This window comes from Dendropsophus ebraccatus, chromosome 13 (assembly GCF_027789765.1).
Source record: "Dendropsophus ebraccatus isolate aDenEbr1 chromosome 13, aDenEbr1.pat, whole genome shotgun sequence".
Lineage (NCBI taxonomy): Eukaryota > Metazoa > Chordata > Amphibia > Anura > Hylidae > Dendropsophus > Dendropsophus ebraccatus.
Genome location: NC_091466.1, coordinates 61141356 through 61213444, shown reverse-complemented (window position 1 = coordinate 61213444; position 72089 = coordinate 61141356). Strand labels below are relative to the sequence as shown.

The window sequence follows — 72089 nt, the reverse complement described above, 5'->3', positions numbered from 1 at the left end:
CAGGGACATGACTGAGGAGTTAACTAGGCCACCAGGGACATGACTGAGGAGTTAACTAGGCCACCAGGGACATGACTGGGGGGTTAACTAGGCTACCAGGGACATGACTGGGGGATTAACTAGGCTACCAGGGACATGACTGGGGGGGGGGTTAACTAGGCTACCAGGGACATGACTGGGGGGTTAACTAGGCCACAAGGGACATGACTGGGGGGTTAACTAGGCTACCAGGGACATGACTGGGGGGTTAACTAGGCTACCAGGGACATGACTGAGGGGTTAACTAGGCCACAAGGGACATGACTGGGGGGTTAACTAGGCTACCAGGGACATGACTGGGGGGTTAACTAGGCCACCAGGGACATGACTGAGGAGTTAACTAGGCCACCAGGGACATGACTGAGGAGTTAACCAGGCCACCAGGGACATGACTGAGGAGTTAACTAGGCTACCAGGGACATGACTGAGGAGTTAACTAGGCTACCAGGGACATGACTGGGGGGTTAACTAGGCCACAAGGGACATGACTGGGGGGTTAACTAGGCCACCAGGGGCATGACTGGGGGGTTAACTAGGCTACCAGGGACATGACTGGGGGGTTAACTAGGCTACTAGGGACATGACTGAAGGGTTAACTAGGCCACCAGGGACATGACTGAGGGGTTAACTAGGCCACCAGGGACATGACTGAGGAGTTAACTAGGCTACCAGGGACATGACTGAGGAGTTAACTAGGCTACCAGGGACATGACTGAGGAGTTAACTAGGCCACCAGGGACATGACTGAGGGGTTAACTAGGCCACCAGGGACATGACTGAGGAGTTAACTAGGCCACCAGGGACATGACTGAGGAGTTAACTAGGCTACCAGGGACATGGCTGGGGGGTTAACTAGGCCACCAGGGACATGACTGAGGAGTTAACTAGGCCACCAGGGACATGACTGAGGAGTTAACCAGGCCACCAGGGACATGACTGAGGAGTTAACTAGGCTACTAGGGACATGACTGAGGAGTTAACTAGGCTACCAGGGACATGACTGAGGAGTTAACTAGGCTACCAGGGACATGACTGGGGGGTTAACTAGGCCACAAGGGACATGACTGGGGGGTTAACTAGGCCACCAGGGACATGACTGGGGGGTTAACTAGGCCACCAGGGACATGACTGGGGGGTTAACTAGGCTACCAGGGACATGACTGGGGGGTTAACTAGGCTACTAGGGACATGACTGAAGGGTTAACTAGGCCACCAGGGACATGACTGAGGGGTTAACTAGGCCACCAGGGACATGACTGAGGAGTTAACTAGGCTACCAGGGACATGACTGAGGAGTTAACCAGGCCACCAGGGACATGACTGAGGGGTTAACTAGGCCACCAGGGACATGACTGAGGAGTTAACTAGGCCACCAGGGACATGACTGAGGAGTTAACTAGGCTACCAGGGACATGACTGAGGAGTTAACTAGGCTACCAGGGACATGGCTGGGGGGTTAACTAGGCCACCAGGGACATGACTGAGGAGTTAACTAGGCCACCAGGGACATGACTGAGGAGTTAACTAGGCTACTAGGGACATGACTGGGGGGGTTAACTAGGCCACCAGGGACATGGCTGGGGGGTTAACTAGGCTACCAGGGGCATCACTAAGGATTCAAATCAGGTACAAGGGGCATCACAGAGGGTTAACTACAATAGCAGGGGCATTAGGGGAACAATACTTTGCCTTGTTCGGGTGCTGCAAACCCACGCTATTAACTGCCGCGTACGGTATAACATTGAGTGCGGCCCTCGAATGATTTTATTAAGGCCCGACCGGCCCTCGACATGGAAAAGGTTCCCCACCCCTGTACTAAATTAAGGGAAATAGCAGTATATGTGCATTTCCCATAATTAATGTACATTAGAAATTTGTCTAACTTTCCATAAGTAATAACATATTAAAAAAATTGTTTGGGCCGGAGTTGTCCTTTAAGCTCGGGGGAGATGAATCAAAAGATTCTCACGCCTGCTAAATATTAAAAAATTTCTGCCACACACTTGGATTATGTATAAGGGAAAATAGTTTTTTTGAATCATCTCCACGTATTGTGTTCGCAAACACATTCAATATTGTCATCTTCTCAGGCATTTTCAGGTTTTTGATGCGTCGAATGACCATAAATTGTTCCTTGCTGGAAGAAAAAAGGTGAAGGTATTATGGTCTTTTTTCTTTCTTTACCAAACCTTAGATTAAGACAAGGGATATGCCACAATGTCCAACAGTACATAACAACCTCTCTGTCAACTTAAAGAAGAAGTCCGGGCGCAGCCTTTTTTTTTTTCAAAACAGTCAGGGAGGAGGTGGTTGAACAAAACAACATGCACTTACCTCCCCGGCTCCAGCAAAGGGGTCCACTGTCCTCCAATCTGGTTCCCGGACGCTTCCTTGTTAGAGAGGGGATTTGGGACGTGATGTTCTAAATCCGCTCAGCCAGTCAGAGGTCCTAGCGGTGCCCCGCCTTTGCCGCTGGCTGGCTATGCAGGTCTGACACATCATGTCCCAGGTCCCCAGGACTAGAGCGGAGGACAGCGGACCCCTTTGCAGAAGCCGGGGAGGTAAGTGCATGTTGTTTTGCTCACCCACCTCCTCCCTGACTGTTTTGGGAAAAAGTCTGTGCCCGGAGTTCTCCTTTAAAGCGATTCTGTACCCACAATCTGACACCCCCCCCCCCCCCCAAACCACTTGTACTTTCGGATAGCTGCTTTTAATCCAAGATCTGTCCTGGGGTCCGTTCAGCAGGTGATGCAGTTATTGTCCTAAAAAACAACTTTTAAACTGGCAGCCCTTTGCCCAACGGCCGGGGCTTAGATTGTGTATGCATTAGGCTGGCACACCCTCTGTCCCTCCTCCCCGCTCTCCTCATCATTAGGAATGATCCAGGCAGCCTGCCTCCTATTCATCAGCTGTGTCAGCACGGCACATGGGCTGGATCGTTAAGGCACCTGTACAAATGTTCATACAGGAGAAAATGTTCCAGTGGCATTCCTAATGATGAAGAGGGTGGGGAGGAGGGACGGAGGGGTGGTGCAAAGTTAGGGCACAGATACTCTAAGCCCTGGCCATTGGGCACAGAGCTGCAAGTTTAAAAGTTGTTTTTAGGACAATAGCTGCATCCTCTGCCAAACGAACCCCAGGACAGATCTTGGATTAAAAGCAGCTATCCGAAGGTACAAGTGGTTTTGGGGGTCAGATTGTGGGTACAGAGTCACTTCTTGTACTCGTTAAGTTAAATATTTTTACAAATACAATCATTTAGCAAACTTTCCTTCTTCTCCTGATATGCTTCTCTTTCCTCCCCATTGTTGACAGCTCATTTTCTAGGTTACTGACCACCACTCTGCTCTAAAAGCATTGGACTGGTTGATATATAGATATAGTATACATATTTATATACTGTATTAGGCTATGTTCACACAACATATTTTTTCCTATTTCAACGGCCGTCTAAATATGAAAAAAAAATTTGCCGGCTGTCTATGGGATCCTGGCCGAAGCGTATACACATAGTATGCCGGGACCCCTAGCGGCACCACAAACAACTGACATGTCAGTTCTCTGCGGCCGCTATTCAGGGAATAGCGGCCGTAGGAAACCATGTCAATGCACACTATGAAGCGAGTGGCTGCGGCAGGAAAGATCATCCGGCCGTTACTGCCGGATCATGCGGCCAGGATGATCCTTGAAGAGACCGGCCGCTCTGTGACCCAGCCGGGTCACGGAACGGCTGGTCTCTTACGCCATGTGAACATGGCCTTATACTGTATGTATACATGATGGGGGACATTTATCTAATCTAGAGAAAAATAGACAGCGCTCCATAGCAGGGATAGATGGGTACATGGTGAGAGTACTAGTACAGGTAACTTTCACCTGGTGGAGTTGTGCAGATAACAGAGGCACAACTCTCGTGATAGCGTGAAACAGACCGCAGTCGCTCTCGATATCCACAAGGGCATAATAAACATAGAGACAAATTCTTCGACCACGTAACAGGTATAGCCATGCCTCGCCGCGCTACCCCAAACTTGCCCATCAGGCATGTAGGGAATACAACTGGTGTTTGCCACAGAAAAGGGGTGGATCCTCCTCTTTTCCGTGGCGTTCCCAGGGGCACATCTTGATAAATTTCCCCAATATCTCTATACAGCTTCATTCATACACACACGCAAGCCAGACCACTGCTTTTAGAGCAGATTGGTTGTCAGTAACCTGTCAACAATGAGAGGGAAAGAGAAGCATATTAGGTGGGATGTTTACTAAATGAATTAATTATCAAGAATATTTTAAGTTGACGAGTCCTGAAAGGAAACCAATCACGGCCAAAACGACCATGTAGCTTTACATCCACTGTTATAAAAGATGACTAAGAGATCTAAGGATCCCACTAAATAGCCCAAAATGGCTTACTATGGTTGCAGCTTGCATCAGTTGCAGGAAATGCAGCTCTAGAGACCAAACTGCTGCCACTATATAGTGGAATACCAGTCAGATGAAGGAAACAGGAACTTTCATGTACCCATTGATTACATCTTATATTTACGGCACCAAAACTATTGGAAATAACCGACTGAGATATACTCAATGGCCCACATTTATTAATCTTATCTTTCTATCCGTTGTTTCATAATGGCGCACATCAATAATAATTACAAACATTATTCAGGTCCCTTGTTGTAAAACATCGGCCGTTGTTTTGAATCCTATGAAATAGGAGGAACACAGCGTAAGGCTATGTTCACACATAGTATTTCCGTCAGTCCTTTAATCAGTCTTTTTGCAACATAAATCAGGAGTGGAACTGAAAGAGCAAAATGACATCACTCGTTACAGTGACATCGTGGGGGGGGGGGGGGAAATAATATTACATTATCTAATTTTTACATTGTTGCTCAGTACTATTGAGTCAAGTAGACGGCACATAAGAAGGAAACAATAACCTTCAGATGGCCAATTAACGTTAGACCCCCTACACTCAACATTTATGATGAATAAGGACTTTGCATCAAGAATGCAAACTTACACCAAGTTAGGGATGTCACAATACCAGAATTCTGAGTTCAATACCAATACCAACTTTTTTATTTTGATACTCAATACCATTTCAATACTTAGCATATAACCCCCCCCCCCCCATAATAATTCAATATAATGCCCCCAGGTCGGTACTATTACAATGGTACAATATAGTGGTGTAAAAAAGTGTTTGCCCCCTTCCTCATTTCCTGTTTTTTTTTGCATATTTGTCACACTTAAGTGTTTCAGAACATCAAACCAATTTAAACAATAGTCAAGGACAACACAAGTAAACACAAAATGCAATTTGTAAATGAAGGTGTTTATTATTAACCCTTAGACGACCCTGGACGTACAGTTACGCCATGGAAGTCTGTCACCAGACGACCCTGGACGTAACTGTACGTCCTGGGTGTTTCTCCCGCTATGAAGCGCGCTCCGGAGCGGAGCGCGCTTTAAAGGAGGTGGGGTCCGGCTGCAATCAGCAGCCGGCACCTTACCGTCAATGACAGGCTGCAGTGATCGCGCTGTAGCATGTCATTAACTCCTTAAACGCCACGGCCGCGGCGTTTAAGTGTAAGTGACAGTAGGAGTCCCCTGTCACTTACCGATCGCTGTATCGGACCAACGGAGGTCTCTCACCTGCCTCCGTGCAGTCCAATCGGCGCTCTGGTCACTGAGCCTGCACAGGCAGGCTCAATGAGCAGATCGCCGATAACACTGATCAATGCTATGCCTGTGGCATAGCATTGTACAGTGTAAGCAATCAAACAAATGTATGTAAAAGTCCCCCAAAGGGACTTCAAATGTGTAAAAAAAAAAAGTTAAAAACACTATTACACTACCCCAAAACCCCTCCCCCAATAAAAGTTGAAATCACCCACCTATCCCATTATATAAATAAAACATATAAAAATAAATAAATAAACATATAATATACCGTAGCGTGCGTAATTGTCCAATCTATTAAAATATAACAAGCGTCATTGCGAACGGCGTAAACGAAAAGAGGGAAAAAAGTGCGCGGATTACCGATTTTGTTACATTATATATATAAAAAAAAAAATAATAAAAAGTGATCAAAACGTCCGATCTTCACAAATATGGTATTAATAAAAACTAGAGATCATGTCGGAAAAAATGACGCCCCATACAGCCCCGTAGGTGGAAAAATAAAAGCGCTATAAGCGTCACAATAGGGCTATTTTATTTATAATTAATTGCCAAAAAGAAGGATTTCATAAAAAATATATATATAACATTAGAGAATCTGTGTAACCTGCATATGGTTGTGTTCAGACTGACCTATAGAATAATAGTGTCATGTCGCTGTTACCATATAGTGCATTACGTAGACACAGGAACCCCCCAAACGTTACCATATTGCATTCTTATTTACGATTTCACCAATTTATATCTTCATAAATAATAATTTTAGAATTCCGTCATACATGTTATGGTAGAATGGAAGACGTCATTACAAAGTACAACTACTCCTGTAAAAAACAAGCGCTTACATGGCTTGTAGATAGAAAACTGAGAGTGCTAGAGCTCTTAGAAGGGGAGGAGGGAAAAACGAAAACACTAAGATCAAAATTTGCGCGGTCCACTGGGTCATTTTGGGCCTGGTCCTCAAAGGGTTAAAGGAGAAAAAAAATCCAAACCATCATGGCCCTGTGTGAAAAAGTGATTGGCCCCTAAACCTAATAACTGGTTGGGCCACCCTTAGCAGCAACAACTGCAACCAAGCGTTTGCGATAACTTGCAATGAATCTTTTACAGCATTCTGGAGGAATTTTGGCCCACTCATCTTTGCAGAATTGTTCTAATTCCTAATCTAATTACATTAGAGGGTTTTCGAGCATGAACAGCCTTTTTAAAGTCATACCACAACATCTCAAAAGGATTCATGTTAGGACTTTGGCTAGGCCACTGCAAAGTCTTCATTTTGTTTTTCTTCAGCCATTCAGTGGTGGACTTGCTGGTGTGTTTAGGATCATTGTCCTGCTGCAGAACCCAGCTTAAAGGGGTAGTCCACCCAAAAAAATTTTCTTTCAAATCAACTGCGGCCATGAAGTGCCAGAGATTTGTAATTTACTTCTATTAAAAAATCTCAAGCCTTCCAGTACTTATCAGCTGCTGTATGCCCAACAGGAAGTTGTATTATTTCCAGTCTAGAGAGCAGGAGAGGTTTGCTATGGGGATTTGCTACTGCTCTGGACAGTTCCTGACATGGACAGAGGTGGCAGCATAGAGCACTGTGTCAGACTGGAAAGAGAACACTACTGCCTGCTGGACACACAGCAGCTGATAAGTACTGGAAGACTTAAGATTTTTTAATAGAAGTGAATTACAAATCTCTGTCACTTGGCACCAGTTGATTTGAAAGAAATTTTTTTTGGGTGGACTACCCCTTTAAGTTCACGAACAGATGGTCGGACATTCTCCTTCAGAATCTTTTGGTAGATGGCAGAATTCATAGTTCCATTTATCACAGCAAGTCTTCCAGGTCCTGACGCAGCAAAACAGCCCCAGACCATCACACTACCACCACCATAATTTACTGTTGGTGTAATGTTCTTTTTCTGAAATGCAGTGTTCCTTTTAAGCCAGATGTAATGGGGCACACACCTTCCAAAGAGTTCCACTTTTGTCTCATAGGTCCACAGAATGTTTCCCCAAAAGTCTTGAGGATCTTCAAGATGTGTTTTGGAAAACCATAACACCCCCCCTCAAAAAGCTATCCCTCTACCCTATCAACAGTGTCTCCATCTTCATCCTATAAACCGTAAAGCCAGCTCCAGTCTGGTTTATGCCCCCACTACTTTACTGAGTATGCTCTATTCAAAGTGGCCAATGACCTGCTAGCCATCGAAACCACACACTACTACTCTGCGCTCCTTTTTGACCCCACCTTTGCCTTTGAAACTCATGACCATGGGTGGGTTAGCACTGCCAGACCTATATATGTTAAATTGATGCCCAATTGGGATAACCCTTGGTTATTTAAGCAGCCCTAACAGGTTCATATGAAACACTTACAAATCTTATAAAAAGGGTAGTGCTTATATTCCCCACCTTACCACTAACATAACTGCCACTATGCAGACATGGCAAAAATCTATGACTCCATAAGCCAGGGATGGTGAGGAGGGTTTCTATATCCCATAGTGGGCCAATTGTATCTATGCAAGATCCCCCCCCCCCCCCCCCCCCCCCCCAGAATCGATCATTTGTCAAATGGCAAGCTGATATTACCTCTCCATCAAATTAAAAAATTGACAAGCCATTTGAAAAAAAATCTGTGATTTGTGCCAGAGATCGGCAAGCTCTCCTCAGAAATGTGTACAAGATCTGGCAGAGGTAGAGAGGTATGGATATATATGATCTGGTCACATCCAGTTATCTAAGACTATTGGTCCAAGGTGCACCATCTTCCTGGAGTATGTGCACCAGAAAATAGCTTATTAGGCTTTGTTAATGACCTGGTCCCCACCAAGTATAGTTGTATAACTTACAGGCTACTCCTCTAGTATGCCCGCAAAACCATCCTACTTAATAGGAAACTACCCAAGCCATCCCACTCTATCTCAATGGATAAAAGTGTGGTGTCCCACCACTGGTGTTTTCTGTTCTGTTTCTTTTCTTCTGCTGTACAGTGTAAATGATTTCTGTATCTCTGATATTTCCCTCTTCCACCTGTACTAAGTTATGTCTCCACAGTAGCATCAGTGTTACATCAGGAAAGTCCTGGCTTCTTTTATCCCCCAAGCCAAGTTCTTTAAAGCCAGGATGTGTAGAACCAAGGCACAGCCCAGACCCACAATGCCCACCAGTCTGGCGCCAGTTGCTACTCTTGTACCTGGCTACTATTGTATAGTCCTTGCAGGAATCTTGTGATTGTCATCCCTTCTCTGAAATCATAGGTCACATCATGTTTATTTAAAAAAAAAAAAAAAGGTTTGGTTTGACTGGTGTAATTTTACTTTTTGTCTGAAGGGGGCAGTGTTGTGCTATTAATAGGTTTACAGCTCTGCACTTGACCGTAGCAGCTCCACTGCTGCTGAATGTGAATAAGGCTTCGGTGCCCCCATGATATGTGGGTCTGGGGCGGCATATTCAATGTGATCTCTGCATAATACAGACCACACAACAGTGTTATGTCTACAAGCAATGCAGGAAGGTCACAGATCTTACCCTCTCAGCATTCTTCTATGGGGGGTTTCTAGATGCCTATTAAGTTATTACACTCATGGTTTCCATTTTTACTGTGTAAGGATGAAAAAGTTTGTAATACTAATATGCAAATTGTTAATGGGTGGCCAGGGAAGGGTTAACCAAGTAATATAGATGATTGTCTGCATCTGGTTATGTACACAGCTCCCCACACATAGGGTTATATCCGCCTTGTAGTCTAGGTGAATTATACCTAGGGGGCAGTATTATAGTACTTATTATCTGTATGTAGGGAACTGTGTTATAGTAGTTATATTCTTGCAGATAGGATGCATCTGCTAATGCTAATCGCCCTTAACAATGCTGCAGAGGGCGCTCCTGGACACCTGAGCCACTATCCCAAAATTTTTTCCAGTTTGGTCGGAGCCTTACACTTCATATATTCTCTTCTTTCCATAAGAATCACAGTATCGATTTGCCTGAACTACCCCTTGTATGTGTAGCATAGCCTCCTGTATCCAATATTTCACAATCGCCTTCCTCACATGCTATCATATTTTGGCCATGGCCAGTTTCTTCCACATCTTCCACAACACACACACCTTTGGGGATAGAGGAAGTTCAACCCCAAATACTCTCACAATGAGGTCTTTCAGCTTCCTCCATAATTCTCCATACCCTCCATACCCTCCATAAATGCATACCCTGTTGAGCAAAAATAATTATATTAATAGGCAACATATGTACAGGGCTCCATACACTTTTACACCAGATATTGAGGCTGGAAATGTGGAAAGTGTTGAGATGGAGAAAGGGGAAAGCACAGGTGAGAAAGGGAGGGGGTAGCTGCCATTATTGGGAGGTTCAAGAAGGGGTGGGGAAGTATTTGTTGTTGCACTTTGTTTGTGGTTTGTAGCTGATGGAGAAGTACTTATTGCTGCACTCTGATGTTGGTTTGTAGCTCTGGAGAAATATTTACTCTGGAGTTTGTCAGTGGTAAAGTAGTTTTATTGCTGCACTAAGGTGTTAGTTTTTAGCTAGTTGAAAGAGATTTATTGCTCTACTGTGGTGTTGTTTTGTTGCAGCTGGAGAAAGTAGTTTGGTTTTAACTGTGGAGAAGTATTTATTGCTGCACTGTGATGTTGGTTTGTAGCTGGTGTAGAAGTATGTATTGCTGCACTGTGATGTTGGTTTGTAGCTGGTGGAGAAGTATTTATTGCTGCACTGTGATGTTGGTTTGTAGCTGGTGGAGAAGTATGTATTGCTGCACTATGATGTTGGTTTGTAGCTGGTGGAAAAGTATTTATTGCTGCACTGTGATGTTGGTTTGTAGCTGGTGGAGAAGTATGTATTGCTGCACTATGATGTTGGTTTGTAGCTGGTGTAGAAGTATGTATTGCTGCACTGTGATGTTGGTTTGTAGCTGGTGGAGAAGTATGTATTGCTGCACTATGATGTTGGTTTGTAGCTGGTGGAGAAGTATTTATTGCTGCACTGTGATGTTGGTTTGTAGCTGGTGGAGAAGTATGTATTGCTGCACTATGATGTTGGTTTGTAGCTGGTGGAGAAGTATTTATTGCTGCACTGTGATGTTGGTTTGTAGCTGGTGGAGAAGTATGTATTGCTGCACTATGATGTTGGTTTGTAGCTGGTGGAGAAGTATTTATTGCTGCACTGTGATGTTGGTTTGTAGCTGGTGGAGAAGTATTTATTGCTGCACTGTGATGTTGGTTTGTAGCTGGTGGAGAAGTATTTATTGCTGCACTGTGATGTTGGTTTGTAGCTGGTGGAGAAGTATGTATTGCTGCACTGTGATGTTGGTTTGTAGCTGGTGGAGAAGTACTTATTGCTGCACTGTGATGTTGGTTTGTAGCTGGTGGAGAAGTACTTATTGCTGCACTGTGATGTTGGTTTATAGCTGCAATAGGATTTTATGTGTTGTGTGGTAGGAGCTGTTTAGAGTAATATGGATGCTGCATGAAGATATTTGACACTTCATAGTAGTATGTATTTATTGTTTAGCCCCCAGCATCATCATGGATTGGCTGGTGAAGCCTGAGTAAAAAAAAGTTTGAGAAACCCTGTTATAGTAGGAGACAATATTAAAGCAATTATATGATTGTAAATTGGAGGCAGTAATTTAATAGTCATGTTCTTATACTGTACATGGGGGCAGTATCATAGTAGCCATATTCTTGTATATAAGTTTCAGCATTGCGGTATACTCTTCTATGGGGAAGGGCATTATTTATAGTAGCTACACTTTATTATTGGATAAGTTTAGTATTATAAATCCCCTGTAACTCTCTAGATACAGCAGTTCGGTTTAGATAAGAACATGTGAATACTGTGGTCACTGTGTTACATCAGGTAGTGGTGTATATATCAACGTACGGTATTTCATCACATTGAGTCAAACACAACCCAGCATCTATACGCTGAACAATCTCCAGAGATATCTGTGATCGCTTACATAAGAGGAAACCCCTCTGCAATATTTAGCATAGTACATTATGATTTACAGGGGGCAGTGTTACTGCCATGGGAAAATATATCAGCTACAATCAGTTATAGAGGGTTAAAAGAACACGATACAGAGCATTACTTTTTTCCATTGCATTGATTCTCTTTAGAAGAATCAGGTATGTATAAAAGATATATAAACATTCATCAATAATTGACATCCGCCTGCTGATGCATTCATTGTTATTTATTGTCATTATAGGTTCTGCAACCTGTCTACCATTTGCAAGATCTCTGCTTGCTGTAACAATCTTGCCATTCGCTGTCTCAATTTTTAATCCTTGGTTGGTAAGGCAGCAAGACTTGCTTCATGGCCAGCAGGTCCCAACTTCCGGTCTGTAGCCACCTGGCCCACAAATTACCCTAGCATTGTGGTAAGGTGGAAAGTAACCAGCCATGCCAATCCTTATGGGGGTGCTGTATCTTCTATTCTCTCTGGATAGTGGGGCCATACATGTCCAGCATACCCAGCAGAAGTGCAAATCTCATTAAGGTCCTTTTTGTTGGTATACAGGCTTTACCATCTTAGCACTGATTCGTGTAATGTTATGTATGGGGAGTAAGCTCAGACCTTGAGCCTGCTCTATATATTCTGACTATATTAGAAAGGGGATAGAGCAGCCTGACTCATCAGGTATAATTGTAGAGAACAGTCTCTTCACCATCGTTTTTCACATCAGTTTCAAATTGAAATTTATTAAAGTAATTGGTCAGTCTTATGCCGATTGACGCAGATCCGTTCCCGGATTAATATAAGCAGAACTGCTGTATCTGGAGAGCCTGGTCCTCGTATATATCCATTAAATAGTATAACAAGATCAGGGGATATCTGCTCTGTCAAAATCCTATAAAATTCTCTATTAAAACTATCCTTGCCTGGAGTTTATTGGCTTTTAAAGCTTTTATCCGGTGTGTAAAAATTGATGCCCTTTCCTCTGAACGGATCAATAATAAATCAGCAGATTCCAACTGGTGGCACCTCTGCTGATCAGCTGCTCTCCTCCCTGTCTTCAGTGTTTATCTGCACTCTATACTAGTAGGCAGCATTGTCCCTTTCATTCATATGAAATACTTCATCTTAGGCCTTAGGCCTCAGGCCTCGGGCCCTGGGCTGTTCACCAAGCCTGGTCCCCCCTACCCCACTGTAACTATGGTGGCACTAACGTGGTGTTCATAGTACGGGATAGAAAATGTCATGATGCCCTGATTTGGGCGAAATTGCGGTTAAAAAAAAACAAAACAATTTTTTTTAGCAAATCATGGCAGACCTGTAGCCAGGAGACAATACACCACTAAAAGTATAAGTCTTTTGGGTGGTCATGGGCCCCTCAGGAGCTCAGGGATCCCCCAATAGATGTGCACCCCCCCCCCCTTGAGATGACAGAAGCGCATAATCTGACAACTACTTGCCTACTCCTCCCGTGCCAGACAGCTTTCACATGTTCACCGGAAGTGGCACGGAGTACGCTGGTTCATGCTACCGCCGGGAAAAGAAGCCAATTGTGGACCACGTCGCCCCTGGTGAACATGTGTAAGCCGGCCAGCATGGGTGGGAGTAAGCGATTATTTGCTAGATTATGCACTCCTGTCATCTCTGCGGCCGGGCAACTGGGGGGGGCTGCCAGGGCCGGCTCCAGGTTGTTGTAGACCCTCGGGCAACAGAGCCTCAGCGGGCCCCTTATCCACACACTATGCTTAATCACTTGCACTAACATACACAAACACACATTATTGACACAGACACTGACTGACCTACTGACTGATACACTCAGACACAGACGCTAACACATAGCACTAACAGCTCAGTCTTCTCCCTCTTCCTTTCTGTTGGGCTGCTCTTCACACTGTAAGGTTGAGGACCTTCAGGTCACATGATCAGGTCCTTCACCCTTTTCTCTCTCTGTGCAGGACCTGCACAATCTCTTGTGTCTTCTGATGTTCAGGCAGCTCACCTTGCACTACAGTGAGGGGGCTGAACATTAGAACAACGGGGCCCCTAGAGGCCCTGTGGGCTCCGGCACTTGCCAAGGTAAGCCCTGTGCTGGGGGATCCGTGCCACTATCCTTCTCCACACTAGGACATGTCCTATTTTTTCACGGTGCAGATCATGTAAATATATGAAGTGATTTCGATGGTTCCTAAAATTGTCCGTGGTCGCTCAGATAGTGGATTGTGGGAGAGAAACCTGGGAGGACATACAGGCTGGATTTAGAAAGTAAAGCAGATACAAGGCAGTCTGCAGGAGAGAAACCTAGGCTGAATACAGGTATAGAAACAGAATAGAGCTCATATGGCAAGCTACAGACGTTGTAGTTAAAGTAAGCAACATGATCAATACATTTACATTTATGGTATGAATGACAGGGTCATTTTTCTGAAAACAATAAATATCTATAGTACAAGCGATTTTGAGAAACTCTGTAATAGGTTTTATTTACCAAAAGTGTTTCCTTCTGTACTGAAAAATCTGTTTTCCTAGGTCCCCCCTCACTTCAGAAGAAGCAGGATTTCTGTGTCCATTATGCTCTATGGAGAGGGGAGGGGCTGAGAGGAGTGAGTGAGCACGGAGCAATCCTGCACAGCACAACACCCTGCAATCTTCTCTCAGTAAGTTCCTAGATAAGCACTGACCTTTCTTACCTCTGAATCCAGCGTTTTAGGTGCCCAGACAGTCTACAAACAGCTGACCTTCATGTCTCTTCTTCCTGCTCACTCATCTCCCTCGGCCCCTCCCCCCAAGGGACACAGCAGAACCCGTCTTCACTTTGCTCCTCTGTAATGAAGACGGATTTGCCTGATAATGAACAGATAAGAAGTGAGGGGGGAGGCTGGGAAATTGCTTTTTGAGTACAGAAAGAGCCCTTTTTGCCTAATACAGCCTATTATAGAGTTTATTAAAGTGACTGTACCACCAGGCCCAGGCTGAAGCACTGGAGGCCGGCCGACCCACCCTTAGTGGGAAGAAACCCCAGCCCCTCCACGATGTGACTCCATTAGAATCAATGGAACCCTATCATAAAGGGTCTAGGGTTTCCTCCCACTAAGGGAGGGTCGGCCCGCCTCTAGTGCTTCAGCCTGGTCCTGGTGGTATAGTCACTTTAAAATTGCTTATACTACTGTTTAAGTTACACTTTAACAAGGGTCACCATCAACTAGAACAGCTAGAGTCCACATAGCTGGCAATATTCTCCAACAAATGCTTAACTTTTATTTGTTTTACAGCAGATTTTTCCAACATGTCATAGGGAGCATCCAACATAGTCCCATTGCTTTCAATCACAATGATGAGTTTCTAATTTTGACAAAAGCCAAGCTGGCCACATTTTGGTGGCATTTTTTTTCCGGAATGCTCTCATCTCAGGGACCCATGTCTAACAAAATTAAAGGTAAATATTTCAAAACTTCCTCGGAAATTCCTTGTCGTTCTGTGGTAGTACTTATTAGCAGCTGGAATATAGCCAAAAACAGTACAAGAGATTAAAAAAGCCTTCAGAATTGTCAACAAGGTTTGTCCCTTCCTTGAATGTCCAATTATTGCAGAAGTATATCTTAAATATATCTCATACACTTCCGTTCAAAAGTTTGGGGTCACATTGAAATGTCCTTATTTTTGAAGGAAAAGCACTGTACTTTTCAATGAAGATAACTTTAAACTAGTCCTAACTTTAAACAAATACACTCTATACATTGCTAATGTGGTAAATGACTATTCTAGCTGCAAATGTCTGGTTTTTGGTGCAATATCTACATAGGTGTATAGAGGCCCATTTCCAGCAACTATCACTCCAGTGTTCTAATGGTACAATGTGTTTGCTCATTGGCTCAGAAGGCTAATTGATGATTAGAAAACCCTTGTGCAATCATGTTCACACATCTGAAAACAGTCTAGCTCGTTACAGAAGCTACAAAACTGACCTTCCTTTGAGCAGATTGTGTTTCTGGAGCATCACATTTGTGGGGTCAATTAAACACTCAAAATGGCCAGAAAAAGAGAACTTTCATCTGAAACTCGACAGTCTATTCTTTTTCTTAGAAATGAAGGCTATTCCATGCGAGAAATTACTAAGAAATTGAAGATTTCCTACAACGGTGTGTACTACTCCCTTCAGAGGACAGCACAAACAGGCTCTAACCAGAGTAGAAAAAGAAGTGGGAGGCCGCGTTGCACAACTAAGCAAGAAGATAAGCACATTAGAGTCTCTAGTTTGAGAAACAGACGCCTCACAGGTCCCCAGCTGACATCTTCATTAAATAGTAGCCGCAAAACACCAGTGTCAACATCTACAGTGAAAAGGCGGCTGCGGGATTTTGGGCTTCAGGGCAGAGTGGCAAAGAAAAAGCCATATCTGAGACTGGCCAATAAAAGAAAAAGATTAAGATGGGCAAAAGAACACAGACATTGGACAGAGGAAGACTGAAAAAAAGTGTTGTGGACGGATAAATCCAAGTTTGAGGTGTTTGGATCACAAAGAAGAACGTTTGTGAGACGCAGAACAAATAAAAAGATGCTGGAAGAATGCCTGACGCCATCTGTTAAGCATGGTGGAGGTAATGTGATGGTCTGGGGTTGCTTTGGTGCTGGTAAGGTGGGAGATTTGTACAGGGTAAAAGGGATTCTGAATAAGAAAGGCTATCACTCAATTTTGCACCGCCATGCCATACCCAGTGGACAGCGCTTGATTGGCGCCAATTTTTTCCTACAACAGGACAATGACCCTAAACACCTCCAAATTGTGCAAGAACTATTTACAGTAGAAGCAGGCAGCTGGTATTCTATCGGTAATGGAGTGGCCAGCGCAGTCACTAGATCTAAACCCCATTGAGCTGTTGTGGAAGCAGCTTGACCGTATATTACGCCAGAAGTGCCCATCCAACCAACCCAACTTGTGGGAGCTGCTTCTAGAAGCGTGGGGTGCAATTTCTCCAGCTTACCTCAACAGATTAATAGCTAGAATGCCAAAGGTGTGCAATGCTGTAATTGCTGCAAAAGGAGGATTCTTTGACGAAAGCAAAGTTTGATGTAAAAACAATGTTATTTCAAATACAAATCATTATTTCTAACCTTGTCAATGTCTTGACTCTATTTTCCATTCATTTCACAACGTATGGTGGTGAAGAAGTGTGACTTTTCATGTAAAACACAAAATTGTTTGGGTGACCCCAAACTTTTGAACGGTAGTGTATATAATGTAAGAAAGCAGCTGGGAAGGTCTGTGATGATGTGTATGCAGTGTCCCAGAACAGAGTATTTTTCTGTGGCTTTGTGTCTGCGCCTTTATTGTGGTCAGTTCTGTTCTGGAAACATAGTCCCACTGCAAACTGTTATATTATCCTGTCACCCCCTCAGTATTCAGGTCTGCTATTCCATTTATTTCTCATGCATATTCATTTCTCAGTGCCTAATGATGTGATGATGCAATGGCTTGGTGAGTCACGTGATTGCCCCTGCTGCCATGGTAACTCCAATAGCCGTCGAGCTTTCGCTGGGGATACCATGTGACCTTCTGTCCTACCTCAGTCTTCTCTCCACCTTTAGGGGAGAAGGGTGTGTTGCTCTGTTGTTCCTGAGTCCTGTCTTCTACCTTCAAGAGGACAGGGTGTGTGTGTGTGTCCTCTCTCCACTGTCAGGAGAGAGGCACATGTGCTCTACTGCTCCAGCGTTACCAGAGGTGCTCCGGTCCAGTCGGGACCTGGTTTCCTATCCTCAAGTCCCACCAGATCCTCATCTCCACTAAAGATCTGGGTGCCGATTCTTCAGTCATTCCTCTCATCATCTCCCATCATCAATAGCAAGTATTCGTCTCAACTCCATTCCGCCCAGTATCATAACTCCAGTACTACTACTCTCATCCTTCAGTTTTCTTATTCCAAGTAACGCTACTATCACAGCCTATTGCAGCATCACCCATTACTCTGCCTTATCCAAGTCTGCCTTATTCCCGGTTGCATCCGGAGAGACTGTTGCTACTAGTTATCACCGTTTCAATAAACACACAAATACCGTTGTTTCTGAACCCTGGCATTGGTTTAATTATTGGTGCCTTGACTAGGGGCAACGAAGAATTGCTCGGCCTCCGCTTGGTCAGGTTCCCTGTCTACAGCTGCTATCCCTCGTGCCAAAACCGTGACATAACATCAGGCAAGTGGCTACCTGGGTTCCTACCCAGTACTTCCACCTACTACTACCCTCAGCGGAGTGGCCCGGCGCATGTATATACCTGCAAGGTTCTTCACGTATACCTGGAGAAGTGCCGAAACATGTCACTAAGGTCATGGGCCTTGGTGAAGTAAGAGCCATTAGACAGGTGGGTCAGCTACATTAGGTAGTTGGCTGCTGGTTAATATCTTTGTCCCGAGACCAGCTCCAGGAACAGGACTCATCGGAAAGGGTAAGTATCCGGGGGCTGCACCAGGGGGTTGGGCGGGCTCTGTGCCCGCGTCCCCGGTGATAGGTTCCCTTTAACAGTAGTATGTCTGCGTGCAACACAAAATCTGGGACAGCTCTTACTGGGGGTAGGTAATGTGTTGGGTGGGTGCTTACTCCCCATGTTCCATGCCAGGTTTTCGACCTGACACTTATAGAGTGGGCAGCTGGTACTCAGGACTTTGCTTTTGGGCTAGAGAAGCTATATACTGGAGGAAGCCAGTGTCTTCCATACAGCTATGGTGATAGTGACGTAAGCTACCACTGTATAGGAAGCGCTCAGACGAACAGGAGTTGCTTTGTATGTTTGTTTTGCACCTGTGCCTGTTGTGCCTAAATAAACATACGGAAGCACCTGTTTGCACCGAAGCCCGGTCTCTGTCACTATGCCTAGTGGACAGTGATACGATCCCAGAGCTGTAATAGCTCTCAATAAGTATATTTTAACATTTTTCTACAATTAGTGCACCACAAAAAGACTGGAAATTCACGTGGTCGAATGTCAAAATGTCAAACCTCATTTAAAAAGAATTAAAAAACAGTTGTTTGCTTCGATCCAGCTTTATACACCAAACTAATTGTGCATGTAAGTCCTTATGAATAAAAGCGTTAGACTTCAGCTTTTAATTATTGCATTCCAGTGTTTCATTCATCCCATTGCCCCTGTGTATAAGATCAAGCCCATACCAATGCGGTAACCTTTACACACATTTATAAAAGACTGAATAGTTCTAATGAGCTCAATGAATTCCAGCGTGGTCCGGTAATAGGATGCTACTGCTGCAACAAGTCGGTTCTTTAACTTTCTTCCTTCCTAGATCTTCCACCATCATCTGTGAGCGTAATATTGAGAAGTGGTAGTATTTAGGAACCACAGAAACCCAGAGTCGAGTTGCTAAGCGTTGTGGCACATAAAATTGACCAACACTGCAGTAGCGCATAGTGTATGTCAGTGATTTTCAACCAGTGTGCCGTGGCACACTAGTGTGCCGCGACACATGGTCGGTCGGGTGTGCCGCGGGGAAAGTTCCCCAAACTATGGTGCCCCTGTGAAACAGGAGAAAACAATGGGGGAGAGAAACCTGGGGATGGGGGAGAAACAGGGGAGAGAAGCAGGGGGGAGAGACGGATGGGGGAGAGAAACAGCGGAGAGAAGCAGGGGGGAGAGAAGTTTGGTGGAGAGAAGCAGGGGGGAGAGAAGCACAGGAGAGAAGCATGGGGGAGAGAAGCACAGGAGAGAAGCAGGGGGGAGAAGTATGGGGGAGAGAAGCACAGGAGAGAAGTAGGGGGGAGAAGTATGGTGGAGAGAAGTACTGGAGAGAAGCAGGGGGGAGAAGTATGGTAGAGAGAAGAACAGGAGAGAAGCATGGGGGAGAGAAGCACAAGAGAGAAGTAAGGGGGAGAAGTATGGTGGAGAGAAGCACTGGAGAGAAGCAGGGGGGAGAAGTATGGTGGAGAGAAGCACTGGAGAGAAGCACAGGAGAGAAGCAGGGGGGAGAAGTATGGTGGAGAGAAGCACAGGAGAGAAGTAGGGGGAGAAGTATGGTGGAGAGAAGAACAGGAGAGAAGCACAGGAGAGAAGTAGGGGGGAGAAGTATGGTGGAGAGAAGAACAGGAGAGAAGCACAGGGGGAGAAGAAAACAGGCCCAGGTTTCACACTGAGTGAGTATATATACATTTAGAATATATATTATTAACTATATGTATAATATGTACTGTTTTAGTGTCATTTTGTACCATTTTGGTTGGTGGTGTGCCCTGGGATTTTTTAAGTATAAAAAGTGTGCCGCGGCTCAAAAAAGGTTGAAAATCACTGGTGTATGTCACATGGCGCGGACTCAGAATCTGCGCGATTCATCATTGTTTTCGCGCTAAGATACGCCGAAAACCTACTCCAGCTCTCAGTCCGCCTCTACATAAATGTGCGTAGTGCCGGAGCTGCAGGGACATTTTTAAGTCCGGCGCAGAAAATGTCATACTTAATAAATGTCCCCCATGGACTTTTCATATTCAGTCTTGCTCAGGCTGCTGCTATTCATGCACTGTTTAGCACAGATCTTTCTATTTCTTTTTTTATTTGTGGTGTATATTTATGCATTGAGAGATGCTTCCACACGAGCCATGTGGGGTTTTTTTTGCTTATTTTATATGCCTTTTATATGAACATATTAAATTTTTGTTATTTTTTTTAAACTCAGACATTTGTTTGCGGTAGAATAACAGCTCATAAAGGACTGATCATCTTTATTCTTGTATTTTAACACAATGCAATACCAGCAATTCCAGAGCTTTGAAGCTGAATCCGCATCTGCAAACATCTTGACTTCATTACTTTTGCAAACAAGAACAACATCTTCACAAAAACACCTAAAAAAATATGTCTTCTCCTTCTCATAAGGAGCAATACAGCACCATGTACATTTTATTATATAAGTCAATGCATTGATGTTACTATGGTTTATTTGTGGTCCTTACATAGGACTGCCAGTGAACCTACATGGATAATTCTGACTTTATATAAAAAAAAAAAAAGATCAATGCTGGATTCAGCTCTGCTACATCTGTAGCTGAAATCAGTACTATTGTACTATTATTAACTTACTTTCTACCTGCCTGTTTCTATACATACCAAGAGAAAACAATGCAAGACAGGAAGATGGGCTTGTTGATATAATTCAAGTTATTTCCTTCCTTTTCTTTAAAAAACAGGGTATAAAACAAAGACAGCGTGCACACTCACGAACACCGTAACCATGGAAATGTGGTGTAAAAGAACTGTGACCAGCAACAGAGTAAAATACTGGGTGTAGCTCATGGTCAGAGACTCCACCAGCAGAATAGTGAGTGCAGCTCTGAAGCATAATACAGAAAATAATCAGTACAGGATAAGTAATATAATGTATGAACACAGTGAATAGTGTATGAACACCAGCAGAATAGTGACTGCAGCTCTGGAGTATAATACAGGATTCTTTTTCTCCTGGGGAAGTTATGTCCTCAGGGGAGAGGACTGGCCCGGAGTATGGGGACGAGGACTGTAATATTGATAGGCCTGGTGATATGGACACTTCAGTATCACTTAAAAGGGTTAAGAGTTCTTCTGATGTGGAGTGTGAGGAGGGTAAGAAAGGGGGTGGGAAGAAGAAAGCCATCGAACTCAATCACCCATGATGGCGGCACCCTCTTCCATTAATGTAGCCAGCATTAAGTCAGATACGGCTAGATTTGCGGCCTATGATTATTTTGCCCACATTAAGGCTACGTTCACACTACGTAAGTTTCCGGCCGTAGCGCGCTCCGTGAATAAGTGGCCGGAGATTTACGTAGTTTGCGTACAATGGAAAGTATACGATCTATGGCTGCACAATTCACACTATGTACGAACTTACGCCCGTAAAAAATGAACCAGACCATTGTTTCGGGACGGAAATGCTGTAACTTACGCCCGTAGTGTAACATGCGGTCCCGTATGTAGTGGTGATTTCTTCATTTTTACACCTTTTTGTGCCGATCCAAAAGGTTCTGTGGGGTGTCCGGGGCTAGGCGAAGATATTCAAGTAAAAGACCGCTGTCAGATCGCTACGTACGCTGCTCTGGAAACGTACGTAGCCTACGGGCATAAGTTCGCGGACCGTACGTAGCCGGTCGCAACTTGCGTAAATCCCGGCCGGAGTTTTACACGTATATGTCCTGCCGCGAAAAATATGCGGCCGGACATATACGTAGTCTGAACATAGCCTAATGCTGACATTAAATTGATTAAAGCCAGAAGGGAATGGAGGAATGGGCCCTCCTACTGGTCTCTTGCGGCCGAGCCGTATAGGGGGGTGGCGGTCCTTTTTGCCGCATAGGTAGAATGCCGACGGGTTACTGATTTAGAAATGGGGAGGTGCCTGATTTTAGATGTCCTCATGAAGGGACAAGAACTTCGCTTTATTAACATCTATGGTCCACAGTCCAAGTGGGATCGGAAGTGTCTCTTTATGAGGATCAAGCCCTATCTTTTTACAAGTCGGCAGGTGGTCTTTGGAGGGGACTTCAATGCTGTCACGAGGCCCCAGGATAGGGGAGGTTCCAGAGACAAGCTGACTTATGATAGCGTCGCCCTGAATAGCATAGCTAGTGAGACTCGCATGGTGGATGTCCACATCCGGCATACACCAGGCCACGCGGGATTCACCTATCATAGGGGTAGTTGTAGGTCCAGGATAGACAGGTTTTATTTAAAGGATGAAGCCGTCTCTTCAGCGGTTTCCGTTGTCGAGGTGGAGTTCTCCGACCACTGTTTGATTTTGTTTTCTCTGAATGTTACAGAGACCCCCCGGATGGGTAGAGGCTACTGGAAGCTCAATTTGTCTCTCTTGAAAGAAGCGGAAATAAGACAGTCCTTTGAGGATTTTCTTCAGAGCCAGGTACCATTGCTGGGCCTTTGTAGTAGTATGTCAGAGTGGTGGGAGATGTTCAAAAAAAGGGTTGTGAGTTTCTTCCGCCAGCTGTCGACCCTCAGGAGTCTGGACAGGTATCGCTTGTACCAGGGCCTGAGGAAGAAACTTGAACGTCTTGTCTCGACTGGAGGTAGTCGTGATGATATCTCCAGAGTGAAAGCCTTGCTAATTAAGTGCCAGTACGATAGACACGCATCTTTGGTTTTTGAGAGGGACTATGGGAAGTACCGCTCACCTGACCCTTACAGAAACTGCAAGATGTCAGTGAATAGTAAAATCGTCTCAGGACTGATTGATAGTACAGGATCTCTGAAAAGGTCCAGACAGGGATCCTGGAGGTCGTCAGATCCTTTTACTCGCACCTCTTGGGAAGGAAGGATCTAGATTGAGATAAGGTCTCGGCTTTCTTGACTGAAACCGTCCCTGAACCAGGGGTAGACCCCTCTCTTGATGTTTTGACAGAGATGATCCAAGAAGAGGAAGTCAGGGTGGCTATTGATGGTCTTACCCTCAAGAAGTCACCCGGCTTTGGTGTTTGGTGTAGGGATCTATGTATGTATTCATTTATGTATTTATTTATTTGTGCATTTTTTTGTGGAATGCAACCGGACCAGGGGGTTAGTGTAGAATATAGTAATGTTAGTTATTGTTAGTTTAATTATGAGTTTTGATAGTGTTATTATTGTGGTGTTTTGGGGAAATCTAGTTTGCACGTGTGGGGGATAATACAGCGGTGCGTTTAGTGAGTGTGAGACTGGTCCAGCCAATATTTTTATGGACTTACATATTGTACAGTTATGTTATTTATATTGTTGGTTTTGTTGTTATGTTTTATATTTTTAAATGAAAGATCCACAGGATGTAACTCAGGATCAGTACAGGATAAGTAAGGTAATGTGATCTATGTACACAGTGACTTCACCAAAAGAATAATGAGGGCGGCTTAACCTCTTTATCTGTATCTGTATTGCAGCATTCAACTTAAAGTGATGTGCTGCAATACTAAAGTATTCTGGTACCCAATCTAGCTGCTGCTAAAGAATATAGGTATAATCCCATATGGGTAATGTAAGTCTAAACATGTCTACCATGTATTATATTTCCATATACTGCATAATGGGTACATACACTGAGATATATGATTGTTATGGTTAATGGTTACTATGCCCTGGACTGCAAACTCAGGTATAGATAACTTACCAAATTATTTCCCAGCAAAACCACTATAAAGTCCTGCGGGAGGAGTTCCCAAGTCCAATCCTTCTCTCCTAAAGGGCAGGAACAAAGCAGAAGCCCATTGAAAAAAAATTGCTTTAGAGTTACTTTAGAGTAACACTCAAGTGCCTCAAGGATGAAACTAGCATTAATCTCCGTTAGAGATCCTCTAAATTTGCCAAACTACCAAGCATATTATTACCTTTTTTCATACACTAATAGCTAATGTATGTGTAAACTTAATATTTCTTAAGAAACTGCATCTTGTATTGGCATACAAAGTTTACAACTGTGTTGAGTACAATTTACTTAACTTAAAGGGGTTGGCCACTTTATAGTAAAATTGCTCAGTGTACTCACATTACTTACTGACAGCAGCTCCCTGTGTACTCCATAGAGCTAAAATCAGACTCCCCTCGTCCGGGCTGTGCTACCCTGCTCTGTGATCAGTCTGTCAATAAAAAGGCTGACATGGAGGAGCATGTGACCATGCTCCGCCCCCATTAATCACCATAGGCATATAAAGGCTCAATGGTCACATGCTCCTCCATGTCGGACATCTTATGGACAGACTCGCCACAGAGCAGGACAGCCTGGAGGAGGGTAGTCTGATTCTAGCTCTATGAGGTTCACAGGGAGCTGCTGTCAGTGCTGTGAGTACACTTACTAATACTGTACACTGAGCCATTTTACTATAAAGTGGCCAACCCTTTTAACAACACAGGCACATTTGAATTCCACCAGTATAGAGTGACTCTTATATTTGTAGACCATCACTAACAAAGAGTGTCATGGACACTAGGAAGGTGCCCATGGTTCAGCTATAGACCTCTAGATTCTATGACTCTATTAGGCTATGTTCACACAACGTATCTTTTCGTAAAAGTACATTGCGATTGCAACAACGACCATACTTTTACGAAAACATATATTGCTTAGTCCTCTATGGAATCCCGGCCGGAGCGTATACATATAGTATACGCTCCGGCCAGGATCTCCTGTGGCGCCTTAGAAAACTGACGTCAGTTTTCTACTGCCGCCATTCAGTAAATAGCGGCCGCAGAAAACCCTGTCAGTGCACACTGTGGAGCGAGCGGCTCCGGCTGTACACTTCATGGTGTGCAGTGGGGAGTTCTGATGCAGGCGCGCACAGATGCGCCCGCATCAGAACTCTGCGGCTGCAAAGATCATCCGGGATCTTTTCAGAGACCAGCCTTTCCGTGACCCGGACAGTCTCTTATGATGTGTGAACATAGCCTTAACTTTATCTGGAGTACTATAACTCCCAGTTGGCCCCTTTCCAAGTATAGGAAAATATCAGCTAGCGATGATCTAAGGCTATTGGAAAACCCTGATAGGACAATATTACACATCATTTGCAGACATCCCCTTATTCAGAGCATCAGTACTTTCCAGTTTAAGCTGCAATACAAGATGTAGCCAATCAATATGAATTCTATTAGCAAAAAGAGCTCTATTTCTACAAAGCAGAATTTTTTTTTTTTTTTTTTTTTTTTAGACAAGCAAAGAGGATAAAGACTGGAAGTCTGGAGGGCTTCTATGGAATTAGCAAGGAAGGAAAGACTGTACGCCTAGCAGACATGACATCCTGCCATCTTGCTTCCCCTGGGTAGTGACTATAAAAGAGCTGAGTTTTCTTCAGAATTTGAGAAGTTAAAGTGTCGCTGTTGTCATAACCTTGAAAATCAGCAGGGGATGTGATACAAAGCAAGTTTGCACTTTACTTTTTTTTTTCTTAGTCCTCATGCTTTTAAACAAAGTTATACTAACTTGTATCCAGGTCCAGTCTCCTGAAGGCAGCTTTTTAGTCTTGTGCTGGTTGATAAAAAGAGACTAAATGCAGGAAGATCAGGTCAGTACATAGTGCCACAGCTCAATGCGTCCATCAATCACATGTCAGCCTTCTCTATGAGCATGCAAATGACCAGGAAGTCCTGCATTTAGTCTCTTTTTTTCAGCCAGCACAAGACTAAAAAGCTGCCATCAGGAGACTGGACCTGGATACAAGTAAGTATAGCTTTGTTATTTAGCTGCCTTGACCAGACTGGACCTGGATACAAGTAAGTATAGCTTTGTTTTAAAGCAGGATAACGAGAAAAAAAATAATGAATGTAAATTGTAAACTTCCTTAATATCACATCTACTGCTGATTTAGATTTTGAAAGTTATAATGGCAGTGACCCTTTAAGTGCCAGTTCCTGAATAACTGCCATGTGCCCCACGTATACACTGATGACTTTGGTTTTGTAGTTTGTGGTTCACGCAGTTATGATTTGTCCCCCTTTGCTTCTATGGGAAATCCCTTCAGATAGACGTATACTGATGCACTGTAAGATTTCTCTTGACCACAGGAGAGATAAAGCAGTCTGAGGTTGTCTTAGTCTCCTTTCTCTATCCAAGTGCAGACGAGTCCCATTTACTACACTGCACTGACTACAGGCTGTGGGAGTGAGGATGAGTCCTGAGACTCCACATGGACGATGGATCTCCGAGGACGCATTTCTAGAAAAAACAAGACATTAAAAAAGGGTTAGTTAAATGATTTCCCATCAACATTGCAGATTATAACAATTCAATATCACCTACCATGTCTATATACAGCTCCTAAGCAAATCTATGTGTCTACATGGTTACAGACTACAATAATCCCTGTGTGGTCTGACCCTGCAGTCAGGTGCTCATTCTTTGTGCCCTCATTTCTTCATAGCCTACAAAGCAGAGCCTGGTGAGTACCAGGATGCCTTCGGCAGGCTGCGGGGTCTATGATTTTACAATACAAAGGGTTGTAAAGAAATGTTTTTAAATTTTCTAATATTCTTTGTTCTAATCCATTATAATAATTACTTCTGCTTGCTGTCAGGAAATGGAAACCTCTTCTGATCATATCCAGCTGCTCTTTAGAAGTGAAAGCTCCGATATACAGTAATAATATGGACCCTCTCTGTATAGAAAAGAGTTCTTCATCTCACTAATAAACTTTGTGTTATCCTAATGCTTAAAAAGTAGCTTTCATTAAAAAAAAAGCTGCTACCGCGCTCTCTTCCGGGCTATATCTCCTGTAAATGAGTGAGCAGTGAGACCCGCTGTGATCAATAACTTTTGACATGCCTGATGACATATCAAAAGTTATTTTTAATGACAGGTATTCTTTATTCTGGAGAGCAATGGATTCGGAAAACACTGATGTGGAGCAATTGCTGCTCAGTATAACATCTGTTCTTAATCTTTCCTACAGGCCGACCAGACATCACATCCCAAGAGTCTATGATGTGATGAGATTATATGAGGTCAGTGAGCGCTCTCCATATATAGCCAGGGTGCAGGTTGTGGAAGTAACACCCATCGTCTTATCTGTTTGCTTGTGTTACTCTTGTGTCTTATAGAAAGTCTCCTGGACGTTAATATTAAAGGAGAAGTCCGGCCAAAATTAATTTTTTTGTATGTTATTACTTATGGAAAGTTATACAATTTTCTAATGTACATTAATTATGGGAAATGCTCATATACTGCTATTTCCCTTAATTTAGTGCATCAGGAAGTGTTAGAATTCTCTCAAAACCAGTGACGTCACGACTAAGGGTGTAATTCCTATGGAGTGTCCAGCAGGGGGCGCTCTATATATAGAAGTCAATGAGTACCATTGACTTCTATATATAGTGCGCCCCTGCTGGACACTCCATTGGAATTACAATGGATGTGTGTATGTAATGTAATGTACTGTACTTTGCGATTGAATACATTTATGGAATACTTTGGGGAGTAAGTGTCCTTGCTCCCCAAAGTATCCCATAAATGTAATCAATAAATACATTTGCTGGGCACCGAGCAGGGAGGGAGAGAAGTGCCATCTACCTCCCCCCTCCCTGCTCGGTGCTGGGAACATATACACAGTACTACTCCCCTATTATCTGCACATAATGGGGGAGTAGTACCTGTGCTATCTTATCGCCACCTGCACCGCCGCCGCTCATAAAAGTGCCGCCCGCTCCGCCGCTCACATAAGTGCCGCCCGCTACGCCGCCGCCGCTCACAGAAGTGCCCCCTCCTCCTCCGCTCCCCCTCCTCCTCGAAACACTATGGCCCCACTGACTCCCCGCCGCCTGCCCGTGCCGCTCCTCACACTATCCGGCCGGTCACCACTCTCCTGCAGGCTGGCCGCGTCAGCCCTCACCCACCCACGGTGCTCCTGGTGCTTCCTGGTGTCCCAGGCCGGGGTGGGTGAGGGCTGACGCGGCCGGCCTGAAGGAGCAGAGAGCGGTGGCCGGCCAGATAGTGTGAGGAGCGGCATGGGCAGGCGGCGGGGAGTCAGCGGGGCCATAGTGTTTCGAGGAGGAGGGGGAGCGGAGGAGGAGGGGGCACTTCTGTGAGCGGTGGCGGCGGAGCGGGCGGCACTTATGTGAGCTGCGGCGGAGCGGGCGGCACTTCTATGAGCGGCGGCGGAGCGGGCGGCACTTCTATGAGCAGCAGCGGCGCGATAAGATAGCACAGGTACTACTCCCCCATTATCTGCAGATAATGGGGGAGTAGTACTTTGTATATGTTCCCAGCACCGAGCAAGGAGGGGGGAGGTAGATGGCACTTCTCTCCCTCCCTGCTCGGTGCCCAGCAAATGTATTTATTGATTACATTTATGGGATACTTTGGGGAGCAAGGACACTTGCTCCCCAAAGTACTCCATAAATGTATTCAATCGCAAAGTACAGTGCATAACATTACATTACATACACACATCCATTGTAATTCCAATGAAGTGTCCAGCAGGGGCGCACTATATATAGAAGTCAATGGTACTCATTGACTTCTATATAGAGAGCGCCCCCTGCTGGACACTCCATAGGAATTACACCCTTCGTCGTGACGTCACTGGTTCTGAGAGAATTCTAACACTTCCTGATACACTAAATTAAGGGAAATAGCAGTATATGTGCATTTCCCATAATTAATGTACATTAGAAAATTGTATAACTTTCCATAAGTAATAACATATAAAAAATTTATTTTGGCCGGACTTCTCCTTTAAAGAAGAAGTCTGGCCGTATTGAAGATTACACAGTCGACAGAAAAGACAATAACAATCAAGTATGGCTTACCTCTCTCTCTGCCTGCGATGTGCCGCGTGACCGGCTCCGGAACCCCTCTGGAAAGCATTTTCTCCCAAGTTGTGATGATGCCACAACTCTGGGGAAAATGGCCGTCCCGGGTGATGGATTGTACACTCAGCCAATCAGTGACAGTAACAGCGTCCCACCCATAAGCAGCGATCCAGTGCTGGAGAGGCACAGGAAGAGGTGAGTTAGTAAGTTGTTATGTTCCCACCTGCCCCCGTACTTTGAAAAAAAATTCCTGTGGCTAGACTTCTCCTTTAATATTCTCCCTTAATATATCTGAGTGTTCAGACCTGTGCCGATTCGGAGAACGAGGGAGGAGAGGACCACAAAAAAAGAGTCAGGCTCCATAGACTTACATTATGAGCCCGACTCTTTTTTTCTAACACAGACCAGGAGTGCTCATTCTCCCGATTGGTATGGGTGTGAACAATAAGACCTGGACTGATCAAAACTTTTGACATTTCTCCATGACATATCAAAAGTTGCTACAAACCATAGTGACACATAAAGCTGTGTGGAGCAAGTGTGGTCAGATGAGTAGTTCCTGAGAGTTTCAAGAGCCCCTTATTGGACTTGAAAGAAAACTGCAGGTTGATGGTAGGTTGGCAGCTAAGAGGCCTTCGAAACTGGCATCCCGTCAGACTGTAGCTGAAAGAAATAAGGACAAAGTCCATGCACAGGATATCTTAGGAAGAACAACATTAAAGCCAATATCACATGATTGTGATGGTTTTTCCAACACCAACTCTGACTTTAAAGGGGTATTCCCCCCAAAATAATTTTTGCATTAATACATTGCCCACCCCTAGCTTTCCATCTTTCCAATATAAAGCTATTATGGATTCTGCACAGTTTTGCTGTTATCCAGCTGCATTCACCCCCACCAAATGCATAGAATCATTAGACCTCAGTCCAACCCGACACGCTCCCTGCTCCTGGCCCGCACCCTCCGAGACAGCATCACGTGTCCTCCATCTCTTCAATGGGCCAGGTTAGCGCTTCTCACCCAGTCCACTGAAGCGAGGGAGGACACTGAGACAGTGACTGCTTCTGATGATGATCACTGTCTCCCTCTCTGACAGCAGCTCCCCCGTCCCCCTGCATTTCACCACCCGGTGGCCGTCCATCCCGAATTCACCTCCAGGTTGCCGCCCCCCATCTCATCCCGCGGCATGTCCACCCCCTGCCCCCCTCACATCTAACCTCCCGGAGCCGGCTGTGCCCACCCCGCATCTCATCCCCCCCAGTGGCCGACCGCAGCATGTCCACCCCCTGCCCCCCTCGCATATCACCTCCCAGTGGCCGCCTGCGGCAACGTCCACCGCCCCCCGATCTCGCCCCCCGATCTCACCTCCCGGTGCCGGCCGCGGCAACATCTACCACCCCCCAACCCCCGGATCTCACCTCCTGGTGGTACGTCCACCCCCCGCCCCCCTCGCATATCACCTCCCTGGGGCCGCCCGCGGCAACGTCCACCACTCCCCACCCCCCGCATCTCACCGTGCCGGCCGCGGCAACGTCCACCACCCCCCACCCCCGGATCTCACCTCCCGGTGCCGGCAATGTCCACCACCCCCCGGATCTGAGATATGGCGGGGGGACATCATGTTCGTGTGATGCCAGTCTGTGGACCTACTGCTCCCAGCCATCCCATAAGTGTCTTCCACTCTGCCATATCCTAGGACAGAGTGGAAGACACTTATGGGATGGCTGGGAGCAGTAGTGGGAGGGGGGTTGTTGAGATGCGGCGGCGTGCCACCAGGAGGTGAGATCTGGGGGGTGGGGGGGGGGTGGACGTTGCCGGCACCGAGAGGTGAGATCTGTGGGGTGGGAGGTGGTGGACGTTGCCGGTACCGGAGGTGAGATCCGGGGGGTGGTAGACGTTGCTGGCACCGGGAGGTGACATGCAGGGGGGGGGGACGGGTGCCACGGGCAGCCATCGGGAGATGATATGCAAGGGGGGCGGGGGGTGGACGTGCCGCGGGCGGCCACCGGGGGGATGAGATACAGCGGGGGACATCAAGTTCGTGTAATGCCAGTCTGTGGAACTACTGCTCCCAGCCATCCCATAAGTGTCTTCCACTCTGTCCTAGATTACAGGGGATGATATGGCATCCCCTGTGGAAGTGGAAGACACTTATGGGATGGCTGGGAGCAGTAGTTCCACAGACTGGCATCACACTAATATGACATCCCCCCGCTGTATCTCATCTGCTGCTGGGATTTGGGAGGGGGGGGGGGCAGGGGGTGGATGTGACGCGGGCGGCCACCGGGGGATGAGATACAGCCGGGGACATCATGTTTGCGTGATGCCAGTCTGTTGAACTACTGCTCCCAGCCATCCCATAAGTGTCTTCCACTCTGCCCTATGTGTTGCATCATGCCCTGTAATCTAGGACAGAGTGGAAGACACTTATGGCATGGCTGGGAGCAGTAGTTCCACAGACTGTCATACGGATCATCAGGCAGAAGCATTGCATGATGGGAAATGTAGTTTCCTATCTTGGATATAGATCGCTGTTAGAAAAACTTGTAACTCGGGAACGGCAGCAGCTAGAAAGACGGGAGACGGCTCAAAATACTCAGGGAGGCTTGGTGAGTAAGGCCAGCTAGGTTTGGGAGCATTACATTTTTTTAGCTCTTGGGGGGAATACCCCTTTAAGCTTCTAATTCTAGACTCGAGACCAAGAGGTTGTGAAAAGCTGGCTATTTATGGACTACTCACTAAGACTAACAGCAGACTGATCATAATTGGCTCTAGTCCTCTGGGTATAGAGGGTTACACCAGGGAATTATTCCCCTTTTGCTAGATAGTTGTAGGATATTCTAGAATAATAAACTACAGTAACGATGTCCATGCGAGGAGACAGCAGAGAACTACTTTCTACCATCTGCTAATACCTGCAATGTAATGTAACAGTAATATAAATGACATAAAATACAAGAACTACTGAGGTGATGCTTCATTAAACCCTACAACCATCTGTAGTGGGACACTACATTAACACCCCCCATGTAGCCCTATAAATATTTCCTTCCAGCCTGTGTGAGATCTGAGTTCTATCTTGTTATAAATAAATAAATGTGTTTACATATAGTAAGGAAGAGCTGATGTCAATAGGAGTGTTGGCACCCCCGACCCCCCCACCCCCCACCCCGTCCCGCTACGGTTATCAGGTAGCAGGACCGACCATTGAGATAGTCAGCGGTGCTGGATGTGCCCGATAACTCGGTTCTGCCGACAATAACTTCTGTTCTGATATGATAAGTGTGAAATCAGTATAGAAACAGACGAGTACGAGGTGGAGGAATCTGGGGAGAGTTGATACATGATTCGGCAGCTTGGGAGAACAATGACGTCAAAGTCCTCTTATTGCTTTTGCCGATCTTTACCTCAGTGCAAATTCACAACAAATTCTTGCTTGTTATTCCATGCTCCATTGCTGGGGTCTAGTAACTCTTATATTATTACATACCATGTCCCTTTGCTTTATAATACTTTAATATTTACATGAATAAATATTATTATTATTATTATTATTATTATTATTATTACTATTATTATTATTATTATTATTATTATCATTTATAGCAATAATATATTTATAATATTTAAAGACCGTCTCCCTGAATGGCTTGCCAGAAAAGTTTTTTTCTCTTCTATACCTTAATCTTAAAAATAATAAAAAAAAAATTAAAATAGCTAAGGCTATGTTCACACTGCGTTTTTGCAATCCGTTTTCTTTTTTTTTTCTTCCATTTTTTGGGAAAAAACTGATGCATTTGTGTGCATCCGTTTTGATCTGTTTTTCCATTGACTTCCATTATAAAAAAAAGGATCCTTTTTTTTAACCTACAGAAAAACATAGTTAAAATCATTCTTGCGTCCATTAAAAAAGCGTATGAAAAAAAAAAACGGATTGCAGAAACGCAATGTGAATCCAGGCTAATCAAGGAAGATTCTGGTTGCTAGGATCATCAGCGATTAGATGTGATCTGGCAGTAAGTGTTCAGTTTTCCTAAATATTCTATAAATATTTTCTCCCAAGTGCAAGGACGAACAAGATCCGGACTCCACACTGTAGCATCAGTGCTCTGGCACTTGAGAAAGGGGAGGACCCCGAAACATTGCGCCTACATCCCTTCCATCCCGTCGGCAGAGGGTGAGAGCCTCCATGGACGACCAGATTTGAATGAGCGCTGATGCCACAGCGTGAAGACCGAATCTCGTTCGTCCTTGAACTTGGATGAAAATATTTATGATGAATATTGAATCTATTGATCTAACTTTTGTTAGAATACAAGATAATTTGCTGATAAGTTGAGTATGTGTCCTATTTGTATACTGTTTAAATGGATTGATAGCCTGGACTAGCACCTGGCTGAGTTGGATGCAATTCACTAAAGTGTCACTGTTGTGTTTTTTTTTTTATTTGTTTTTTACAGAAATCAATAGTACAGGGGATTTTAAGAAACTTTGTAATTGGGTTTATTAGGCAAATATGCCATTATCTGCATTCAAAAAGCCTTTCCCCAGGTACCCCCCCCCCCCCTCACTCCCTCTTATTCACTGCTCATTATCAGGAAATCTCGACTCTTTTACATCAGACGTGACCTGTCTAACCTATGAAGAGGGGAGGGGGGAGGGGGGAGATTAGTCACCAGCAGAGAGCAGAGAACAAAGGAAAACACAGCCGGGACTGTGTGAAAGCCGGTATTCAGAGGTCAGTGCTGACTTCAGAAGAGATAGCCCAGTGATGTAGCTGTAAATTAACTCGTTATTGTACTGTTTTGGTGCCTCATCTCCCTCCACCCCTCCCCTCTTCATAGAAATCCACGAAGACAGGGGTAGAGCTTCAAACTCCTTTTTCATGATAAAAATGCATTTTTTGGCTAATAAACCCAATTACAAAGTTTCTTTAAATCGCCTGGACTATTGATTTCTGCAAAAATAAAAATAAAATTTTTTTTAAACAACAGTGACACTTTAATTATGGTGGACTTCTACTATTGTGTGCAGTTTTCCTGCAGTGCCACCACAGGTGAAACTAAGTATTACACAGTGCCCATTCAATTTAACCTACTGTCCAGGCAGGGCCGATTCAAGGGTTTCTGCCTCAGGCAGCCGCCCCGAGTGATAGCCGGCATCCCCCCGGACCACCAAAACACCCCCCCCCTCCCCCCCCGCCGCCGCCGCAGCCATCTACTCACCTGTCCCACACCGCAGCCGGCCCGCGATCTCTGCTGTCTCCACATCCCGTCAGGTCCCGCAATGTCACCCTGCAGCTGTCACGGACCACCGATCGCCCCAGCGCGTCCCCCACCGACCCCGGGCACTCACCACAGCCTGGAGGTCCGTGACAACTGCAGGGTGACCAATATTTCAAATGAACAGCACAGGTAGACAATATGCAAAATGTTGGGAATGGAGTGCAGGGTGACATCGCGGGACCTGACGGGATGTGGAGAGCGCAGGCGACGGGACAGGTGAGCGGCCGCTGTCATTTTTGTTAAGTGATACTTAACAAAAATGACAGCAGGGGGGACATAATGCCGCCCCCTGCCGGACCGCAAAATCTGCCGCCTGAGGCGGAAGGCTCATTCCGCCTCATGGCAGAAGCGGGCCTGTGTCCAGGTAGTGTAGGATAGGGTAGGTCTTCCATAGTTACGCTCTTTATTTCCATTCTCCACACTGAGGGTGGGTTCACACTACGGAATTTGGAATCAGCCGGCCCATAGAATGGTGTCTATGGAGCCGGGGGAAAGGCGCGCATCTGTGAGCGCGTACAGCCGGTGGAATTCTGCTGAATTTATCCGCGAGAATTCCTCAATGTGAACCCACCCTGACAGTGGAATTCTAAACAGTGGAACCCACAATTATCGAAAAATTCTTTAATAGGACAACCTTTTTAGGTGCATATACTGATACACCTAATATTCCTAATCTTAAACTCATTTGCTGCTACTTTTGGCAATGATCTCTTCCCGTAGCTGATAAGATATAGACAACAAAAGCAGGAAATGTGTTGGAATAGTGTTGACCCCAATGTTTCGGAATATGTGATATCTTTATTTCTTCCATCTGTCTGTAGTATATGCATTGGTCTCCGTAAAATAAAATAAAAATTCTACATCAGTATCTAAGAAATCTGAGAGACAATCAGTATATTACTACTGTACTGTGTGTGAATTGACCCTAACAGTGCTGTGTATCTGTGTGTCTATATAAAGTATATAAGAGTATATTCACATCTAGACAATGCTCTGTGAGCAAAAACATTGGCAGCACAAGTTCTAGATACACTGTATTGATACACTGTATCAGCCTTAAGTCCAGTCTGTTATATAACAGCAAGCAGAGATCTTGAAAACCACATGGAATTGGTATATTGTAAAAATGTAAAACTTCCATGTCATAATGAGTAAGATTTATTTGCTAATTCTAGGGTACCCCTTTAAGCTTTATTTACACAAGGCTAGACCCCCTTTAAGGTTTGAACCCTTCAGCTCTTGTCATTATGTTATTTGTCAACCTCTAGGGCCCCCTTGACAGTTCTACATGAAAGCTTCAGTGTGATCCCTCCTCTCCTACAGCTGGGGATGTGATGAAAGCACATTGAGTATTTTGCCCAGATCTCGCCAACACTCAAAACACAGAAGAATCGGTCAGCGACTAATCTCTGGAATCGACTCTGCACACTTCACTATATCCAAGGTAAAAAAGCAAGCGAGCGACACATGCAGGAAATACAGAACTGATTCACAGCGCAAAGATAGAAAGGAAAGCTTATAACTATGCCACAATGTGCATTGCACAGCCATATGCTTACCTGATGTAGCAGAGCTGATGTTGTTACTGTATTTATCTTTAGGGCACATGCAGCGTTGTAGGATAATCAGAAGTTTTCTATGTCGATCTATGTAAAACCATATCTTAGTATTAATATGTGCTGTCCAGATGACAAACTCAGCTCTGCTACATCTAAATTTTTTTTTTTGTATTTGATAGCAGGTGCAAAAATCGTGTGGTTCTACGTAGAAATTTGGCCATAAAGACGACAGTCTCTTAAGATTTAAAGCTTTTTTTCTTGATGTATGTTTGTGGTTGCGTGTGTTACTGATCCTAATTTTGACGACACCTCCTAATCATTGCCAAAACCATCTGCCAAATAGCTTTTTGAGTCACGTCTTACATATCAAAGCTCAATTACAGAGGATATACCAGAACAGAGTATATCAGATGTAGTTGAGCTGAGTTTGTCAGATGTAGTTGAGCTGAGTTTGTCTTTTGGCACAGCTCATCCTGTTATTACTGTAAATTGCTTATGTTTTGCATACGTTTTCGTTTTCTTACTGCTTTTTACTGTAAGGTTTATTATTATTATTAATTGAGGAAATGAAAACGTTGTATAACAAATCCAGCTCTGCTGCATCATCATTTTTCATCTTGGGCAATATTTTTTAGAAATGAAAAATCATTTTTTTAACTTAGAAATTTTTGTGCAAATAGGAAAGTTATTGCTATACAAGCAGCAGCAGCAGGTCAGCATTGAAGACGTCTTATGTTCCCAGGATTGTTGCTGTATTGTCCTTATCGCCTAGAAGGACAAGTGGCGCAGTCTCGTAGTCTCGTGATAATGAAGCTGTTTTGATTTTAGAAATCTCCCAGCTATAAAAATGCAAGAATTCTCTACAGGAAACTATCTTATTTTTTTCTCTTTTGGGGTTTTTGTTTTAGTTACTTTCTCACAAAATAATCTTTGTAGGTGATGCTGCTGGTACATCGGGGTCCGCTTTCCTTTATTGATCCTGAGTTACATCCTGTATTATACCCCAGAGCTGAACTCACTATTCTGCTGGTGGGGTCACTGTGTACATAAATTACATTACTGATCCTGAGTTACATCCTGTATTATACTCCAGAGCTGCACTCACTATTCTGCTGGTGGGGTCACTCTGTACATACATTACATTACTTATCCTGTACTGTTCCTGAGTTACATCCTGTATTTCTTTTATTAAATTTTAAACATAACAATAAATACAGAAATAACACACCATATCTGACCAGAACTAAACAGTAAACAGAAAAATGACAAAAACAGAATGAAACCATAACATAAAGCACCGGTCCATCCCCGCACTCATTCTTCCACACAAACAACCCATATACCTATATACAATATATACACAATATAAACTATTTAGCTAAACATATTAATAAACTATATACACTACTATATACAAACCTATATATACACTACTATATACTATACACCTATAAACACACCTATATACACTACTATATACAATACACCACTATATACTATACACCTATATAAATAACTAAATGTGAACCCCCTGGCCCAGTTGCATTGTGCACAACCTAATACCACAGACACAATTCTATACAAACCAACACCAACTAAACAAGACATCATTACACAAATAAACTTAAACTAAACAAGACACAATACAAAATAAAAACCTACAACTAAACTATACATATAATATTTTTTTAATACTTTTTTTTTTTTTTTTGGCCCTGAGCTGGTCCCGCATCCCATGCCCCAGTACATGATCACGGACGTCCATGAACCAGCCCAGGATTTTATATATATATAAAAGTCCCAACAAAGTCCCACAGAAGCCCCCTCCCCCCTTTTACCCACCACCCAACCTATCACTAAACCCGAACCCCAGGTGCAAACCAAACATATATAATATATACAGTACATACAATTTATACAAACATACAAAGACAATCACAATACACAAACTTTTGAAAAAAACAAAACAAAAAAACAATGGGTGCCGCCATCATGGGTGTTTGAGTTAGACGGCTTTCTTTTTCCCACTATCCTTTCCATCCTGCCCGCCACCTTCCTCATCTGATGATGGTTTACCCCTCTTTAGTGAAACAGATGTATCCATTTCCCCTTTATTTACATTTTCCTTGTCCTCTGACCCTGGGCAGATCCTCCCCCCAAAGGAAATACGTTCCCCAGGGAGAGAGGATTCGACGTCCCCTGCAGGCCCTTCCGTCATCGCACCAACCGTAACCTCACCCTGTGCCTCCTGCACCTCTGAGGAGGAAATATCTTGGAGGGTTTGAAACCGGTTTGAGAGACCAATCAGAGGGAGGATGGTTGTACCTTCCTTTGGCATCTGGGGGGTGGGAGAAGATCTTACATCTCCCCTTTTCTTATTCTTTTTAGTACCCCGCTTGTGCTCCACCCATCTCCCACTATCCTCATCCGCGCTCTCACCATGGGAGGACAGTGGAGAGATGGCACCTTCTTCTTTCCGAATCCTCCAAATCTCCTCATCCAGATCACTGTCCCTCAGAGCCTCAGCAGTAAGATTGGCCTCGGGGATGAGGTCAGAGGTCACCACAGTTGCGCGAGGCTCCTGAGACTCCCCCATCTCCCTCTTCCCTTGGCGCTTATCCCGACGCCTCAGTTGGGCTGGCGTCTTTTGCTTACTTTTCTTCCCTGGCTCTTTTACTCCTTCACCTCCGTCAGCCGCCCCCCCCCCAGTAGATTCCTCCTCACGACCTTTCTCCACCGGGGTAACAACTGCGTTGGCAAAGGAACGAGGGCAGCGACTGAATGGGTGACCTAAGTCACCACACAGGTGACACCTAACCTCCGCACAGGATGCAGCGAGATGGCCTATTTCCCCACACAATGAGCACTTCATCACTGTGCACCTAGCACTGAAATGTGTGGGGTCACCGCACCTGTGACAGAGCTTAGGCTGACCCTGGTAGAAGACCTGGATTCGATCCCTTCCTAGGAAGGTGGCAGATGGTATATGGGTAACGGTGTTTCCTGAATACCTAAGTTTGACCATAAAGGTCCAAGCCCCTGACCAGATGCCATATTCGTCCCTGTTCTTTTTTGGGACTTCCACCACCTCTCCATACCGGCCAAGCCACGTCATGATGTCAATACAAGAGAGTGATTCGTTACGGGTTAAAACGGTAACTCTCTTGACGTTATTTTGGCGAGACACCGCCTGAATGGCAAAGTCTCGCCAGCCGGGCTCATCCTTTACCAGCTCGTAGTTCGACCAAAAAAGCTCAAGCCCCTCCGGCCGAACAAAGCTGATATCGAATTCAGGGGTACCAAAGGGATGTATCAAGGCAAAGATGTCGGCTGCCTTGAAGCTCATCCTCAGCAGGAGCTCAACAACTTTAGATCTTGGGGGACATGTATCACTGCCTCTCCACCTCAGACGGACCACATTCCTTCGGACACCGCCCGGCCCGGCTGTTGGGAGAGACCACACAGTTTCCCTACCCCTTTCCTCTCGGAAGGCTGCAAGGCCATGCCTTTCTATCAAGAAAGACAGATCAACCTCCCTACCCTCTACATTAATTGTTCTCTCCCCTCTCTTTAAGGCCTGCAGGACACGTCGATGCAAGTCACCATCCCCAGGGCCCGAGGACGAGGAAAGCACCCCACTTCCCCCGGCAACATTTGCATAGCTGCGTACCGCCGCTGCAGCCGCTGGGGGTGCAACTGGACCAGGCCCTATGCTCCCACCACTAATCTGTGCCCCTTCACCACCCTCCTCCACATAATCCATACCCACACCAATACCACATGTCACACTTCCCCGACCACCCTCCAAAGCCCCAGACAGATTCCTCCCCACATTCACTCCTCCCTTCTCCCCAACATTAATTCCCCCATTCACACTGGGTGGACCGGTGTGTTCTGGAACAGAAACAGATTTTGTACCATCAGCGTCATTGGGTACCAGGACCGGAGCCACCTCCACAGGACAGGCCACCGGTCCCTTAAGAAAGGACCGAACAGCCTGCCTGGACTGTTTAGAGGCAGCCCCTGCCCTATTTCTGCTGGTACCCTCTGCCTCATCAGTACTAGAGTCCTCCGCACGATCTGGTCCAGCAGCACCAATACAAAATAAAGGCTTAAGTCCAGTCTTTCTTTTGGGAGGGGAAGGCATCTTAGCCCCAGCAGCATCCTGACGACGACACAAAGGAACAGCAGTGCCAGCGCCAAGAGCCACCGGAGCTCCCGCAGCTGACACCGGCACACAGCCGCCTTTAACGTTACAGCCCACCGCTGAGCCACCTTTCCTACCATTGCCCGCCGCTGGGCCAATATCACTGTCCGACCTTACGGCCGGTTCCTCACCTACTCCACCTCTGCTACTGCAAACAGAGATGGAGCTTACCGCCATACTAGACTCCATACTCTCCCCATTCTCCTGCACTGAGTCCACAACAGAACTCAGGCTGGGCTGAGATATGGGGTTCACACAGTGAGCTGACCCTGAGGCCAGTCCGGGGGGCACAGGGAGGGGGGAATAAACAAATGTTACCTGCTCCTGAAGCTTGGTGGTCTTTACCTTAGTCTTTCTCCCAGGCGCCTCCTCTGGTAACTTCTCTCCGAATACGAAGTCCTGGAGGCGCCCTGGTGACTCCAGGAGCTGGATCTGGGCCATCAGCGCCCCTCCCTGGTAACTGGTGTTGCTTTCATCCCCCGAACAGCGGCTAGATGACAATGCCGCTTGCCCTGCAGGGAGCCCACTGTATGGGGTCTGTTGTTGCAGATCCCCGGGTGGATTCGGCTCAACATCATGTACCTCCGCAGCGTCTCCTTCCTCCTCCACCCGGCTCTCTGGCTGGAGCCCTCTCAGCCCTCTCTGCTTTTCTCTCTCCATTTCAGCAAATCTGTCGTCATTCTGTAGTTTCTCTTTAAATGGCCCACTGTTCTCCAGAATAAAATTTCTTTTTTTCATCAGCTTTTTGATATCGGCTTTCAGATGCTTCATTTTCGCTGATAGCTCAGCCTTTTGCTGCTTAGCAGCAGTGTCCATCAATGCTTTTACAGCACATACCTCCTCCTGGAGCTTGTACAGCTGGTTCCTGGTGTCCTCATACCCATGGAGGCTCGCAGCAATCCGGAGGCCATAGGTCTGCCCCGTCTCTTGGGACCGCGGCACCCCCCAATCTTCCTCCACACCTCCATGGGCAGACAGCCTTGCTCCAGGAGGAGTGTCACTGCTCACACTTTCATGGTTTGGTTCCACAGCCGCTGTAGTGCTGCTGGTGCTTGCAGTTCCACAGCTGGTTGAAGCCTTGCGGCTACCCTTTGTCACCTCTGGTTCAGGGGCGACTGGAGAAGCATCGCTGCACCTCCTAGCAGACCTCCTCAGCCCTTGTACCTCTGATGGACCTCCTGATGGTGTTCCCTCTGCCGTTGGTCGCTGGATTCCTCTGCCCCCCACGGACCTGGTTCGGGGAGCAGGAGTTTGGGCTCTTCTTGGCTCGCTCATGCCTGAAAACCTGCTCCCTCCCTGGGGAGGAGAGAGCAGGCTCAGGGGCAGATCTGGCTTGCCTGGAGCCCAGGAGCAGCAGACTCGCACAGCCTCACACAGCAGGACCACACCCAAAACTAATTGGATCACCACTCCAGAGCTGCACTCACTATTCTGCTGGTGGGGTCACTCTGTACATACATTACATTACTTATCCTGTACTGTTCCTGAGTTACATCCTGTATTATACCCCAGAGCTGAACTCACTATTCTGCTGGTGGGGTCACTGTGTTCATACATACATTACTGATCCTGTACTGATCCTAAGTTACATCCTGTATTATACCCCAGAGCTGCACTCACTATTCTGCTGGTGGGGTCACTGTGTGCATGCATTACATTAACTCTTTAGGACATGGTAGATTTTGGTCTTAAGGACAGAGACAATTTCCATTTTTGCTTTTTCCTTCTCGCCTTCAAAGAGCCATAGCGCTTTCATTTTTTGATCACCTACAGGGCTGGTTGGGACATCATTTTTTGCGCCACAATCTAGTGTTTCTTAGTTACTTTTTTATATTTTTGAAACATTTTTCTTTTTATAAATTTTTTTCTGAAAAATAATCTTTCAAAAAATCAGCAATCCTGGCACTCCCTCCCCCCCCCCCTCTTCTTTTGGTTTACGCCATAAATCAAACAAATTGTGTAATAATATATATAATATGTCTTTCTATGTATTTTTAAAATGTTTTATTTGTAAATTAGTAAAAAAGGGGTGATTTAAACTTATAGGGGGAGGAGCTATGTCATATTTTCAAAAAACTTCCCTTTTTTTTTTACATTTTCTTTATAATTTTTAAGTCTCCCTAGTGGACTCTTACATGCAATCATGAGATTGAATACACTGGTCCGTGCTATGCCATTGCATATAATTCCCCTGTGTTATCGGTGCTCTGCACATAGAGTCTGCCTGAGGCAGACTCTATGACAAGACTGTCAATCAGACTGCATAAAGGTAAGTATTAGACCTTCATCAGTCAGGGAAAATGATTGGGGGTCCCGATTGGATAGTGTCCATTGTCGTTAAGGGGTTTATTATCCTGTACTCCTGTAATCCTGAGTTACATCCTGTATTATACTCCAGAGCTGCACTCACTAGTCTGCTGGTTGGTAGTGGAAATCGTAAGCAAGCCTGTTGTCTGACCCACTAATAACAGCTTAGCTAATCTCCAATAATGCAAATGGGGGCTATTATATCAATTCTGTTTTCTGGTGATTTTAGGAGGGGTTCCCCATTAAACCCCAGGGTCTGTCTCTTGTTCCTCCCATGCTAGGGTCTGACTGCTAGGACACATGAGGAATATTTTGGGACCACTTCCATATACACAGTCCTATTAGACTCCACACTTGGCAACAGGCCGTTTCCTTGGAACAGTTGCCTCATAGTAGCTTCATTGTTGACGCTGTGCCAGCAATGTGCCCTTTATTTGCGTATTAGGAGTGCCTCATCTATTACCAGGGAATTACATGGTCTAAATACAGCCCCAATAGTGACACTTTGTCAGTGTATATGTATATCTGCAGTAAGAAACCAAACATTAGGCCATATACAGATGCAGCAGAGCTGAGTGTGTCACTTGGCTCTCAATGTGTTGTTTTTTTTCTGGGAACATTGGGAAAGATTTATCAAACATGGTGTAAAGTGAAACTGACTCAGTCGCCCCTAGCAACCAATCAGATTCCACCTTTCATTTTCCAAAGAGTCTGTGGGGAATGAAAGGTGGAATCTGATTGGTTGCTAGGGGCAACTGAGCCAGTCTCACTTTACACCATGTTTGATAAATCTCCCCCCATGGTGTCTATAGTGGTCACTGTTCCAATCTGGCCGTTGTACCTTGCTTATCTATGGACACCAGACATACAGGTGGAGCAGGGTTTCTGGGTCCCGCTTTCTAGCCATTTTACATAGTAGTTATTGGTTGAGGTCCACAGTTCTATTACATCACTGTGATGGTTATCAATGCAAGGAAATGAGATCAGCTGTTTCAAAATTGTAAAATTCTGGGTAAAAGTAAAAAAAATATACAAACACGGTGGTGACTGAGGATGTGGTTGGCCACTTGCTTCTCTTATGTAGCCACAGAATTTGTAATAGGACGGCAGCTGGTTCCTTGCACTGCAGAGCTGTATATGGGATATCGGCAAACGCCCGAGCTCTGCGCTAACATGAAGGTTACCCAATGTGTTACTTATTTGTGGTATAGATCGATGAATACATACATAATATAGACGTTCATCAAGCACGTACACGCACGTTCATCACACACACTCAGACACTCATCATATAATTACCAATAATTAAAGGGGAATTCCATTTAGACCAGCACACCTTTTTTAAAGTTCTCCTTTAATTTCTCTTTTATATGACCTCGGTATAGCCTCCCGCTATTTTCCTTCTGTTTCTGAATCGAGGATGGACACATAATACTACATGTCCAGTATGTCATCGGTATCACATCCGTTCCCTGCTGATCCTGGACTTAGTAGAGACCTCAGCTGGCTGCACTTGCTGTCCACCTACTGTGTTACTTCTGGCCAGTGATCATGGCCTGGGGCCAGGCTAACATACCTCCCAACTTTTTGGATGGCCAAAGAGGGACTTTTTAATATATACTTTTTAATTCAAGAAATTATCCACACATACAGTATCTGCTGCAGATTGATGCAATGACACATCCAGGATCTGCTGCAGATTGATGCAATCACACATACATGATCTGCTGCAGATTGATGTAGTCAAACATACAGGATCTTCTGCAGATTGATGCAATCACACATACAGGATCTGCTGCAGACTGATGCAATCACACATCCAGGATCTGCTGCAGATTGATGCAATAACACATACAGGATCTGCTGCAGATTGATGCAGTCACACATACAGGATCTGCTGCAGATTGATGCCATGACACATACAGGATCGGCTGCAGATTGATGCAATCACACATACAGGATCTGCTGCAGATTGATGCAATCACACATACAGGATCTGCTGCAGACTGATGCAATCACACATACAGGATCTGCTGCAGATTGATGCAATAACACATACAGGATCTGCTGCAGATTGATGCAATAACACATACAGGATCTGCTGCAGATTGATGCAATAACACATACAGGATCTGCTGCAGATTGATGCAATAACACATACAGGATCTGCTGTAGATTGATGCAGTCACACATACAGGATCTGCTACAGATTGATGCAAGAACACATACAGGATCTGCTGCAGATTGATGCAATGAAACATACAGGATCTGCTGCAGATTGATGCAATAACACATACAGGATCTACTGTACATTGATGCAGTCACACATACAGGATCTGCTGCAGATTAATGCAATCACACATACAGGATCTGCTGCAGATTGATGCAGTCACACATACAGGATGTGCTGCAGATTGATGCAGTCACACATACAGGATCTGCTGCAGATTAATGCAATCACACATTCAGGATCTGCCGCAGATTAATGCAATCACACATACAGGATCTGCTGCAGATTGATGCAGTCACACATTCAGGATCTGCTGCAGATTAATGCAATCACACATTCAGGATCTGCTGCAGATTAATGCAATCACACATTCAGGATCTGCCGCAGATTAATGCAATCACACATACAGGATCTGCTGCAGATTGATGCAGTCACACATTCGGGATCTGCTGCAGATTGATGCAATCACATATACAGGATCTGCTGCAGATTGATGCAATGACACATACAGGATCTGCTGCAGATTGATGCAATGACACATACAGGATCTGCATGCAGATTGATGCAATGACACATACAGGATCTGCATGCAGATTGATGCAATAACACATACAGGATCTGCTGCAGATTGATGCAATCACACATACAGAATCTGCATGCCGATTGATGCATGCATTTACTTGCATTGATATCTTCAAATCTGTAGAGGCGCAGATGCACAATGGCTTAATAATTTTTTGTGGCACGGTTCATGTCCCCAAAACGGATAGGGACGCATAGAAATGAATGAGTTTGCATACATGAAATGATTTGTGAAAGGGGCCATAATGTCTCATCCGAATATAATAATTTTTAGGATCCAACTTGCACCACATGATGAATAATCTGCAGGTTGGGTCTATTATACAGTAAGAAACCAGACACTTTCTAGAGCAACATTAATGACAATCTCATTTCTAAGTCAAAATGAGGGACATGTAAGGGGCAAAGAGGGACAGAGGGAAATGGGCCAAAAATAGGGACTGTCCCTCTAAAAGAGGGACAGTTGGGAGGTATGGGCTAGTAGTGAAAGTTTTTTTTTTCCAGGAGAGCTTGTAACCCTTATATTATGTGATAGTAGCTTAGTGTGTGTCTGTATATGTTTGTTCTGGATTTTTATTATAGGAAAAGTTGACCAAACTTCTGGTGAGTGTATAAATCTAGTGGGAATGGAAAGACACTGGTTAGAGTTATCAAGGTGCCTGGAACCAAAACTGTCTGAATCAGAGGTGACTATCTTGCTGTAGAGGTAGAACAACAGGGTAGCCGGAGCTAGTAGTTCACTGCTCTGGTCTGAGTGTGTATGGACCAGCTGTGCCCTCTCTGGGATTTGGAAGTTGGACTGTTAGAGGGCACCAAGTCACTTCACAATCATGGTCCAGGTTCTGGTTCTGGTCCATGGTTCTGAGATTCGGACAGAGCTGGTGTGAAGCACCAAAAAACAGACAGAATGTGGGTAGTTAGCAGGGCGAGTCATCGACGGGAGAACCATAACGGAACCAAGGATGAGGCAGCAGTGTAGGCCATCAGGCGGAGGATCAGGGCAGGTGGCTTCAGATGCAAGTAAGCCTGTTCAGATGGTCTGGAATGTGGGAGGCAAATAGTACAGGGGGGGTCAGACAGGTAAGTATAGTCCTGGGAAGAGACACAGGTCAGGATTTAGAGATGAGCGAACCTGACAGATTTCTGGTTTGTATGAACCAGAAATCTCGGCATTTGACTCCCGCTGTCTGCCGACTCCGTGCAGCAGGTGGATATACGTATGGAACGCCTAGAAAACTGGGATACAGCCTATGGCATATGCTGTATCCCAGTTTTCTAGGTGTTCCACCCGCTGCACGGAGCCGGCAGACAACAGGAGTCAGATGCCGAGATTTCTGGTTCATACAAACCAGAAATCCGGCAGGCACATGGAATGGAAGACCCAGGAACAACACCTTCACTCAACAACACTTTGGCAAGATGGAATAGGAGGGACAGGAGGTTGGTTGTGTGCCTCCACTACCAAGGACTGCACAAGAGCCACAAGAAAAGAGAAAACTCGGACCAGTCCACAGCAGCAGTGCAGGCTTCATCTAACTAAACTCCTCTTTCTTCCTAGAGGGGAGACTACCCTAGAAAAAGCTCTGCCCCTATGCTGAACCCTATAGGAATGTGTGTGTAACTCCTTACACAAAACCAGATGTTGGTGCAAACACAATAACAGCATGAAAGTACCGTATAAAACTGTGCTAAAACAGTAAGTGTAAGCATATATTTTTCAAACCACCTACAGTACAACACCCAACGCATAATCCCCACAGGGACACTGCATGTTATTTACTAGACACTCCTCAGGTACAATGGGATACATTGCACATTTCCAGAAGAGAAGCCTGGCAAAGCACTGATAATGTAACTGTCCTCTTACTATATATGATACACCTTCCAAGCTTTTCAGCTGGCAGTACTACCATGCAGCAAGGAGCTCATAAATAGGGGATGAAGGAGATCCTTCAATCTCTGTCTCAGAAAACATTTGTGATAGTGACCAAAAATTTACTCTAATTCTCCTTGAGGAGAGCATCATAAAGACCTATGGAGACTTAAAGGCCATTCCTACTCCACCGGGGATTCTGGGAAGAAAGGATATGCAAAATAGCTCTCACACTACCTTGAGAATGGGGCTCTTCCTTCAAGTCAGCATTTCACTCCAACTAGGAGTCGTAGAACATTGACTAGGGACATATGTCAAGCCACAAATCTCTCCAAAAGAATACCCCTGCTTTTTAGACAGCTGTTTCGAGGTTGTTACCCCTTGTCAGTACAGAGCAGAGTACTGGCTGGCTATTGTTCCACCATATGTATTCTTTCCTTTTGGAGAGATCTTTGGCTTGGCATAAATTCGTTTTGGGTCTTCCCTATGCTATAATGGTATCCATTAGTATTTTTTGAGGGTTCCAAAGTAGTTCACACCATTGCATACTTAATTTTTTTGCTACATACTGATAAACACCAGCCAGGCAGAGCCAGAGAACATTATTTTTGTTTTCCTATAACACTGGGTCCCTATGGACACTTTTAGCGTGTATGTTGTGAATTTACCCATTGTACTTCCCAAACATGATGTGAATGAGGCTGTGGAGGATATACAGCAGCACACACGCATTAGGTGACAAGTAGAGGCAGCCTTTCTTCCTTTACTTCTAGGAGAACAATAGATAATTCTCAGCAAGGTTCACAATCCTTAGGAGGGTGGATAAGGATCGGCACCAGTTGGTTCCTGGAGGGCTTGTAGTTTGCAGGTCCTAGAATGTAGTAAATTACTTGAGCAACTTTTCATCACTAGCTTAGATAGTGAGGTCCTCTAACCAGCACTGGTACTCTTGTCAAGGAATATGTAGAAGACATGACCCCATTGGCGATTGGCTTTTTTGAACGAGGCGTGTAGAACCCCTTGGTTGAGGACTGCTCCTCTTGGGTTAACTAAGGTCTCTGCCAAATGTACAGAATGACCCAACACCATAATTACATCCTGATCCTGATTTAGCGGGAGCAAAGCCGTCATCCAGCCCAGACCTCACACCCATAACCTCTCTTTGCTAGTCGTTTCAGACTTTGCTGCAGGGTGTGGTGAGGTGGATCCAGGGATACTTGTTTCTCCAGGTGTCGTGTGAAGCTGCCAGCATCTTCTCTTGGGAAGGAACAGGTTGCGATGTTCATTGTTTAGATGGGAACGCTGTGTCTGTCAGGATGGAAACATTTCTAAAAAACTTCTGAAATGTTCCACAAAGCTTCTGGCACTAGCCTTGTGAATAACATCCAATATAAATGAATCCCGAGTGGGGTCTTCCGACAACTGACACCCACTTGTTACCGTTATCTATTTCCCTGACCTTTAAAGTCAAGGTTTATGAAGATTAAGCAAACATGAATTATTTAAGACTGTCCCTGTACATGACTTCCCTGCTATGTTCTCACGCTTCCTAGATAAGTCTGTGCAGCATGGCTAGGCAGGCTACTATAAAGCAGATAGTACTTAATGGGGATCACCAGGACAGCTTTAGTAACAAGACAAAAATTATAGCTCCACGGTGACCCTTGGGGATATGACACACGATAATGATATTTAGCGTGATTCCACCATCCATCTCCAAGGCTCCAGTTTGCGTGGAGCTTTGTGGTGTGGTCCTCGGAGAGTCTCCTGCATTTTTTTTATTTTATCTCTACTTCTACTGGCCTCTCCTGCAATAAAGTTAGGGTCCTATTAGATAGATCTGCTAGATTGATGCTCGTTTACTGAACTAATACACAGGCCGATTATCGGGCAGCAAGGGCTGCACGGATATCGTTAGCGATGTCCGTGCCGTCCTTGCATTAAGTGTAAAATAATATTTACTCCCCTTACCATGTTTTCGGGTGTCCTCGGAGGTCTTCTGAGCTGTGTGCAGCTCTGCCTCTGCTCCGGTCTTTGCAGTGACAGGCCACCAGCCCCTCAGCTAATGACTGGCAGCCTGTCACTGCAAAGACTGTAGCAGAGGCAGAGCTGCACACATAATGTTAACCCAAAAAAAAGAAAATTCCTCATAGAGAAGAAACATCTGAGCCAACTTTATAAACAATTAGTAAAGTTTATTAATACAATTATATAGAAAACATGATTTGTAGGACAAAAAAAAATCATAAAATCTTCTTAATACAAAAAGGAGGACAACACAAACCAAACAGCACAACAAAAGGAAAGGGAAGTCACACAGTTCACGCACGAATTAAATCAAAAAGCAGACAACATGCTTTGACCAGCGGATCATATATATCACAAAGTGCTATATGCATCATGCAATAGACGAAAATAACGCAGGCAAAGCATGCATAAAAAATATATGACAGATATTGAAAAGAAATTGTTAGCTTGAGGTGAAGAGATAGAAAGATAAGATGCAAAGTGCTAGATATCAGCTAATAATCACATTATAAGCAAGATAGAACAAATAGTAAGAAGTTTAAATACCATGCATATGAACCGTGCAGCTCCTAAGGTGGTTAGTAGCTGATATCTAGCACTTTGCATCTTATCTTTCTATCTCTTCACCTCAAGCTAACAATTTCTTTTCAATATCTGTCATATATTTTTTATGCATGCTTTGCCTCCGTTATTTTCGTCTATTGCATGATGCATATAGCACTTTGTGATATATATGATCCGCTGGTCAAAGCATGTTGTCTGCTTTTTGATTTAATTCGTGCATGAACTGTACTTCCTTTTGTTGTGCTGTTTGGTTTGTGTTGTCCTCCTTTTTGTATTAAGAAGATTTTATGATTTTTTTTTGTCCTACAAATCATGTTTTCTATATAATTGTATTAATAAACTTTACTAATTGTTTATAAAGTTGGCTCAGATGTTTCTTCTCTATGAGGAATTTTCTTATTTTGGGTTAATGTGTGTTTTTTGTACTTCTGAGCATTCAGAGTGCAATATTTAGTTTGATTTCGTTTTTTAGCAAAAGTTTTTTTGGTTCAATTTGCACACATAATGGAAGACCTCCAAGGGAGCCCAAGAACACAGTAAGGTGAGTTAATATTTAATATTTTACACTATAATGATCAGCCGTCGGCCACGCATCGCTATTGCATGTAGCGATGCACGGTAGGTGGCCGATGATTTAAAGTGACACTGTCACCCCCAATAATCATTTTTCAATCTTTACAGGTGTGTGTAACCCGCCTATATCTCTCTGCATACCTGTAACTATTTTTCAGTTTCATGAGGTGGCTTTCCCTGAAAGCGTAATTTGGCCGGGTATCTTCTAGCGCCACTGGGCGGGGCTTGGTCCCTGAAGCGCCACATAGCCCCGCCCATTACAGCGCCGTTGACCCCGCCCCCTTGGGCTCTGTGTTTGAGGCCTCCCTGACGTGCGCGTCCACATCTCCCGCCGTCTTCCGCGTGCGGGATTGTCATGTGGCGCGCAGGCGCAGAAGGTGACCGCCGGGTCACCCACAGCCGGGCTGTGCGTGCGATCGCACAGCCCGCCGATTACACCGGCCGCACCGTCCCTTCTTGCGTGGGACTCTCCGGATGCCTCGCTGCGGCTGTGAAACCCTCCTCACAGCCAGCAGCGAGGCGCAGACATAGAGCGCAGGCGCACTGCGGCGGTCCTTTTCGGCGCATGCGCAGTGCGCGGCGGACGCCGCGGTGCGCCTGCGCTCTATGTCTGCGCCTCGCTGCTGGCTGTGAGGAGGGTTTCACAGCCGCAGCGAGGCATCCGGAGAGTCCCACGCAACAAGGGACGGTGCGGCCGGTGTAATCGGCGGGCTGTGCGATCGCACGCACAGCCCGGCTGTGGGTGACCCGGCGGTCACCTTCTGCGCCTGCGCGCCACATGACAATCCCGCACGCGGAAGACGGCGGGAGATGTGGACGCGCACGTCAGGGAGGCCTCAAACACAGAGCCCAAGGGGGCGGGGTCAACGGCGCTGTAATGGGCGGGGCTATGTGGCGCTTCAGGGACCAAGCCCCGCCCAGTGGCGCTAGAAGATACCCGGCCAAATTACGCTTTCAGGGAAAGCCACCTCATGAAACTAAAAAATAGTTACAGGTATGCAGAGAGATATAGGCGGGTTACACACACCTGTAAAGATTGAAAAATTATTATTGGGGGTGACAGTGTCACTTTAAGGTCTGATCGTTCTCTTCATTACACAGACCGATTCAGCTGATTATCACTACGTGTAATAGGGCCCTTCGGGGCCTACCACAAGCCAATTATCAGTCAAACAGGCCGATATCACCTTGTGTAATAGGGCAAATGATCAGCCAATAAATCATTTTTCCATGTCAAAAAGTCATTGTCTGTCGGCCACATCTCATCTGGATCATTCTTCTGCTCCACCACCTTGCATATAGGGTCTTGTGTTATTCTATCATCTATACTCGTCACCACCCAGGCAGGGTTCCATCACCTCTATGGTCAGTACTTTGCTGGTAATTTTACACCCTAAGCTGAGATTTGAGACACTGACCTCATTACGTCCGAACGTTCTGATAATCAGTCACAATCTGAGAAATGTGCAGTTAAGGACTGATGAAACCAACTCCGAAAACAGCTTTTTTCTCCCATATTAGGAAGTAGAGAGAAACATCTTAAGGCTTCAATGGAATTGACTTGGTTTTTCCCATGATTTCACCAGTGAGTTGCTTCAAGTAAAAATTCTGAAACCTTTGGGGATTGAAGAAAAGATCTTAAGACCTAAATAAAAGTTAAAGGTTTTGTACATGATTAGAAAAATGTGACTGATTTCTTTCGGAAACAGCTCCACACCTGTCCACAGGTTGTGCCTGGTGTTGCAGCTCAGCTTCAATAAAGTAAATGGAGCAGAGGTGCAATACCGCGCACAACCTGTTTACAGGTATGGTGCTGTTTTTGGAAGCCATGTATAATTGTGGAGTGACCCACTGTGCATTTACACCAGTCTCGGTTAGGGCTGTCTTCTCACCCAATAGACATCTCTGAAGCTTCTAAATGCCCTTAAGGCATGTGCACACTGAGGAACTGTCGCGGAATGTCTTGCGGATTCCGCAACAAAATGCATGCGGAATCAGCTGGAAATTCCGCTCTTAAAATATAAACATTGCTCCTTCCCATAGATTTTAATGGGCTTTCCGCGCATCTGTGCACCCAGCGGAATTTCCGTGCAGAATTTTCCTCCATGGATCCACTTTCCACCCAAAGCATTGACAAGTGAGAAATCCTATGGAAGTCAATGGAGCTTGAATTCTGCTTTAATTCTACTTAAAGGGGTACTCCAGCATGGGGGCAGTTTTTCGCTGGGACTGGGGAGGAGGTGGCCGAGGGAAAAGACGTCCACTCACCTCCCCAGTTCCAGCGGCGGGTCCCGCATCGCGGCGCTCCGGTGCCCGGTTCCCGGCCACTTCTGGGTGTCTGACGCGGGCCCAAGACGTGACGTCTCAGGTCCGCTCAGCCACTCAGTGAAGGAGGCGGAATCTGATCGGACTTGATCCCGCCTCCTTCACTGAGTGGTGAATGGACGTCTTTTCCCTCGGCCACCTCCTTCCCGGTCCCAGCGAAAAACTGCCCCCACGCTGGAGTACCCCTTTAAATTCTGCTTAAGTTCTGCTCCTATTCTGCCAGAGTAGAATTGGAGAGGAATTTCATGAAGAAATCTTTCCTCTTCAATTCCCCACAGAATCCGCAACAATTCCTCAGTGCGCACATACCCTTAGGGTGCGTTCACACTACGAAATCTGGCCAGATAACCCAATGCGGATTCTGCTGCTCACGCCCGTGCGCATCTCATAGATTCCATTTTACGGTGGCTGAATTCCGCTGTCCACCCAAAGAATTTCCCCTGTGGTCGATGACCTGCCGGGCTGTGAGGGGGTCCCATGGGTACTTATCACGGTGGTCCGGAGTGGAGTTGTGACCCACCTGGACTACCTGTACCGCCACCCACGGAAAGAGGTGATGACCCAAGGATGGTGTAATGACTGTGTAGGTGCCGGAACAATAATCACTGTCCTGTTACCATAAATAAAAAATTTTTTACTGTAGAAATACTTAATACAGCAGCTGACAATAGACTTCTGACGTGACTAGACACAATCTGCGTTAAGAGCTTTTGGAGCAGAAGAGCTGTGCTGACTTGGTTGTGTACTGAGAAATAGAGTAAGTTTAGAGCAGTAGAGAGGAGTTTGTGCTGAGAATCCCAACCCAGGGTACAAGTGTGCTCTGCTGGAACTTTAGAAGAAGAAGTAGAATACTGAAGAATTGAAAATAGAAGACTACTTGCTGCCCCACAGTGTTGGGTGACCCATCCTACTAGCGTGACACAAGCCCCAGACCTTGTTATCTGAGTTGAGCAAGGTGGCCAAATTACCTGGTTATACCTGTGAGATAGAGTACGTAGTCTTGTAGCAACTTTGCTCTATCTGGATCAGTTCCTCTTGTTTCAGAATACTGTCCTGCACTTTTAGAGATCTTCACGGTGTCTCTATTTTGTCCTCTCCTTAGTGGCTTAGCACTGCATAATAAAAGTAAGTGTTGCTTTGAAGAAGAAAAGAAGAGTCTCTGTGCTTCCCATACATCTGTCCACTACCACACTCACGACTAGACCACACTGGACTGGCAGGGGACCTGGCAGAGCCAGGGCCCAGCTGAACAACAGCAGGGACCATCTTGTCGTGGGTCCTCTCTCTACCAAGACTTGGGTAAGACTCACTAAGTGTGGGTGTGTACTTCCTGTCCCCATGTGACAACTTCCTACAGGGTGTGTAATACTTCCTGTGTGTGGTGGAGAAGAAAGTGCAAAGAGAAAAAGAATAGAGATAAGTGGAGAAAAGAAAAGAGCTCTTATTTTTGCGCAGATTACAAACAAACAATAACCCCTTGTTCACTACAGCTGTGCAATATACAAGTGCATAAATACATAATAGCGACATCTAGTGGTAAAACTTAGGTACAACTTCATTACCACTTTACTAGAAGTACAGACTTTTGCGAGGGGTGTATAAACCAGTAACATAACTACTACTGTGCCCACTTATGTTGCCGTTCTTCCTCTTAAAGGGTATGCACCTGGACATGGTCCAAATCATGGCTTCCTGACAGCTGTTGTTTTTGGGGGGGTTAAATATCCTCTTTTATTTTATTTGTTATACAAATAAATTCACATACAATAAGATACATACACAGGGATCTATACCCTATGACATTCCATCTACAAACAAGGGATCAACATTTTTTCAAAACCACACTTCCCATCCCCCCCTCCCCCTTCTTCCATTCCATAAGCGAGGGAGAGGCATTAGACTACAAGTTCCTAGATGTGACCACTTTCGCCAAAGCACTTAGTTTATTTCAAAGAAAACCTGTCGAACCACCATTATTATAGCCACCCAAAAGTAATCTGTAGGCCTCCGTACCAACCCTCAAATCCAAATCCTCCTCTATGTATTTCTTAACTAATTCCCAAAATTCTTGCAACTTAGGACACTCCCATAATAAATGGAAGAAATCCGCATTATCCATTAAGCATTTAGGACAGTTAGAATCGGTTCTTCTATATAAATCTTTGGGCGAAAGATATAAACCATATATAATTTTAGGCTAGGTTCACACTACGTATCTTTCCGCTCGTAGTGCGAACCGCGAATATATGCACGTAGTTTTGAGGTTGATGCGTTTGCTTGAAAGTATACGATATACGGCCGCACAGTTCACACTACGTATGAACTTATGATCGGATTGTATACGCCGCCGGGAAAAATGAACAAGACCATTGTTTGAGGACGGAAATGTTCGAACTCACGGCCGTGGGTTTACATGCGGTCCCGTACGAAGTACTTATTTCAGCCAAATTGGACTTGATTTTTCGATCCAAAAGGTTCTGTGTGTTTTATTGGGCTGGGCGAAGATTTCCAAGTAAATGACCTGCTTCAGATCGCTTCGAAACAAGCTAGGTAAGCATAACTGTACTACGGGTGTATGTTCGCAGTGCGTACGCATCCGGCGACATGTCGATTTTTCACACTCCCGTAGTTTCAGCCGCACATGTACGGTGGCGTAAGAACTGCGTACGGATTTGTACGCAGTGTGAACATAGCCTTAGGCTATGTTCACACTCTGTATGTGTGCGGCTGTATTTTTTATGCGGCTGGAAATGTGCGGCTGAAACTACGACCGTGGGAAAAAATAGACATGCGGCTGAAAACATACAGTCATTTACTTGGAAATCTGGTTCAACTAAAAATAACAAATAAAATCTTAAGAAAGTGATGCAAACACCTCTGGATGCATCTGGGAAAGCAGGGAAACTGTTTACATGAATTGCTATTACCGGGGTTTGCGATCCTCTGCAGTATGCTGATGCCGATGCCTCTCATGGTTAATATATTGAATTAATAAAACACATTTTCGTTGTAATAAAGTCTCTTTCATTGTTCAATAATTTAATTTAAACGATTCCATCATTTTGCAATTAAATATACTGTTAAAATAAATATATATATAAATAAATGTATATATATATATATATATATATATATTTATTTTTTGACAGTATATTTAATTGCACAATAATGGATTCGTTTAAATTAAATTATTGAACAACGAAACTGATTTTATTACAACGAAAATGTGTTTTATTAATTAAATATTAATTAGTACAGGAAGCTCCATTAAGCCGTTAATTCATATTGCCGGCAATAGAGCTTTCTGTACTAATCATCACTTTACTTTAATGAAAACATCAAATGTTTCTTCTAATTATGTTATCACAATAGCATTATTAGAAGAAACATTTAGAATTATATGTGCGCTCAGCTGATTGGCTGATCGGCTGAGCACACATATAATTAGCGGGTCCGCAGCACAGTGACTTCATTGTGCTGCGGACCAGCGAAGAGACAACATCGGGGTGAGTATAGAGCTCTCCCCACCCCCTCCCCAGCACTGCACCCCTCCCAGCAAGGAAGGGGGGTCACTTTACCCCTTCCTTGCTGGGATGGGTGCAGTCTGACATCAGACATGCAATACATCCTCCCTTAACCCCTTGGGGGCCAGACTGTAAGCAGCGATCTGTAAAGATGCTGCATACTGTAAGGTGCACAACACCGCTCACAATGATGGGTGTTGTGCTCCTCTTTGTGTGTTTTTTGTGTGTTTCTCCCTTTTTGTTTTTCAGATATCGGTATCCTGTGGATTACGTCGGATTCGGTGGACTACGTCGATGACCAGCGGTTGTTTGTTGTTTTTTTTTTATAAAATGGGGACCCTATGCGGGTTTTTTTTATTATTTATTTATTTAAAAAAAACCCGCATAGGGTCCCCCCTATTTTTATAACCAGCCGGGTTAAAAACCAAACGACAGCAGCCTAGTAACACCAGGGTGGGAAGAGCCATTGTTTTAGGCCCTCCCCAGCCTAAATGTTACCAGCCTGCTGCCGCCCGGTCCAGGAGCGCCAATTTTGACGCTCCGGGACCACTGGCACCCGGCTCTTCCCAGTACCCCTGGTGGCATTGGGTACTGGGGTAATAATGGGGGGTTAGTGTTAGCCATTTTATACCGGCTAACACTAGGCCCCGACTTAGTAATGGATTCCGTCTATTAGACGGCGTCCACTACTAAGTCTATAAAGTAAAGAAATAAAGACAAGACACAAGTTAAAAAAATATTTTATTCAAATTAAAACACCCCCACACCCCTAATTGACCATTTTATTTAAAAAAAAAAAAAAAACAACCGCTGGTCATCGACGTAGTCCACGTAATCCGACGTAATTCACAGGATACCGATATCTGAAAAACAAAAAGGGAGAAACACACAAAAAACACACAAACAGGAGCACAACACCCATCATTGTGAGCGGTGTTGTGCTCCTTACAGTATGCAGCATCTTTACAGATCGCTGCTTACAGTCTGGCCCCCAAGGGGTTAAGGGAGGATGTATTGCATCCCCCTTAACCCCTTGGGGGCCAGACTGATGTCAGACTGCACCCATCCCAGCAAGGAAGGGGTTAAGTGACCCCCCTTCCTTGCTGGGAGGGGTGCAGTGCTGGGGAGGCGGTGGGGAGAGCTCTATACTCACCCCGATGTGTCCTCTTCGCTGGTCCGCAGCACAATGAAGTCACTGTACTGCGGACCGGCTCTTTATATGTGTGCTCAGCCAATCAGCTGAGCGCACATATAATTCTAAATGTTTCCTCTAATAATGCTATTGTGATAACATAATTAGAAGAAACATTTGATAGTAAAGTGATGATTAGTACAGAATGCTCTATTACCGGGAATATGAATTAACGGCTTACTGGAGCTTCCTGTACTAATTAATATTTAATTAATAAAACACATTTTCGTTGAAATAAAATCAGTTTCGTTGTTCAATAATTTAATTTAAACGAATCCATCATTGTGCAATTAAATATACTGTCAAAAAATAAATATATTTATAAATATACATTTATTTATATATATATTTATTTTAACAGTATATTTAATTGCACAATGATGGATTCGTTAGAATTAAATTATTGAACAACGAAAGGGACTTTATTACAACGAAAATGTGTTTTATTAATTTAATATATTAACTATTAGAGGCATCGGCATTCGGCATCATTGCCGGCTATTTTTGAAGTACTCCGTACGGACCGCCTGGCAATCCTCGGCCGCATTTCCAGCCGCAAACAATGGTCTTGTTCATTTTTTACGGGTCCGTTTACGATCGGGCCGTAGATTCATACATAGTGTGCACTGTGCAGCCGTATATCGTATACTTTCCAGCGTACGCATGAACCGGAAAAATCCGGCCGATGATTTACTGCCCGCAATACAGCCGCACAGATACAGAGTGTGAACCTAGCCTTAAGCTGTATCAGTCTGTGTGATGGATTAACTGAGACATCCTGCATACCCTAATATCTGTCCACTGATCGTTAGAAAGAATTCCGATTCTAAGTTCCCACTTCTCCCTAGCTTTCTGTAGAAAACCACTACCCTTTTCTTTCAATAATCTTAAATATATCTCAGAGAGGCATTTTTTCCCTATCATGGTTGTCCTTAAGTATTAAAAAAAATCATGTGAACTAACCCACCACATCTCATTATTTGACGTCGCCCTATACGCGTGTTTTAATTGCCAGTATATAAACCAATGTGAATCAGAAAGTGTAAACTTATTTTTAAACTCATGAAAGGGAAGTAAATTCCCATCAGAGACAATTTGTAATATATTTGATCCCCTTTAGGCACCACAAAGGGTTAGCCCGGAGAGGTTCAAATTCTTCTAAATATATATTTCCCCATATTGATAAACACCCTTAATCTTAAATATTCTTTTCATCGCTTTCCAAATCTTAATGTACAACTCCACTTGTGAAAGAATCTTGGTGCCTCCAAATCCACCTTCTAAACAAGTAAAAAAATCATCATAATTGTGCTTAGTATTCCATAATAAAAACTGAATAACAGGAGATACCTTCCATTTCCTGAATAATTGGGCACCCATGGCAAGGAAATACAATCGGAGATCGGGCAAAGCCATTCCACCCTCATCACATTTATGAGACCAACCATGATACTTTATTCTTGTTTCCCCCAAATGAAGGAATTCAAAGCAGTCTCTACTTTACCGAACCAGGCATCAGGGATCCAAACAGGTGAAGAAAAAAGAACAATCATCTTGATTATGCCCATACGATACGCCATAGATAATGGCAGACGCCCCCAAAATTCCATTTTCTTACTAATTTTGGTAGATAGCAGATGCAAATTGAGTGCAGTATACCTATTTACGCTAGTTGTAAGCTTTATCCCTAAGTAATCAATCGAGTCATCCATTCCCAACACACGAACCAAAGGACTATTAGTGACAAAGCCATCCCCAATCGGCAATAGAGAGGACTTCAACCAATTGACCCTCAGACCTGAGACATTTCCAAAATTAGAAACAATATTTATAACTTTACAAATTGCGTTCTCATTCCCCTTCAAAAAAGGAGTATGTCATCTGCATACAGCAGAATTTTATCCTTGTCACCCTGCAAACCGTAACCACTCACTTCCTTAGATCCCCTTATCATTATAGCAAAAGGTTCAATAAAAAAAAAAAAAAAATAGTAAGGGGGACAGAGGGCAACGCTGCCTTGTCCCTCTCTCAAGACTAAACCAATCAGTAACCTTACCATTATAGATAACATTTGCAATAGGAGAGGTATATAGAAATCTAATCCATGATATGAACCGCTTTCCCAGCCCAAACGCTTCCAGCACCCTCCAAAGGAACCCCCACTCCACCCTGTCTAACGCCTTCATTGCGTCAAGAGACAGGATGGAGTGGGGGGCCCCAGCACCCACCTGGACATTGAAATATTGTCAAAAATAACCCTACCGGGAACAAATCCAGTTTGATCACTCTCGACTAGGCCCGGAGTCACCCTACCCAGTCTAAGTGCCAAAACCTTGGAAATGATTTTACAATCGCAGTTAATCAAAGAAATGGGTCTATAAGACTCTATATGTTGTAGATCTTTCTGCTTTTTCTCTATCAGGGTAATACTAGCCTCTCTCATAGAGGGAGGGAGAACGCCCCTCGAGCAGGATTTATTAAATGTCTCTAGTAACCAAGGCAAAAGGATATCTGAAAACTCCCTATAAACAGCGAAGGGCAAACCGTCGGTTCCCGGAGCCGACTGACCTCTAAAGCTCTCTAAGGGCCCTATTCAACCGGACGATTATCGCTCGCATAATCGTTAAAGATTAACGATCTCATTAACGATAACGATTATCGTTTAGATTCGAACAATTTAACGATAATCTGAACGATAATCGTGCGGTGGAATAGGGCCTTTAGGCTGTCTTAAAATCCTCCAACGTAACAGGAGCATTCAGAGCCAAAGACTCCTCCTCTCCCAATCTGGGAAATTCAAGATGACCCAGCCTTTCGTCCATCTCCAAATCCCCTCCATGAGACTCTGAACGATATAACTCAGAGTAAAAGTCGTGGATGACTCGACCAATCCCTTCCTTTGAACTGACCAGCCCACCCTCTTTATTAAACAACGCTCCTATAGGAGTTCTTGGCTCCTGTGTTTGAATAATCTTTGCCAGAAATTTACCTAATTTGCCTGATTCCAGTATGGTTTGCCAGTATGGATTAAACCTAAAGGCACGAATGCCTACACCTTCAAACCACGGACCTCTTATTCTTACCATCAGGGGGGAATGGTCAGAGATAGATCTAGTTTCGTAGGACATACTATGAATTCACTTTAGCATGTGTTCACTGCATAGGGCCAGATCGATCCATGAAGCAGTCATATGAGATGTACTAAAACACGAGAAAATCTGGGCATCCCCATACAGTGAACGCCAAATGTCCCTCCAACCAGTCTCTGCAAGCAATCTAACCAATCTAATACTGAGCACCACCCTTCCTATCCAATATATTATCCAGGACGGAGTTCAGGTCACCACATAAAATAAGAGGCGAGAGTTCTCACTTGTGGTGAGAACGGGGGAGGGATATACAGGCACGCCAACACCATTTCTGCCTCAAAAAGCCTACAATGAAGAAAGATATACCTACCCCTACAATCTATTTTTTTATAAATCAGGTTAAAAGGCACCCTGTTGTGAATGTAAACGGTAACACCCGCGGAGTAGGCTGAACAGACTGAATGAAAGGTGTGCTTAGCCCAGCGTCTAGACATTCTACCTAGTGTCTCATTTGTACAATGGGTCTCTGCTAAGCAAATCACAAGCAAGTGTCTATTAATAAGATCAAATATGGCGCACCTCTTGCTTCTCACCCCCATTCCCCTCACATTCCAAAAGAGTATCTTTAATTCCTCACCCATTCAGAGAAAAAAAAAGAAAAAACATAAAGTAAGTCACCCCATCCTTCTCTCTCTTAACCACCCAGCCACCCCCCCCCCCTTCCATCCACCCTCCTCCCTCATCCACCCCTCTCCCCTCCTTCCCCCCCCCCTCACATGGCTCTCTACATATGCCAGTGCCTCTAAACTAACCGAATGGACCCCCCCCCAACTTCCCTCCCCCTCTGCAAACATTTCTTTATGACAAATTACTTTACACTGCGTGATCTCTTATAAAGAATAAGGGTGCTATTACACGGGCCGAGCAGGGACCGATAATACCTGTAAACGAGCGCCGATCTGCTAGATCGTCGCTCATTTACTGGGCCTATTACACAGCCCGATAATCGTTCAACAAGAGCTGCAAGGACATTGTTACCGATGTCCTTGCAGCCCTTGCTAGGACATCGTTGTCATCGGCTGATCGTTGCATTTATTACACGGAGCGATAATCGGCCGAATCGGGCCAATTCGGCCGATTATCGTTCCATGTAATAGTACCCTAAGTCCTCGCACATAACAATCAAAGCCCTTCCCTATCAAGCCAGTCAGTCGTATCTTGGGAATTCGCAAAAAAATGCACAACATCCTTAGAACTTATTCTAAGTTTAGCAGGAAAAAATAAGAGAGATAGAGATTTCAGCTTGTTGCTCATTCTTTTAACTTGCGTTGCCCTAGAGAAGTATGGAAAAAAAGAGGCCTTTCCCCCATTGTACATCACAGGGGATTTTTGCCTAGCCAACTTCAAGATAACATCTGTGTCCTCAGAGCATAAGGCCTTAATAAGTAGAGTCTTAGGATGACTGCATGGGGGCAGTTGCTTCCCCGGGACCCTGTGAGCTATTTCCAAACCAAACATGCTAGAAAAGGCCTCCTTACCAAAAAGTTCCAAGAGCCAGGACTGACAGAACTTAATCAGGTCCCCTGCCTCCACATTCTCCGGGAGACCAATTATTCTCACATTCGACCTCCTTGAGCGATCCTCCATATCCGTTAATTTTACTTGGGTTGCTGTTAGTTGTTGGGAATGTTCTTTAACGGTCCGTTGCAGGTCACTCACATCTTTCTCTAATAATGGAATCTTTTGCTCCATACTAGTATCAGCCAACCACAGTGTCCCCCCATACCAGTAACAGCCAATCACAGTGCCCCATACCAATATTAGCCACTCACATTGCCGCTCATACCAGTATCAGCCAACCACAGTGCCTCCAATACCACTATCAGCCAGCCACAGTTTCCCCATACCAGTATCAGCCAACCACAGTTCCCCGATACCAGCATCAGTCAGCCACAGTGCCCCCTATACCAGTATCAGCCGACCACAGTGACCCATGGATACAAATTTGGAACAGGAATGTGTGTTGTAGAGTCAGGTGGCTCAGAGAGGGGGCCATTCGCCTAGGACCGCCCATTAGACTTCTAAGCCGAGAATGAGCAGATATTTAAATGAATAAAACACAATTTATTCTAAGTCTTTTCCCACAAATCGTCTCGGCTTATGCCGCTCGGGACAGTGATGTGAGAGGTTCCCTTTAAATAGCTGCAGCGATTTAACCAGCATCAGACATGTCATCTCATATGATTAACAAGGAATTAGGTTGTGACCGGAGAGAACAGACTGTGCCCAATTTGTAGACGTGTTTCACAATGGTCGGCCTTCCCATGCATGGCAGTAACAATCTTATCCTAACGTTAATAGTACCATTCCTCATCCTTAGGTCAATACACCTACGGCAGTTCCCACCGTGCCACGGCAGGTACCAGTCTGTGTAATGTCTCCTGATTCATCTTGACCTCCTTGGGTCAAATTAAAATTTCTGTATTACTAAACACGGCTTAATGAGGCTGCGCTGAAGTGCATCATGGGAATGTTTAACTTTCTCCCACACGACTGGACATTCGTCTTATGTATTTACAGAAAGTGTCTGGCAATGTTGGGATGCTTGGCTCCGAGATGTAGTGTTTGGTGCTGTTCTGTGGGGGTCCCCGGCACAATGACTGCTATGAGCAGTGCCCTTCCATCACCATTTCTTACTGGTCTCCTTCATTGAGTGCAGAATATGGAAGAATTATGATTGTAGAATACATGCTAAATATTTGGACAGGGGCAGATTAAATGTACCCTGGGCCCTGGGCTTTCCACCCATCCTGGGCCCAATACCCCCCTCCAGAGCACAGAAGCACTGATGCAGAGGACCCTAGAGTGGCGAGCTTGCTCACATCAGTGCGCCACCTGTGCTTCCCCCTATACTAGATGACCCCCTGTGTAGTTTCCCTTTAGTAGATAGCCCCCTGCGTAGTTCCCTTTTAATAGATGGCCTCCTGTGCAGTCTCACCTTTAGTAGATAGCCCCCTGTGTACTTATCTCTTTAGTCCATGACCCCTCTGTGTACTTACCCCTTTAGTCCATGGCCCGCTGTGAACTTACCCCTTTAGTCCATGGCCCGCTGTGTACTTACCCCTTTAGTCCATGGCCCGCTGTGTACTTACCCCTTTAGTCCATGGCCCTCTGTGTACTTACCCCTTTAGTCCATGGCCCCCTGTGTACTTACCCCTTTAGTCCATGGCCCCCTGTGTACTTACCCCTTTAGTCCATGGCCCGCTGTGTACTTACCCCTTTAGTCCATGGCCCTCTGTGTACTTACCCCTTTAGTCCATGGCCCTCTGTGTACTTACCCCTTTAGTCCATGGCCCCCTGTGTACTTACCCCTTTAGTCCATGGCCCCCTGTGTACTCACTCTTTAGGTCACCTAAAGTAGATAAATAGAAAGTTGGTGATAGGAGAAGAGAAACTACTGACAGGTTGTTCAGGGATCCAAGCACAACACATGCACCGCTGTGCACTTCCCGCTGTGGGGTATCTCGGTGCCTGTGTTGTGCTTGGATCCCTGAACAACCTGTCAGTAGTTTCTCTTCTCCTATCACCAACGAGGTATTCAGAATAAAAGACAGATGCAACTGCTCTTCTGACTATGTGGTGTACCTGCTTAGCTGCCCGTGCCGCCTTCTCTATGTCGGCCGGACAGTTCAGACACGTCGTTGCAGAATGAACAAACATCGTGCTAATATTAAAAATGGTTTTGTTAAGCACAGCCTCTCCCGCCATTATCTGCTTAAACACCATAGCGACCCGTCTAGTTTAGTCCTCACAGTGATTGAACAGATTCCAATAAATGCCCCGAACAGATATAGGTCCCTGATCAACAGGGAGACCTATTGGATTTTTCGCCTGTCATCTCTGGTACCGAATGGGTTAAACGAGTGCATTGATAGCATCAAATAATTTGTCATCCTTTTTTGCTATGTATATGAATTCGGCCTTTGGGTCCATGTATATGTATATGTCTGTATGTATGTATGTATATGTGTGTATTTTTGTATATATGTGTGTATACTTATGGGTTTATATATATTCTGTATCCTCCTACTTGTGATGTCACTTCCTCTTGTTGGATTTAAATATGGCTACTTCCCACTGTATTAACTAAGCATCTGATGAAGAGACCAGTCTGATCTAGAAACGCGTAATTCTGAGCCTTTTATACATGTTTTTATTATTTTAATAAAGTAGTTTTTTTACATCATCTGTTGGGAGTAGCTGCGCCTATTAATCCTGCTGGAATTTGGAGAGGAGGTCTGCAACTTGAGAAAATTGGGATGTTCGCTCATCACTAGTGTTAGATGCAGCCAGGCATGCTTCCCCTGGTGTCCTATATGCATCCAGAGGTGCTGGAATCATTTCCTGAGGTGTCATTGTGCATTTGGTGACCTCTTAGTGGTCAAATATTGATTTCAAGGTCCCAAGTATTTTTCTCCCATAGACTATAATGGGATTCCATATTCGTTCGAATATAAGAATATCGGGATCTATTTGAATCGAATTTTGAATTATCGAATATTTCACTATTCGCTCATCTCTACTAACTACTATATGGGGGCACAGAAGGGGCCTATACTGTACAGGTGTCCAGAGGGGATCTATACAATATGGAGGCACAGAGGGGATAACAATCTCCATAGAATGCATTTGTCAAGTTGCTGTCAGCATTTCTTGTTGTGTGCTAGTGACTATATTAGTGACAATATTGGCTAAAATGATAAAGATAATTTTATTTCTGTTTTTCCAATAGGAGCCAAGCATATCAAATACAAGATGATCAGCACAGAACCCAACGCAACAATCGGACCATTGGTTACTACTGGAGCATCTCCAAAGAATCAATGCTTTGATATGGATAGCTTTCAATGGCTCATAACCTACCAGCCCCCCTACATGTGGTTCATCTTCGTCTTGGGCTTCATAGAAAACCTGTTTGTCATCTCTGTCTTTGCCCTTCACAAGAGTCGCTGCACGGTGGCTGAGATCTACCTGGGGAATATGGCGGCTGCTGATTTGATTTTCGTCAGCGGTCTTCCATTCTGGGCTATATATATCTCTAACAAGTTCTACTGGCCATTTGGAAGCTTCATGTGTGTGGCGGTCAACTTTGTGATTCAACTTAACCTTTTCAGTAGCATCTACTTCCTCATGATGGTCAGTATCGACCGATATCTAGCCTTGGTGAAGACCATGTCCGTTGGTCGCTTGAGAAGACCGTTTTGGGCAAAAGTGAACTGTGGAATCATCTGGGTGTTTGCAGCTGTGCTAAGCGGGCCCACCATTGCGTTCCGAAAGGCGAGGTACGTCGAAGGATTTAATACCACTGCCTGTATTACAGACATACCATCTCTAAACTGGTCTATCACCATAAATGTCACCTTGAATGTTCTCGGCTTCTTAGTGCCCCTTGTGGTCATCGCTTTCTGTACATTTGAAATGATTAGAGTTCTGAGGAACAATGCAATGCAACAGTTCAAAGAAGTGAACAAGGAGAAAAAAGCCACTTGGCTGGTCTTGTCTGTACTCTTGGTCTTCATCCTATGCTGGCTCCCCTTCCACGTTTCTGCCTTCATTGACACATTGGATAAATTCCAGGTCTTCTCTTCATGTATGGTGCCATCTGCGAATCATATTTTGAATCAGATCTCTACCTACATTGGCTTCAGTAACAGCTGTATCAATCCTATCCTGTACATCATGGTTGGGAATCACTTTAGGCAAAAGGCCAGATCAGTCTATAGTAGACTTATAGGTAGAAAACCTGACGGAAGGAAGTCATCATTCCCGACGGATGAATCAGTCAACTCAACACATCTTTCTCTCTCTATGGGACCATACAAGAAAAAATCTATTACTTGAATCTACCAAGGCAACTTTTTGGCCCAAATATTTTTAACCTGACCATAATGGATTCATATCTATTTGGTGCCCATGAAGGAATATATTATAATGTTATAGAGTGGGCACACTCACACTTTTAGGCTATGTTGACACACTGTTGAAATGACGCCCATTTTTATTAGACGACCGTAATTTAATGGCAATTAACAGTCGTTATTTTAAACGTCCAGCATTTGGTTGGACAGAGCTGTGGGATATTTTTTCTACCGGAATATGATTTATGTTTTTTATGAATAATTTGGACAGATTTCGCCCCTTTAATCGTATCTCATTGGACAAGTATATGACTTTGTAGGATTTGTAATTTGAGGTACTGCCAAAGATCCTGGGTTTGTATCTAGATTTCTTGAGAATTTGTATTTACGGCTTTGTAGGCATATTTTCGTACCCTACTTGGCCCAAGATGGGAATTATTAAAGGGACCCTAATCTTTTTTCGTGTCCTGTTATCCTTATTTGCTTGATTCACATTCTTAGTATCCTAAGCCAAGAAATTACTGAGTTATTTCATGGTATTTGAAAATCACATCATACTGATACCCAGCCCCATGGTAAAACAAACATGTTTAACCCCTTCGTGTCCCATGACATACCTCGTACGTCATGGCGGTGTGAGGGGTCTCAGAGAGGGGTCACATTAACCCCTTAGCGTTCCAATGACGTACCTGGTACGTCATGGTGGTGCAGGGGGAGTTCAGAGAGGGGTCCCGCCGGGACCCCGCTCTGAACGGCACCGCTCCCGGCTGCAATCTGCAGCCGGGCAGTGTCTCTATTAGCCGGCGTGGGTCCCATTGCCGCGCCGGCTAATTAAGCACTTCAATGCAGCGAAGTGCTTTGTACTGCACGTCCCTGGTGTCTAGTGGGTCGGATCTCCCCCCATGATGCGATGATCGCGGGGGGGGAGATCCGGTCTTCTGGCCAGGCCGGCACTCAGCGTCGCAATGACGCTGATCCCAGCTCGGCAATAGATTGCTGTGGCCTGCAGCAGGCCACAGCAATCTATCACCGAGTACAATGATCTTTGCTGTGTATATACACAGCATTGATCTCTATGAGAGATCAGTGCTGTGTATATACAAGTCCCCCAGGGGGACTTCAAGTTACAGTAAAAATAAAAGTTACATAGTTACATAGTTACATAGTTAATACGGTTGAAAAAAGACACATGTCCATCAAGTTCAACCAAGGAGGGGATGGATACAGGGAAGGGGGATATACAAGGAGGGGATGGATACAGGGAAGGGGGATATACAAGGAGGGGATGGATACAGGGAAGGGGGAGGGGTGATATGTTCTATACATATGCATCTATATTATTTTGGTCTAAGAACTTGTCTAGCCCTGTTTTGAAGCCCTCTACTGTTTTTGCTGTGACCAGATCCTGTGGTAGACTGTTCCACAGATTCACAGTTCTCATGGTAAAGAAGGCTTGTCGCCTCCGGAGATTGAACCTTTTTTTCTCCAGGCGGAGGCAGTGCCCTCTTGTCCTTTGAGGGGGTTTTACCTGGAACATCTTTTCCCCATATCTCTTGTAGGGGCCATTTATATATTTAAATAAGTTAATCATATCTCCCCTTAAACGTCTCTTCTCCAGACTAAACAAATTTAATTCTTTTAATCTCTCCTCATAACTAAGATGCTCCATTCCCCTTATTAGTTTAGTTGCCCGTCTTTGTACCCTCTCCAGCTCTAGAACATCCTTTTTAAGAATCGGGTTCCAAAACTGGACGGCATACTCCAGATGAGGCCGCACCAAAGCTTTATAAAGCGGTAATATTATATCCCTGTCCCGAGAGTCCATGGCAGTTTTAATGCATGACAATATCCTGCTGGCCTTAGAAGCAGCTGACTGACATTGTGTACTGTTCTGTAGTCTATTATCTACAAGTACACCCAGATCCTTCTCCATCAGCGACTCTCCCAGAGTAACTCCCCCCAGGACATATGATGCATGCGGGTTATTAGTACCCAGGTGCATAACTTTACATTTATCCACATTGAACCTCATTTGCAAAGTGGACGCCCAAACACTCAGTGTGTCTAAGTCATCCTGTAACATCTGCACATCCTCCATAGACTGTACTGTACTACAAAGCTTGGTGTCATCTGCAAAGATAGAAACATTGCTGTTAATTCCATTCTCAATATCATTAATAAACAAGTTAAACAGAAGAGGGCCCAGTACTGACCCTTGGGGTACACCACTTATTACCGGGGACCATTCGGAGTAGGAATCATTGACCACCACTCTCTGGGTACGATTATTAAGCCAGTTTTCAATCCAGTTACACATTAAATTTTCCAAACCGATAGACTTTAACTTACCCATCAGACGTCCATGAGGAACTGTGTCAAACGCTTTTGCAAAATCCAGGTACACTATATCCACAGCCGCGCCGCCATCCAGGCTTCTACTTACCTCTTCATAGAAACATATTAGGTTGGTTTGACAGCTTCTGTCCTTAGTAAAACCATGCTGGTTATCACTTATAATACTATTAGCCACTACATATTCCTGGATGTAGTCCCTTATAAGCCCCTCAAATAGTTTCCCCACAATGGACGTTAAGCTTACGGGTCTATAGTTACCTGGGGAAGTTCGAGAGCCCTTTTTGAAGATCGGCATTACATTTGCCTTACGCCAGTCCCTCGGCACAATACCAGTAAGCAAAGAATCACGGAATATTTCATACAAGGGTAGTGAAATTACAGAACTGAGTTCCCTAAGAACTCTGGGGTGCAATCCATCAGGCCCTGGAGCTTTGGTTACATTGAGTTTGTTTAATTTATCTTGGACCATATCTATAGTAAACCAGTTCAGTACATTACATGTGTTAGCAGCACTGGCCCCACCCACCTCAGTACTGGCCCCACCCACCACAGCTCCATCCTCTTTTGTATATACAGAACTGAAGAACCCATTAAGTAACTCAGCTTTCTCCTGATCCCCAGTTATTAATTCCCCGTTACCATTATTTAGGGGTCCTACATGCTCTGACCTTGGTTTTTTTGCATTAATATATTTGAAGAATTTTTTGGGGTTTCTTTTGCTTTCTATAGCTACCTGCCTTTCATTGTGAATTTTTGCTGCTTTTATTAAATTTTTACAGGTTTTGTTGACTTCTTTGTAATGTTTAAATGCTGCAGCTGACCCCTCTGATTTATATTTTTTGAATGCCCCTTTTTTCTCATTTATAGCCCTTCTAACCTCGGTTGTAAGCCATGTGGGATTGGATTTTAACCGTTTATATTTGTTACCCATAGGAATATATTTGGCAGTACAGTTACAGTAAAAAAGTGTTTTTATTAATAAAAAGCCCCCTCCCCTAATAAAAGTCGAAATCACCCCCCTTTTCCCATTTTATAAATATAAATAAATAAATAAACAAACATGTTTGGTATCGCCAGGCGCGTAATCACCCGAACTATTAAATTATCACATTCCCGATCTCGCACGGTAAACGGCGTAAGTGCAAAAGAGTTCCAAAGTGCAAAATTGCGCATTTTTGGTCGCATCAAATCCAGAATGTAATAAAAAGTGATCAAAAAGTCGCATATGCGCAAACAAGGTACCGATAGAAAGAACACATCATGGCGCAAAAAATTACACCTGACACAGCCCCATAGACCAAAGGATAAAAGCGTTATAAGCATGGGAATGAAGCGATTTTAGGGAACATATATTTGTTAACAATGGTTTGAATTTTTTACAGGTCATCAGATAAGTCATCAGAAAAGTTATACATGTTATATATCGTTTTAATCGTAACGACTTTGGTAACATATATAACAAGTCAGTTTTACCCCCGGGTTTACGGCGTAGAAACAAATACCCTCCAAATAAAAAAATGTGTTTTGTTTTTTTTTTTCAATTTCACCACACATTACATTTTTCTCTGGTTTCGCAGTGTACTTTATGCAAAAATTCAGCCTGTAATTGCAAAGTAGAATTAGTGGCGCAAAAAAATAAGGGCTCATGTGGGTTTCTAGGTGAAAAAATGCAAGTGCTATGGCCTTTTAAACATAAAGTGGAAAAAGCAAAAGAGCAAAAACGAAAATTGGCATTGACTTTCATAGGTTAAGCATTTAAATACAGCTGTCAAACCTGACAGCTGCATTTAAATGCTGTGAATGGCACATCCCTTGTGTCTAGTGGGACGGATCTCCCCGCCGCAATGAGGTCGCGGGAGGGAGATAACTTCTTCTCCCCAGGCCAGACTGACACTGATCCCGGCTGATGCCACAGCAGCCCAGAGCAATGCATCACTGATCTAATGGATCAGTGCTGTGTATATACACAGCATTGATCTCTATGAGAAATCAATGCTGTGTATATAGAAATACCCCAGTTCTAGTAAATGTTTTAAAAAAAAAGTTTTTTATTAATTAAAAAATAATAATAACCCCCTCCCCTAATAAAAGTCCAAATCACCCCCCTTTTCCCATCTTATAAATAAAAATAAATAAACGAACATGTTTGGTATCGCGGCATGCGTAATCGCCCAAACTATTAAATGATCACATTCCTGATCTCACACGACAAACGGCGTAAGCACAAAAAATTGCAAAGGGCAAAATTGCACATTTTGGATCAAATCCTGTGAAATTGTAATCAAAAGTGATCAAAAAGTCGCATATGCACAAGAAAGGTACCGATAGAAAGTACAGATTGTGGCGCAAAAAATTACCCCTCATACAGCCCCATAGACCAAAAAATAAAAGTGTTATAAGGATGATAATAGAGCAATTTTAAACACATTTAGTTTTTTTTTTTTTAAAAGGTTTTAATTTTTAAACACTGTCAAATAAAATAGTTGTACAAGTTGCATATTGCTGTAATCATACTGATGTGAGGAACTTAGAGAACTGACATGTTCTCTTTTCACTTTGACAGCACAATTTTTTTTTCCCGGTTTCTCAGCATATTTTATGGGAAAATCAAGTCTGTCATTGCAAAGTACAGTTGGTGTCACAAAAAAAAAAAAAAAAAGGGCTCATGTGGGTCTGTAGGTGAAAAAATGCAATCGCCACGGCCTTGAAAACATTTAAAAAAAAGCAAAAGTGCAAAAAGGGGGTTAAAACAAGTTAAAAGGGACTTATCTTGTAAGTTAAAATAAAACTTTTCATTTTGTAACTCCCCAAAGAGATACAAAATACCATAGTCTGGGACATCAGGCACATACCTAATTCCAGCAGTTTGCGTATTTTGCTAATTTATTTATTCACAGTGCGTTAAAAACTGGCTTGTTACACAGACGCATTTTGATCATATATTGATCTTAGTCATAGCATCATATACACTCACCGGCCACTTTATTAGGTACACCATGCTAGTAACGGGTTGGACCCCCTTTTGCCTTCAGAACGGCCTCAATTCTTGGTGGCATAGATACAACAAGGTGCTGAAAGCTTTCTCAGAGATTTTGGTCCATATTGACATGATGGCATCACACAGTTGCCGCAGATTTGTCGGCTGCACATCCATGATGCGAATCTCCGTTCCACCACATCCCAAAGATGCTCTATTGGATTGAGATCTTGTGACTGTGGAGGCCATTGGAGTACAGTGAACTCATTGTCATGTTCAAGAAACCAGTCTGAGATGATTCTAGCTTTATGACATGGCGCATTATCCTGCTGAAAGTAGCCATCAGATGTTGGGTACATTGTGGTCATAAAGGGATGGACATGGTCAGCAACAATACTCAGGTAGGCTGTGGCGTTGCAACGATGCTCAATTGGTACCAAGGGGCCCAAAGAGTGCCAAGAAAATATTCCCCACACCATGACACCACCACCACCAGCCTGAACCGTTGATACAAGGCAGGATGGATCCATGCTTTCATGTTGTTG

General features: G+C 44.5%; 1 protein-coding gene across 1 annotated transcript; it reads left to right on the top strand.

Moving 5' to 3' along the window:
* The first annotated feature begins 35549 nt into the window (after window positions 1-35549).
* LOC138770879 (B2 bradykinin receptor-like) lies at window positions 35550-66670 on the top strand. The gene is made up of 2 exons (XM_069950164.1): window positions 35550-35685; window positions 65087-66670. The coding sequence occupies exon 2, from the start codon at window positions 65110-65112 to the stop codon at window positions 66193-66195; it is 1086 nt and encodes a 361-aa protein (XP_069806265.1). The 5' UTR covers window positions 35550-35685; window positions 65087-65109; the 3' UTR covers window positions 66196-66670.
* The last annotated feature ends 5419 nt before the right edge of the window (window positions 66671-72089 follow it).

What these genes read in the sequence shown, in the direction of transcription:
- LOC138770879 (XM_069950164.1), top strand. Translation starts at nt 65,110, where the DNA reads ATGATCAGCACAGAACCCAACGCAACAATCGGACCATTGGTTACTACT.